The sequence below is a fragment of the Leucoraja erinacea genome, chromosome 1 (assembly GCF_028641065.1).
Source record: "Leucoraja erinacea ecotype New England chromosome 1, Leri_hhj_1, whole genome shotgun sequence".
NCBI lineage: Eukaryota > Metazoa > Chordata > Chondrichthyes > Rajiformes > Rajidae > Leucoraja > Leucoraja erinaceus.
Genome location: NC_073377.1, coordinates 139,806,589 through 139,878,677, shown reverse-complemented (window position 1 = coordinate 139,878,677; position 72,089 = coordinate 139,806,589). Strand labels below are relative to the sequence as shown.

The following is a 72,089-nucleotide window of genomic DNA, read 5'->3' as shown; positions in this document are numbered from 1 at the left end:
AATTTCAGGTCATCCAAGTAAGATGTTTCATATTTGTTTCAGAATGCTTCAATCTATAATAACTGAAAATTCAGTTCTCTTAATTTTTAAGAAAGTTATGGGCTTTTGACTGTCCTCGATCACAACTTTTGTGTTAAGTCAATGGAAAAGCAATAGGGAATAAGATGTTAATTTCCGAGTATGAAAATGACCTTTTTAATACTGAAGATATGAAAGTGAATTAGGTATCAAATTAAAGTTATTTTTATGCTATATTTGATGGGATAAATTACAGGCTTGATTTTTAAAATCTCAAAATGTTGTAACATTCCTACTGTATCTTTTTCCCCAACGAGAAGAAAGCATGTCAAAGGTGGTGTTACTATGATATTAGCTGCATTTCTAAGTCAACATTTCCTGTAGATCCTTTCGATGGTGGGGTGGTCAGTAACCGAGGGGGACCAAGCAATATCCATGACTTTCTGCAGTCTCCTTCTTTCTTGAGCATTCGATTTTCCGAACTAGGCCATGATGCAACTTTATGGGTACATTAGATGAAACGACACCAAAAGAAAAATAAATAGGCAATAGATTATTAGTTACTGGCGTATCAGTACATTAGACCATGTTAGTGCATGGACTAAAGTACATAGACCAGGGGTGGGGAACCTGTGGCCTTCTAGGCCATTAAGTGCAGTCTTTTGAATGAATCTAAATTTTGTAACACTTGTTAAACTAATGATTTAGTTCTAATGCGACTCTAGACTCTAGAATGCAGTCACAACAAAGTCATTAAAGGTTAGTTAACATTATAATTAACAATTTGATTTCATTTTCTTGAAGTTAGTACATAGTAGTTAGATTTTTACAAATGAATGTACATTTTGAAGTATATCTAATTGAAGTTTTTTCTATGCGGCCTTATTAGATTACAGCTAACTTAATGTGGCATTCCAACATGAAAAGGTTCCCCACCTCCGACATAGATAATGGTGCAAAGTCTAACATGGTGCTGTCAAAGCCAGTATGCTGGTCATTGTATACATGTGCAAGTATCTCCTCAACCCTCTGAGGAAGTTGAGATGTTCATGAGCTTCCTTCATTATTGCATCAATGTGCTGAGCCCAGGATAGGATAGAAGGGGGGAGGGGAAGACAATGGGGACCCGGAGTGGGGGGGACCACCGTGAGGGACAGCGGGAGAACAAAGTGGGACCCGGTGTGTGTTGGGGGGGAGGGGGGGCGGGGGCTCTCTAGTTTTGAATCCTCAGCCCTGGGGATAATTCTGCGTTTGTGCACACAGACGCCAGCCAACAGTCACTTGTCATTTCCTTTTTTTTCACTTATAATTTAATTATAATTTCAAGTTTTCGTGTACCCTGTGTGTTGTGACTGTTGTCAGACCGATTTCCCTCTGGGGATGAATAAAGTTCTATCGTACCGTATAGATCACCAGATGTGAGTACGCCTAGGAACTTGCAGCTATCTCTTGGCTCTCCACTGCTCTCCCACCAGTGGAAACAGGAGCAAGGTCTCTCTGCTGATTCCATGCATTCAGTACAGAACCTTGCACATCATCTTGTCAAGAAGTGTTAGTTGAAGGATAGTTGAACCAATTTTCACTTATAAGCTAACATCCTCCGACAATAATATTGTGCCGTATCATGAAAAGGCAAACAGGTGTAAATACGCAGTCAGAAGCCCTTCAGTTTATATATGTATTCTGTGGTGCAAGGTAGATAACGGATTGGATTCACCATTTTGTCATTTGTCAGCCAGGTATGTTTCTCAACTCTCATGAATCGTGCTAATTGCGACGGATACTGATAGCAACCCAAGGTCTCAACGATCCATCGGCTCTCGAGGGCGGCGTCTTGGTGGGGGAGGCGCAAGTCACGGGGTCGGTATCCGAGTTGTTATTTAAGGCTGGGCAACTCCCGTGTCAGCTGAGGAGTAGGGAGCTGTATTGCAGAAGAATAAACACGTCTAGAGCACACAACTTGTGTCCGACTAGTTTTTGGCTGGACTCCTGCCAGTCCCCGCCACACAATCTCAGTTAATTAACAAGCAAATATGCATTGATATGCATTGATTCATGTAATATTAGTGTGTGAATTCTACCTAGGTGTGTATTGAACAGCTATGACCTGAATAAAATTGTGGGCTTGAGATTCTGCATTTCCACAGTGGGATCAACAATAATTACTACTATGACTGCTGTCATTTATGCCTGGCCTTGCATGCTGTATAGACACAAAATGCTGGAGTAACTCTGTGGGTCAGGCAGCATTTCTGGAGAGAAGAAATGGGTGATATTTCAGGTCTCGACCCGTCTCCACCCGAAACGTCATCCGTTCCTTCTCTCCAGAGATGCTGCCTGACCCGCAGAGTTACTCCAGCATTTTGTGTCTATCTTCGGTTTCAAACCGGCATCTGCAGTTCCTTCCTACACATTGCATGCTGTATAATGAGTAAAGAAAGAGAGTAATAAGAGTTCACAGATTTATATTTTATTAGAATGATTTAACTTTCAATTATGTTATTGTTTTCCTGCAGATGGCACCAGAGTTTCTGCCTCCACTCCAATGTATGTTCTGCTAACAAATAACTTTCAATTAGTTATTAATGAGACAAAGTATTCTGTAATACCTCCGAAAAAAGGTAAGAAAAGTTTCTTGATAGTAGTTTGGACAAGATATTTTTATTCATGATGTTTAGTGGTCTTTGTAACCTTTTCTTAAAGAAAGCAAACCTTATGACATTCACATGACCTCCTGTCTCGTGCTCATTGTTTGATTTCTTTTTTATAAATCATCCCAAAACTGAACCATCTCAATCTCCAAATTACATTGCTCAGTATTTCTCAATACGGTAAATGTCTCTTTCAATGTCGGTTACGTGGTTAATAAACCATCTCATCTGTTCTGCTGCTGTAAAGGACACAAAGAGCTGGAGTAACTCAGCAGGTCAGGCAGCATCTGTGGAGAACATAGACACAGAGTGCTGGAGTAACTCAGCAAGTCAGGCAGCATCCCTGGAGAACATGGACACAGAGAGCTGGAGTAACTCAGCAGGTCAGGCAGCATCTCTGGAGAACATGGACACAGAGTGCTGGAGTAACTCAGCAGGTCAGGCAGCATCCCTGGAGAACATGGATATGTGATGTTTTGGGTCAAGACCCTTCTTTAGACTGCTGGTTGATTTGAATCGGCTCTGTTTATTTGTCTTTGCACCATCTCCAATATAACCCAAAAAGATCAATAATCAGATTCTTGCACATTTCCATCAATCCGTGCCCAGTACTATTTGGGGAGAAATAGATCAGATTTCCACTACACATTGTGTGTATTCTGAGTTCACTCACAAAAGAAGAAAAGCTCTAATCTTACAATTATGAAGCAATGTTGCAACAAATACTAGCTTTATTCCAAAATTATACATGTTTCTATTTACTTGAACCAGTTTAGATTGTTAGTTCATCAAAACCTTCCTTTTCAGTCACTTCCCCGGTGATATTTGCACATGCTTCGTGCCCATGTTCTGTCTGATAGAGTCATAGTCATAGAGTGATACAGTGTGGAAACAGGCCCTTCGGCCCAACTCGCCCACACCGGCCAACATGTCCCAGCTACCCTAGTCCCACTTGCCTGTGCCTGGTCCATAACCCTCCAAACCTGTCCTATCCATGTACCTGTCCAACTGTTTCTTAAACAAAGGGATAATCCCAGCCTCAACTACCTCTGATAAAGTACTAGAATAAGGTCTAAGTGGATATGACTGAATACAAATCATTAAATGCAAATATTCTATCTGCTAGCAGTCTTTGGCAGCCATTATTATATATTATATCATATCTGTTGATGATGCACTCTCTTGACAAGTATAAATGTGTGACGTTTAATATGTTCAGTGTTTTGTTCAGTTCAAACAAGTCTTAATACGGGTTTGCACATTGCAATGGATAAAAATGGAAGAGGATCTTTGATAATTGTGTGCACTCGTTGTACCAGACACAGACATCAATCAGTTGAGACTTTATTGCCTTCAATAAAGGATGTTCTGTATAACTCTACATTTGACCATGTTAATTTCTGTGAAGTGCGTTGGGATATTTTGGTATGCAAAGGGATGTGGCTGCATGCACATATTTGCTGTTTCATTGCTTCAAGGTCTTCTCTTTTGATCCACTGAGGGTGGGTTGGTTCATTTTTGGGTGGGAGAGCGACACTGCAGTTGGCTGTAGCTCCTCTGAGGGGAGCAAATATCATCAGATAGCCTATCAACATGCTCCTAGTAAATGATCATGTTGGCATGGTGCAAGAGGAGAGAGAGTTCATGTGAAGCTTTACTGTTGGATTGGATTAATTTCAGGAATTAATGATTCAGGTCAGAAAGAAAATTAGTTATGGGTCAAGTTTAAGTAGAAGTAGAACCTTAATTTTTTTTAGAGATATTGCATGGAAGCAGGCCCTTCGGCCCATCAAATCCACATTGACCATTGATCAACAGTTGACAATATCCCACTTTCGCATCCACTCCCTGCACATTAGGGGCAAGTTTTAGTGGCCAATTAAACTACAAACCCACACGTCTTTGGCATGTGGAAGGAAAACAGAGCATCCAGAGGAAAACCACATGATCACTGAGAGAATGTGCAAACTCTACTCAGACAGCACCTGAGGTCAGGATCGAACCTGGGTCTTTGGCGCTGAAAGCATTGCATTCGGAAAAGTACAACTGTCACAAAGTGATACTCTACACAACAGGCTAACACTGAAAGAATAGCAATGAATTCCAGACCAAATTGTAACATTCCATCCTTTGAAAACATCAAATAATTCTAGTATCAGATTAAGAATTCACACGATTCACATTAGCCACAAATAATAAGATATGTTGAAGGTATATTTGCTGCAGAAAGAGGACTTTAAGAAGAAAACAGAAGGTCTGTAAGGTCACGAGAAACCAAGGTTATGATATAACATTAGAACATGATTGTCATTCCATGTTTTAGTGTAAAGATTTGAATTTCACTGACCAAGAGCAATCGATTCAAATACCGCCATTTATTTCAGCGTGGAACATTATATGTCATTTCCATACAATTTTTAAGTCAACATATAGATAAATACATACTTTTACGAATGCCAGTTGCAGATCTGAGCACATTGCCTGTGGTTTCGAAAATTTTGAACGCTGCGATCTGTTTTAGGGTTTAAGAGTTCTATTTCTTTACATGCCATCTCTAGAAACACAAGAAAACACAGATACTGGTTTACAAAAAAAGTGCTGGAGTAACTCAGTGGTTTAGGCAGCATCTCTGGAGGACACAGATAGATGGCGTTATAGCACAGCCCATTATATGTAATACTTCAATTCAAAAAACCGTGGCTATATTTAGAAGCAACTATTGTCACTGACATTAGGGTCCCTATTAAGAGCAAGGGAGGTGGTGTTGTTCATTGCTCCATGTCAACTCCGGCTTCTGTATCAGAAGGCTGCAGATTTAAGCCCATTCCAGAGGTTTGATCTCATCTTCTAAGCCAGGGGTCGGCAACCTTTCTGCATAGGGGCCAGGACGCATATCTGTGAGCAGATGGTGGGCCACATCTATCACGTGTACACATGGATCCCGCCCCGGATGGCAGGCATCAAATCACGTGTTCACAGAAGGTAGACAAAAATGCTGGAGAAACTCAGCGGGTGAGACATGCAAGGATTGCATGAGGCTGCCTCACCCGAGTTGAGTTTCTCCCTCACCCGCTGAGTTTCTCCAGCATTTTTGTCTACCTTCGATTTTTCCAGCAGCTGTAGTTATTTCTTAAACGTGTTCACAGAAGGTGCGCGGCCGTGCCGGCGGCTTTGCGAAGGATGCGATACAGCCAGAGCTTGGCGCTCGGCGCTTGGATGATTACGGGGAAAAAAATCCGCCTGCGGGCCAGATGATTTCGGGTTATGGGCCTCACTCGGCCCGGGGGCCGTAGGTTGCTGACCCCTGATCTAAGCCATCCTGAATAAGAGGACACTGTGAACCCAAAATGCCATCTATATGCATCCTCCAGAGATGCTGCCTGAACCAATGAGTTCCTCCAGCACTTTAAAAAAAAAAACTTGTGTTTTCTTGTGTTTCTAGGAGCTCCATTTTGATGTTTTCAAGTGACGTTAAACTTGGTTTTTTGATAGATAAATCATATTGCAGTATCTGGCCACCACTCTGGAAATCTCAATTCCCTTGTGTTTTTGCGTTTCTTTAGTAATCAAAGATTAATTGTATTATGGGTTTTGGAAAACTGATCAGCTGATCTGACTGACGAGAGACATAGACGGTGATGTAGCAAGATAAAGAACAATGGATGAAAGAAAGATGTGCAAAAAAAGTAACAATGAGAAAAATAATTTGCATATCTTTCATTTGTTGTTCTTTTTCTCATTGTTACTTTTTTGCACATCTTTCATTCATTCATTGTTCTTTATCTCTCTAGATCTTCGTCTATATCTCTTGTTTCCCCTTTTCACAAACTAGTCTGAAGAAGGGTCTCGACCCAAAATGTCATCCATTACATCTCTCCAGAGATGCTGCCTGTCCGACTGAGTTACTCCAGCTGTTTGTGCCCATCTTTGGTTTAAACCAGCATCTGTATTCCTTCCCACACAGCTGATCTGATTGCTTGGACTTGCGTGTAAATTCATTTTTGAATGTTTTCCATCCAATACCATAGACCATGTGAGCAGCGAGCAGTCTACAGAGATGGACAGTGTGAAAGACCTGATCCAAAGGCTTTATGTGGCGTTACATGTAGAAAATCACCAGCTCATCAGAGAACAGGAACTCCTGGAGAAACTGGAAGAGCTAAACGACCAGCGACAAATTATTGAACAGGTCTGTAAGTTAGAACAGGTTTTGCCTCACCATTCTTAAGCATCTTAACTCTTAATTTGCCCAAAGGTTTTCCATCAGCCAATGCACCAAGCAGTGAGGTTGTGTGTGGCAAACTTGATGGTGTCAGCAACAGAGGTTCTTCTGTATCAATGAGCAAGTTCATAAATACGGATGACAATGTCTGCATGAAATCCTTCTCTGAACAACCAGTGACTGCTAGCTACGAAATATAGTAAATATGCCCATTCTGTGGAAAGCGATGGATTAATCTTATTGCTATTTTCCTACCCTACGGAACTATAATGCATGTCTGCTAAAGATATGAACTTCCCAGCTTTTTAACATTCACAGAGTTTGTAAAATGCTTCCGTGCGAGGCCACACACGTGACCAGTCATATTTGACCTCCGACCCTAAACAAACATTGTCAGCATAACATGTACAAATTTCATTTGATAAACTGAAAAAAATATGAATCATATATACAGCACAAAACGACATACCAGTAATGCTTTCAGTTAGAAGAGATGTATTTCACAATTTTTCATCTTTTTGGTCACACACGTGACTAAGAATGGGCCAATGGTGTATGTGGTAAATAACATATAGTAGTAAAATGAAATGGTTAAGAATATCTCAGGTGGGTGACCAGTTGGAGTGAGGTACGTTTATTCATTAGTCAGGACTGTTTTATTGTCATGTGTCCCAGATAGAACAATGAAATTCTTACTTGCAGCAGCACAAACAGAATATGTAAACATAGTACACTGTAAACGGGAGGGCTGGTCCCCCGACGCAATAGATTCCACCTGTCCACCAATTCCAATATTGCTGGCCAATGGGGGGGCTTACTGGAGTGCTGGTTTGGGTTCTTGGGGTGGCAGCTCAGTCCCTCAAGCCTGATCTGCTGGCAGCTCACTCATGGCAGTGGGCTGGCAGTTGACTCATGACTATTCCTTGAAATTCCTTTTCAAGCAGGGTGCAAGGCCACCAAATTCAAGTGCAGTTTCTTACCACTTCAAGCAGGGTGCAAAGCCACCAAATTCAAGTGCAATTTCCTACCACTTCAAGCAAGGTGCAAGAAGGCCACCGAATTCAAGTGCAGTTTCCAACCACTTCAAGCAGGGTGCAAGGCCACCAAATTCAAGTGCAGTTTCATACCATTTCATGCAGGGTGAAACCACCATAAAACCACACAAAACACCAAACTCACAGTTCAGTACACATTCAGTGTGTTCAGTTGATTCACAGCTCAGACAGTCGTGACCTCTCCCTCCCCCATCATGCAGAGACTGAGCCACACCCACACTTCCGGGTTTTATAACCCCTCCCCCTACTACCAGAAAAGGTGTGGCTTTCATGGCGTGATTGATAGGAGAGAGATTCTCAACATTTTTTAAACTAATAACACTTTTATTTTTAATTGATGGGAAAAATTCTCTGCACCTGCTCAGCGGAGAGGGACTGAGTAAGATGGCCAAAAATCACAGCCGTAAGTGGTAGCGTTTTTATCTAAAATCAATATACAGTGCAAACAGGAAGCAAGTGCATTTGCAGTAGTTCATAAAGCCAACCGTACATGTACTGTAAGGCATTTTTAAACCGTGATGCAAATACCTGCAGGATCAGTGCTCTCTACAGAACCTAGTGCCAATGCCAAGCATTGGGGCACACTACATTTTTAATCTAATAAACTACGATGTTTATTCTTGATCAATTGTAGACTAATGAGCAACTAAAACTTTCATGCCTCCAGACGAGGTCGCAGTTATATCTGAAAGCTGAAGCTAAATCCAGTCGATTCATGTGGACAGCTTTGGGTCTGATGGCCACTCAAGGTGGAGCATTGGCTTGGCTAACATGGTGGGTCTACTCCTGGGACATCATAGAGCCCGTCACCTACTTCATCACATATGGGAGTTCTTTGGCCTTTTACGCATACTTCCTCATCACGCGCCAGGTAATTTCTGTTTTTTTTTCAATCTTTAAGCTTCAAACGGTTGGGGTGTGGGTGGGATAAAAGGAATGATGATATAAACTAAATGACACAATCTCAAAGGATGTGGAGTACATACTGGATGCGTAAATCTTTGACAATTGCAATACATAGAACTATAGAAACATAGAAAATAGGTGCAGGAGTAGATCATTCGGCCCTTCGAGCCAGCACCGCCATTCGATATGGTCATGGCTGATCATCCAGAATCAGTACCCCGTTCCTGCTTTCCCCCCATATCACTTGATTCCGTTAACCCTAAGAGCTAAACCCAACTCTCTCTTGAAAACATCCAGTAAATTGGCCTCCACTGCCTTCTGTGGTAGGGAATTCCACAGATTCACAACTCTCTGGGTGAAAAAGTCTTTCCTCATTTCAGTCCTAAATGGCCTACCTCTTATTCTTAAACTGTGACCCATGGTTCCGGACTCCCCAAACATCGGGAAGATTTTTCCTGCTTCAAGCCTGTCCAATCCCTTAATAATTTAATATGTTTCTATAAGATCTCCTCTCATCCTTCTAAATCCCAATGAATATGCCCAGTCGATCCATTCTTTCATCATATGTATGTCCCGCCATCCCGGGAATTAACCTAGTGAACCTACGCTGCACTCCCTCAATAGCAAGAATGTCCTTCCTCAAATTAGGAGACCAAAACTGCACACAATATTCCAGACGTGGTCTCACCAGGGCCCTGTACAGCTACAGTAGGACTTCCTTGCTCTTATACTCAAATTCTCTCGCTAAGAAGGTTAAAAGTTTAAGAAGTTTGCTTTCGGCACTGCGTGCTGTACCTGCGTGCGTTCAGCATTGTATTATGAAACTAGAGATTGCAAGGGTTGTACAAAAGATACAATATGGAAACAGTCCCTCTTGCCCACCAGGTTCACATCAACCATCACGCTAATTCGAAGCCAATCTCATATTTCTATCCTGCCCCACAATTTTATCAACTGATTCTCCCACTCGCCTATTTTGACATGTAGCCAATTAAATAGCTAACCAATCTGCTGTGAAGATAGACACAAAATGCTGGAGTAACTCAGCGGGACTGGCAGCATCTCTGTAGAGAAGGAATGGGTGACTTCGGGTCGCGACCCTTCTTCAGACAGTAGTGTTCAGACTGAAGCAGACTTTAGAATGTGTGAGTGAACTACACTACCCAGAGGAAGCCCATGCAGTAGATGCTGCATACGCTTCGGTGGTGACTTTCCAGGCGAGTGACCAAAAACTGTGGTGATTCATGGAAACCTTGGGTGGGGCGCAAAGTCACCAGAGGTTTCCTTTCAGGTTTCCTAAGTGGGACAGGGGCATTAGGATGAGGTGGATTTTCTATGGTCAGAGGGTGGTGAATCTGTGGAATTCTTTGCCACAGAAGGTTGTGGAAGCCAAGTCAACGGATATTTTTAAGGCAGCGAGAGATAGATTCTTGATAAGTACGGGTGTCAGGGGTTATGGGGAGAAGGCAGGAGAATGGGGTTAGGAGGGAGAGATAGATCAGCCATGATTGAATGGTGGAGGAGACTTGATGGGCCGAATGGCCTGATTCTTCACCTATCACATGACAAGATATGAGATATTGAGGAAAAAGTTCCAAGCAAAGAAATAGTTATGGAACCCTGGATGTCAGATTAACGGAAGCGGAGTTGATCAGGGCCTTTACAAATGAATTGATGACACAGTAGAAGAGACATGATCAGTAGTGACTGATAGGCCATGTGGTGCTTGTGTCTGCCCACCGTTCCATGATATGATTGCTGATTTGATCTTGGCTTCGCCTCCATTTTAGTTGGCTGATCTCCATAACCTTTGAATCCACCATAGCTCAAGGTCACCATATCTACAGTGGTCAGTTGCAGCCTAAAATTGGTTCAGTGATTCAACCTCGGGCTTTCTTGGGTAGAGAATTCCAAAGATGCACAGCCTTCCAGAAGAAATAATTCTGCCTCATCCCAGACAGGTCCACGGATAGGACAGGTCTGGAGAGATATGGACAAATGTGGGCAGGTGGGACTAGTGTAGCTGAGGCATGTTGGTCTGTGTGGGCAAGTTGGGCCGAAGGTCCTGTCTCCACACTGTATCACTCTATGACTCCCATGATCGAAAGCATCATCTCAGCATCTGAGTCACCCTCAAGTCACTCCACAGCTTGAAAGCACATGAGGTATCAGCGATGTGCGTCTCTTGTAGAAGGCGGACATCAGCATTAAGGTCCTTAGCAGATCTTGAGATGTATTCATTCTTTGCCCTGGACATTTCTTCCACATTTAGACAATAGACAATAGGTGCATGAGTAGGCCATTCGGCCCTTCGAGCCAGCACCCGCCATTCAATGTGATCATGGCTGATCATCCCCAATCAGTACCCCGTTCCTGCCTTCTCCCCATATCCTCTGACTCCGCTATCTTTAAGAGCGCTATTTAGCTCTCTCTTGAGAGCATCCAGAGAACCTGCCTCCACCGCTCTCTGAGGCAGAGAATTCCACAGAATTCACAACTCTCTGTGAGAAAAAGTGTTTCCTCATCTCCGTTCTAAATGGCTTACCCCTTATTCTTAAACTGCGGCCCCTGGTTCTGGACTCCCCCAACATCGGGAACATGTTTCCTGCCTCTAGCATGTCCAAACCTTTAATAATCTTATATGTTTCAATAAGATTCCCTCTCATCCTTCTAAACTCCAGAGTGTACAAGCCCAGCCGCTCCATTCTCTCAGCATATGACAGTCCCGCCATCCTGGGAATTAACCTTGTAAACCTATGCTGCACTCCCTCAATAGCAAGAATGTCCATCCTCAAATTAGGGGACCAAAACGGCACACAATACTCCAGGTGTGGTCTCACTTAGGGCCCTGTACAACTGCAGAAAGACACTTTGCTCCTATACTCAACTCTAGCTGGTAGATGAGTAGAGATTTCCCGATGCTGGGAAGGGCCGTTTGGGTTACGAGTCACTAGTAGCATGTTCAAAAGTGACATCAAAACACTACATCTATTTGTTTGTGCACGTCGGCTTGATTGCATTAGTCAAAACAGGGTGGACCACGTGAAGATTGCAGTCTCTTCCGTTAAATCTCTGGAAGACTTTGACTCCAAGGCTGAGTGGCGCAGAGCCTGGAAAGATGCCAACACCAACAACGGAGAGGTCATCACAGACCCTACAGTGAAACCACCGGGTTTTGACCTCCATCGCAAGCAATGGCTAACCCTGAACAGAATCCGCTCCATCCATGCAAGAACAGCCCATCACCTGCATAAGTGGGGGATGACAGACAGCCCTGCTTGCGACTGCAGATATCCAGACCAGACCACCCCACACATCATGAATGATTACTCACTGAGGCTTTTCCCTGGTGGCATCAAAGCCATTCACCCAGTAACTGATGCTGTCCTGGCCTGGACGTCTACCCTTCATCTACAACTTTAGGCTGTGCATGCCATACGCAAGAAGAAGTCACTTCAGAATATTTTGCTTTCAATTAGAACACCTCTCATCCTTCTAAAGTCCAGTGGGACACAGAAAACCAGGAGACTGCAGATGCTGGAGTCGGGAGCAAGCAAAGAATTGACTGGAAGACCTCAGCAGGTCAGGCAGCATCTTTGCAGACAGACGGATGCTCAACATGTTGAGTTGAGGCCCCATTTCATGGCTGAGAGTGTAGAGGGGGGATAGTATAAATAAATGGGGGGGGGGGGGGGGGGGGGGGAGGTGGGAGCTGGCAGGTGCTATTTGGAACCAGGTGAGGAGAGGATCGATGGGCAGATGGAGTTAGGTAAGGGAGGGTGGAGGTAGAGACAGATCAGTATGTCATCAGTGGTGACAACAAAGGTCTCCTTGTTGCAAACCATTTCAAGGTTTCAAGGTCAGTTTATTGTCACATGTACCAGTTAAGGTACAGTGCAATTTTTGAGCTACCATTTCAACTCCCCTTCCCATTCCCGCACTGACCTTCCTGTCCTGGGTCTCGTCAATTGCCAGAGAGAGGTCACACATAGACAGGAGGAACAGCACCTCATATTCCGCTTGGGTAGCCTACAACCCTGTTCCAACCCCCCCCGCCCCCCCCCCCCAGCCTGGTCGATTCTTTCCCCCTGCCACACAGTTCCTATCCCTCCCCTTGTGTAGCTTCTCTCCCCCCCCCCACAATCAATTTGAAGAAGGGTCTTGACCCGAAACGTCACCTATCCATGTTCTCCAGGGATGCTACCTGACCTGCCGAGTTACTCCAGCACTTTGTGTCCTTTTATGTATTAACCAGCATCTGCAGTTCTTCGTTTCTACAACAGGCTACCAATCCTAAAATCTGATTAGTAAGAAAGATGATAAGTGGAACAAGATAAGGATGATGGTCAGATGGAACCAATGGGGAAGAGGATATGAGAGCCAATTGGTTGTGTATCAATTATGGGTAGATGGAGCTAGGTAGAAGGAGGGGGAGGGGGGAGGGGGGAATTGTTTAGCAGGTGTGGATGTTGTTTAGAGGGACAATCTAAAAAATGTGAGTAAGAAAACCTGGGTGGATCAGTAGGAGAGAGATAGAGAGAGAGAAACATGGTGTGCGGGCTACCTGAAAGTGCAACATTTAATATTTTACCATTAGTTTGTACACTAGCCGGCCAGAATATGAAGTGTCAATCTTCTTGTTTGCATTTGGCTTCAGTGAGAAGGTCGAGGATGAACTGTTTGTGTGGGCAGGGGAGTTGAAGCAACTGGGAGCTCAAGATGGGGTGGGAGATTACAACCTTCACGTGTTTCGACGAATGCAATCAACCCGGCGTGCACAATCAAATAAGATCAAATAGAACAAGTTGACCTAAAACTTTAGGCTGTGCGTGCCATATGCAAGAAGAAGAAGTAGTAGCTCAAGATTACCATATTGGACTGAGTGCAGGCACTTGGAAAAAGCGCATGCTCACTCTGGGATTTGTCTACAATGTAGAGAAAGCCACATCGCAAGCAACAAATGCAGGAGACAAGTTTGGAGGAGGTGCCTGTAAATCTCTGTTTCACTTGGGAGCTGTTTAGATCCCTAAAATCTGCCATTCATGTCTACCATTGGACTTTTACTCTTATTATTATCCGTAGTTTAGGGAAATAAGGATTGACAATAAATGTCGACATTGCCAGAAGTTTACTCACACAGTGAACTGTTAAACTTTTTCAGTGTCTATATAGTTTTGCTTGTGCATTACATTGTAATTTTTGTAGTTTACTTAAATTGTGTTTCTTTTTCCAAGGATTGTGCATACAGTGAGATAAAAAACCGACAGGTGCTTCAATACTTTTACCGGATTGCCAAAAGACGTAGATTTGACGTGGATAGGTACAACAGAATCAAGGAGGAGATAGCTGAGGTTAGGTATCATTAGATTCAAAGCATGAATTCGTTGATCCCATTCTACTCATCTTTCTATCGCTGGTGTCTTGGGCACAGCCACAGGTCAACTATCACTATCCTGTGCCTTCTCTTTGCTTTTCCTCCAGATTGTTGAATCCTCCAGATTGTTGAATCCTCCAGATTGTTGAATCGTCCAGATTGTTTACCAGCAAACAAGATGCTTATCATCCACAGTCAAAAATTTCAGATGATTCCACTTATATCCAAGCTTCCATTGAAACTTTGATCAAAGAAGTTGACCATGTTCCTTACTGAAGTACCCCGTGTAACTCGATTGTTGGCTTAGTCATAAGTTATAGGAGCAGAATTAGGCCATTCGGCCCATCAAGTCTACACTAGCCATTCAATCAGGGCTGATCTATCTTTCCATCCAAACTCCATTCTCCTGCCTTCTCCCTTGACACCCGTACTAATCAAGGCTCGATTGTAATAATGTACAGTCTTTCCGCTGACTGGATAGCATGCAACAAAAAGCTTTTCACTACATCAGCACATGTGGCAATAAACTAAACTAAACTTAACTAAACTAATCTAAATCGGCCAAATGTGAGCTATAAAAATGGTAGAATTATCACCAATTGCTCCTTATCACCCTCCGTCTTTAACATTCTCTTTTCTATACGTCTTTCTGACTACATTTAAGCAATGGGAAGAATAAACCAGGGCCTTCAGGTGTTAGTACAAATCTTGCCCTTTCCCATCATTTCCAATCCACTCCCTGTTCACTGTCTCCAGTTACATTAAACCAGTCAAAACATTTTCTCCGTGACCATGTATCCTATCAGAAAGAATGTATACTACTTCACCATCTGTTACGTTACCCATTTGTGTTCCTCAGTTGCTAAAAATGTATCCAAGCTTTGCTTATCTCCAGATATGATTATTTTTCTGGCCACGCTCCGACCTCAGATATGTAAACTTCAGTTCACTCAAAATTCTTTTGCTGGTATCCAATCCTATCTTGCTTGCTCATCCTTGTTGGATATTGGTTTCCATTGATTAACAGAATCCAAAAGTCTCCATCTCAAAATGTACAACTTTGTGTTTAATCTCCTCATTGCTTGCAATCTATATTCTATAGCCCTACAACCCATTTAGAAACATAGAAACATTAGGTGGAGGAGTAGGCCATTCGGCCCTTCAGGCCTGCACCGCCATTCAATATGATCATGGCTGATCATCCAACTCAGTATCCCGTACCTGCCTTCTCTCCATACCCTCTGATCCCCTTAGCCACAAGGGCCACATCTAACTCCCTCTTAAATATAGCCAATGAACTGGCCTCGACCACCCTCTGCGGCAGAGAGTTCCCGAGATTCACCACTCTCTGTGTGAAAAAAGTTCTTCTCATCTCCGTTTTAAAGGATTTCCCCCTTATCCTTAAACTGTGACCCCTTGTCCTGGACTTCCCCAACATCGGGAGCAATCTTCCAGCATCTAGCCTGTCCAACCCCTTAAGAATTTTGTAAGTTTCTATAAGATCCCCTCTCAATCTCCTATATTCTGGAGAGTATAAACCAAGTCTATCCACTCTTTCTTCATAAGACAGTCCTGACATCCCAGGAATCAGTCTGGTGAACCTTCTCTGCACTCCCTCTATGGCAATAATGTCCTTCCTCAGATTTGGAGACCAAAACTGTACGCAATACTCCAGGTGTGGTCTCACCAAGACCCTGTACAACTGCAGTAGAACCTCCCTGCTCCTATACTCAAATCATTTTGCTATGAAAGCTAACATACCATTCGCTTTCTTCACTGCCTGCTGCACCTGCATGCCTACTTTCAATGACTGGTGTACCATGACACCCAGGTCTCGCTGCATCTCCCCTTTTCCTAGTCGGCCACCATTTAGATAATAGTCTGCTTTCCTGTTTTTGCCACCAAAAATGGATAACCTCACATTTATCCACATTATACTGCATCTGCCAAACATTTGCCCACTCACCCAGCCTATCCAAGTCACCTTGCAGTCTCCTAGCATCCTCCTCACAGCTAACACTGCTCCCCTGCTTAGTGTAATCCGCAAACGTGGAGATATTGCTTTCAATTCCCTCACCCAGTTCATGAATATATTTTGTAAATAGCTGGGGTCCCAGCACTGAGCCTTGCGGTACCCCACTAGTCACTGCCTGCCATTGTGAAAAGGACCAGTTTACTGCTACTCTTTGCTTCCTGTTTGCCAGCCAGTTCTCTATCCACATCAATACTGAACCCCCAATGCCGTGTACTTAAGTTTGTATACTAATCTCTTATGTGGGACCTTGTCGAAAGCCTTCTGGAAGTCCAGATACACCACATCCACTGGTTCTCCCCTATCCACGCTACTAGTTACATCCTCGAAAAATTCTATAAGATTCGTCAGACATGATTTACCTTTCGTAAATCCATGCTGACTTTGTCCAATGATTTCACCACTTTCCAAATGTGCTGCTATCCCATCTTTAATAACTGACTCTAGCAGTTTCCCCACTACCGATGTTAGACTAACTGGTCTGTAATTCCCCGTTTTCTCTCTCCCTCCCTTCTTAAAAAGTGGGGTTACGTTTGCTATCCGCCAATCCTCAGGAACTACTCCAGAATCTAAAGAGTTTTGAAAGATTATTACTAATGCATCCACTATTTCTGGAGCTACTTCCTTAAGTACTCTGGGATGCAGCCTATCTGGCCCTGGGGATTTATCGGCCTTTAATCCATTCAATTTACCCATCACCACTTCCCGGCTAACCTGGATTTCACTCAATTCCTCCAACTCCTTTGATCCGCGGTCCCCTGCTATTTCCGGCAAATTATTTATGTCTTCCTTAGTGAAGATGGAACCAAAGTAGTTATTCAATTGGTCCGCCATATCCTTGTTCCCCATGATCAACTCACCTGTTTCTGACTGCAAGGGACCTACATTTGTTTTAACTAATCTATTTCTTTTCACATATCTTTTCACAAATCACATATTTAAAACATTTCTTCCTACAATGGCCTCTCGACTTCACTTTCCCACCATTCCCTTTGACTGTCTAGGCTGCGTGGCCCAGAATTTGCCAATCCATCACTTCCACCCCAATCTTCCCTTCCTCCGCAAGGCACAAACTTCTTTTGTCAAACATCCCAGTTTCTTCGCCTTTTCGCATGGCATCTGTCTCTGATTGTCAATGTTGTTGATTGAAATGTGCAATATTGATGCAAGTTATTGCTGATCCCAATGTCTTTACCTCGCAGGTGGAACATGATCTCGGACGTCTGAGGAATCCTTTACATTTGCAACTTCCAATCGAACACTTAAACAGCAAAGTTTAAAAATCTACAACTGATGTAGGTGTAAATTGGGACAGTTTTATAACGTTAACCTCTTTGTCACCAGGTATCCAAAATCCAATCACCACCTGCAGCTATTGTTCACAGACTGTTCTCTTCACATTTGATTTTAATTAGTTCCTATCAGTGGACACATTCTGTATCAGACATAATCTTTCAAGTTTCTCTACACTGAGAGCTAATTTTCTTTTTGATAAAATATGCAGTGCACCAACGTATATGAGCAATGGGTCAATTTACTTCCTGGAAGTAAGCAGAAATGATAACTAGAACCTATAGTTTGGTTTCAGAGTATGATTTTACATGTGGTGCGCACCATCTTCCCATGCCACCTGTCGATCCTCGCTCGTTGGAGCCCGCTGAGAAGCAGTGTCAGCGTGAAGTGTCGTACTTGGTCAGTGCCACCGCTTTCCGAGCCCCCACTCCCTCATCAAGCTTGAAGAAGGGCCTCGACCCGAAACATCACCCACTCCTTCTCTCCAGAGATGCTGCCTGTCCAGCTGAGTTGCACCAGCTTTTTGTGGCTATCTTCAGTTTAAACCAGCACCTGCAGTTCCGCCCTACACACACTGAAGTTTGGGATCGGTTTGCTGCAAATGCAGTTTTTTAATATCAGACCTTAACTAGAAAGCAATACATTTTAATAGAGCGATATGCAGTGTTGTAAAGATAACGACAGCGACTCTATACAATCTTTCTTTACCAGCTGAGCATGATCACATGAGGTTAATTGTCTTAAAAGGTTAGGTGTTTGTTTGAGAGGGAAGTAACAACAATAAATGGACGTATTCATGAGCTTTGTGACAGACTATATCACAGAAAATATCTGACGAGTTGAAGTATGATTCGGGGAATTTTGGTTATTAATTTAAATTAAAACCTACGATTAACCAGTGGTGCAATGTCATCCTTAATTGTACTCATGGATTACAATTCCCATGGGATATGAACATCTGGTTAGGATGTCTATCTGTTGTGTTATGCGGAGGGAAAGCACCTTAGAACGGTACTTTAATTGGGGGTTGCATATATCATACGCCACGACTTTGAGAAGAACTGGGGAACCCACAGTAGGTAGAACTTAAAATATGTCTTTATGCGTTGCATGTTTGAATGCGCAGGAAATTAAATGAAAAGTTGACTTGGATCTATCATTAGTAAGAGGCAAAAATAATGAAGAAAGTGCATTTTTAATTTAGATTTTTGTCTTTATCCAGGTTTGAACAGTGCTGACAACTTGAGACCATTCTTCCACATTAATGCCAAAGAATGCACTTAATTACTATTTATGGAAGAAAAATACCATCAGAATGGTCACAGCACATGCCATATGAAATGATGAGAAAGCACATCATAAATTCTCCTGTTTAAAATTATCCTTTTCATCCCCCCTTTGAAGCGAAAACAATGGCTGAGGCATCTTTTTATAATTTGTTTTAGTAGCTTTAGGGCAAGTACCCTCTCTCTGATCTCTAACAAGTCCCCACTTGGAAAGAGACAAGTTTGACATTTTCTCTTTGATGCTGTTTCTGGTTTCTGTAAAACTTGGTTTAATTTAGTAAATTGTAAGTTTCCTGTTTGTCACAGCCAACACACACATGTCTTGTGTACTTGCCATTATTAAGGGCCTGTCCCACTTGGGCGTCATTTAGGCGTCACGATGCGCGCATGGTGTGCATTACGCCGCATAGTGACGTAGGCACTGACGTGCGGTCGCGCGCGGCGCCCCAGAATTTTGGGATTCACAAAATCTTCATGCACCACCTGCGTGACGCGCAATTGACGCCCAAGTGGGACAGGCCTTTAATTGTCCTGTTTTCCTCATTCTGCTTTCCGTTTTGAAGATATGTTTGCTGTTAATAATCAAACAATAATATCTCTCTCACTCAGTATCTCTTGACATCTATCTCTTTCTTTCAGAGTTCTTGACCAAGTAACGCTTACTTTTATATTTTAAGCAGTAGATTGGGGTATCGGCTTTTCTTTCCAGGAAAGCAGGGGTTGGATGTTTGAGAAAGCTTTCCGATTCATTTTTCAGGAAAAAAAAAGGCTCATCTGAATCAGAAATACAAATAAAACTTGCCAGTGCTATTATTCCACAATACTGGAAGGTAATGAGGATATGTTTGATACATGTTTATTAAAGTTTATCAGTTTCTTAATACTTTGAAATGCATTGAAATAAAGATGACGTTATAGCAGTAAAATCATTGTGTGGGTTTCATTGCTGGAACTTCGTATTATTGGAAATAGAAAGAAACTTAATAAAAGTGATAATTTTGCACTGTCTTGGTGGGATATGGCGTTGGTGGGAGATTACACTCTTTTGGATATGGTGTATATTAACTACAGACACTTATATCCTAAGCAGTATCCAGGGATATACCATTGAATTGTGCAAAAGGGGTAATGGGTAAACCCAACACGATTGGCTGGAATACATTGTACTATATATTCAGTACAAAATGGGAACTGGTAACTGCTAAAGGACTGATTTCTAAAGGCTACTCCATGGCTAGCATCGACCTAAAAGATGCTTACTATTCAGTGCCTACACGGATGGGGCAGCTCTGGCAGTATAGAGCTCTACCAAATACATAATCATATGATCATACTAATTGTGGGCATAACTTTGGAGTTGGCCTAACTAGCTGTAACAGCCACCATACAATTGGGTGAAAACTGGGGTTATCATCCATCCAGTTAAATCTAAACCAACATAATGGATTATTTGGGGTTCACTATTGACAGCTCACACGTCGGTGACTTTACCAAAGGACAAGGCTACAGTCTTAACTGAGGCCTGCAACAACCCCACTGACATCAGTGAACCAGATTGGTAGCAAGTATCATTGGCATATAGTGTCTGCCTTTCCAGCCACACAATTTGGACCTTTGTATTACCAAAAATCTACAAAGGGCAAAATATAAACACTCCAAGTTAATACTGGTAATTTCGACAGACCAATAAGCCACCAATCAAAGCTTATGGAATTAAAATGGTGGAGGGATAACATTCGGCATTGTTCCAACCCTATCGTTATCAGCAAACCCTTAGTGGTGCTACAAACTGATGTCAGTGCGCTTGGTTGGGGTACTACCAATTTCCATCTCCATATGTGGAGGTAGATGAAAGGCACAGGAGGCATCATTATCACAGGCATAAACTACCTGGAAATGTGGGGTGCGTTCTATGGCCTAACGTCATACTGCTCTGGGATAAATCACCAGCATGTTAGACTACAAAGTGACAATCTGACTAATACAATTTGGTAATGGTGTATCCAGAGAAATATTGGAATATCAGCTACTTACCTACCAGGTAACCCAAAATTCAGTGACAGACATCAGGTCACGCAAATTCAATAAAATAAGACTTAATCACCAGTTACCAAACTGTTTCTTGGGAACCAGACCCTGGGACAGCAGGGACAGATGCTTTTCACTGCATTGAGGGGGCAATTGTTTATCTATGCATTCTCTCCTTTTCTGCATCATCAGTCGGGTATTACGAAAAATACAACAAGACTCAGCGTCTGTTAATTGGTAGTGCCAATTGGCCTACTTAACCATGGTTCCCTGTGATACTCAACATGGGGTTTAACCATGCATCACCATCCTGAAACAACCAGATTATTGGTTCATCCTGTAACAGGGGAACCCATCCATGTCAAAAACAACAAACCTATCAATTTGTAGAGTCTAAAGAAACCTCTACTGCAACTGGGACTGGCGGACCGAACATTGAACATTATCTCAGCGGGCCACAGACAGTCCACCAAAAACTATATCTGGTATACATCAGGAAATGGGAGATATATTGTCACAGAAACAACATCACCTACAGTTGATGAACATAACGTTGGTTCTCGAATTCCTGGCAGGCCTCCATTATGATGAGGGGCTCAGTTACAGTGCCATTAACTGCGCCAGAAGTGCCCTATCAACATATCTATGGCGAGGATCAGAGCATCATTCTGTTGGGACTCACCCCTGGTAACCAAACTTATGAGGGGAATTTTTAATATCTATCCCCCAAGAACCAGGTACTCTCTAAATGGGATATGAGTATTGCCCTAACGTTGCTAAGGAATTGGTCTCCAGCAACAGCTCTGTCCCTGCATAAGACTGACGCACAAAACAGTCATGCTGATGGCTTTGGTCACGGCACTAAGGGTACAGTTGTACATAAGTTAAGGCTGGACTATATGACTTCTTCAACAGGAATATAACGTTTCATATTACGAATTAGTCAAACAGAACAGACCGGGATCATCAGGCCTCAAAATAGAATTTAGGGATTACCCTACAGATATCGTCTCTGTATAATAAGACAATTATTGTTCTATATGGAGAACACCAAAAACATCCAAGGCTATGAGATGGCACTACTAATCAGCCACAAACAAACCCACAAAAAAGTGTCGGTTCAAACTATTTTCAGATGGCTGAAACAGGTTTTAACAACAGCTGGGGTGGACACTAACATATTCAAATCTTATTCCACCAGGGCTGCAACTACATCGGCAGCTATGGAGTTGGATGTACCAATGAACCAAATTCTCGAGACAGCAGGATGGATCAGGGGAAAATGTTCCAACTATTCTACCACAAACCAGTAGTTAAACTGGAACTTTGCAGAGCAAAGCCAATTTTAAGTTCTGTAATATAATTTCACCCCATAAATAGGGGCTATAATTTGTTGTTAACAATTTATCATGGATTTTAATGTTGGATTCATGTCTAAACATGTCAACACAATTCCTCCCACAGTCAATTAAGGCAGATGTGATGCATGGACTCGTTTCCACGGCATGAAATCACAGAGCTTTGAAATCTTCACGTAGTCACTCACGTGACTCCGAAGTAAAATAGTAAGATTAAACGAGAACTTACCAGTTCGAAGTTTGATCGTTATTTTATGAGGAGTACGTTGAGGGAATATGTGCCCTCCGCTCCCACCCTTGATCATATACTCAACTGGTATTTTCTTCTCTAATCTTACTATGTTCAGTCATTACAGTTATCTGTGATTTCACACCGCTGCTTTGAAGAATGACATGCATGCGCCCTGGCAGGGTTCTTCACGTATTCCCTCAACGTACTCATAAAATAACGATCAAACTTCATAGAAACATAGAAATTAGGTGCAGGAGTAGGCCATTCGGCCCTTCGAGCCTGCACCGCCATTCAATATGATCATGGCTGATCATCCAACTCAGTATCCCGTACCTGCCTTCTCTCCATACCCCCTGATCCCCTTAGCCACAAGGGCCACATCTAACTCCCTCTTAAATATAGCCAATGAACTGGCCTCAACTACCCTCTGTGGCAGAGAGTTCCAGAACTGGTAAGTTCCAGAACAGAGAGTTCTTCGAACTGGTAAGTTCTCGTTTAATCTTACCATTCTTTCCTAGTCACAAAAGACTTTAGTGGATAGGTCGCAAGCTGTGCTTGTGCTCCTTGGAACAGAGGAGGTTGGATAGCAGAGAGTTTAATATAATTAAGTTTATAGAGAGTAGATCAAAACTATTTCCTTGGAGAGTAAAAAACTAATAGGGGGTATAGATTGAAGGTGATTAGGGTATATTTTGTTCACACTAGTTATATGTTGTACCACTTTCTCATCCATTTCCTACACTCTATGGGCAATCTACAGAGGCCAATTAATCAACAAACCTTCTTATTATAAAAATCCTCCAGTCCTGGTAACATCCATGCAAATCTTTTCTGCATCCTCTCCAGCTCAATGACATATTTCCAATAGCTGGGTGACCAGAACCGACTGACGGAATGGTGGAAGCTGAGTTGCTGACATATAAATATCTAGATTAACATTGAATTGCCTTGGCACAGAAGGCTATTGATCTAGTATTAGAAGATAGGATTAATACAAAGGAAGACACAAAATGCTGGAGTGACTTATAGGTCGTGGGCCGAACATCGAAAAAGCGCCTAGAATTTAACTTTTGTGGCCCATGTCTGGTATCTACATGAAATTTGGCACATATTTAAAGAAATATATCATTTTGTAACTCGTCAGTGCCAAAAGTTGCACACTAATTATTTAAGATTATTAGAACATTTATTAGAAAAAGCAACAGTGCTCTTGTGCTGAATAACAGGTAGCTTAATATTACTCTATGGGAGCTGGATTCCATGCTGCGGGCTGTTTACTTCCTGGCTCAGGGAGATCACATAACGAGGGGGGGGGAGGGAGAGAGAGAGCCTCGGGACAGAGCAGCCAGCCTTCCGCCCAGTAGCTACCCGCGAACCACCACCTCCACTGGTTGCGCCTGTGCCGAAGGACTGTGGCTGGCGGGCGGGCCGGCAGAAGGCGCTGAGGCGGCGGCCGGTTCCGCTGTTCGGTCCCGGCGGCCGCTCCCGGCACCGAGCTGCTTCCCTCCCCCAGTCACAATGCGGTGGCTCCGCGCCTGGCGCGCCGCGGCAGCAGTGAGTGAGTGAGTTGCTGGCATGATCCCCGACCCCCTCCTTCTCAACGCTCCTGCCCTCCCCGCAACTTTACCCCTGGTGGCCCAGCCAAGTTTGCTACTTTGTGCAGCCCAGGCTGTGCTGACCCAGGCCAGACTCCCCACACGCTGTGGAAAGGAACTCTCCATCAACTCGTTGGAAAGCTCGGGTGGCTGCGAGCGGCCGCTGGGACCGGACAGCGGAACTGGTGGAGGTGGTGGTTGGCGGGTAGTTACTGGGCGGAAGGCTGCCTCCTCCGTCCCAGGCTCTCTCTCTCTCACCCTCCCGTTATGTGATCTCCCTTAGACAGAAAAATAAATAGACCGCCGCACGGAATCCAGCTCCTCATAGAGCATTATCCAGCTCCCTAGAGCAATATCCAGCTCCCTAGAGCAATATGTTGTTGAAGTAAGACTAAAATGTGTTTTGTTCTTTGAAGTGGGATTGGCACGTTTATTGAGTCATAAACCAGAAATACACCAACAGATGGTTAAAAATTGAGTTGATAAAAAAAATAATGTAACATCTTGTTCCAGACTCAACAGCTAATGGAAGTTTATAAACTCAGTAACACTTAATTTTACACACTAAACAGCAAAAGTAGACTGTATATAATCATTTATTTTCCCCATCTTTTGGTTTAGATTTTATTGGTGGGTATGTCATGAATGGCTAGTTTACAAACAGAAACATTGCATTTTTATTTGTTTATGGACAATAGGTGCAGGAGTAGGCCCTTCGGCCTTTCGAGCCAGCACCGCCATTCAATGTGATCATGGCTGATCATCCCCAATCAGTACCCCGTTCCTGCCTTCTCCCCATATCCCCTGACTCCGCTATTTTTAAGAGCCCTATCTAGCTCTCTCTTGAAAGCATCCAGAGAACCTGCCTCTACCGCCCTCTGAAGCAGAGAATTCCACAGACTCACCACTCTGTGAGAAAAAGTGTTTCCTCGTCTCCGTTCTAAATGGCTTACTCCTTATTCTTAAACTGCGGCCACTGGTTCTGGACTTCCCCAACATCGGGAACATGTTTCCTGCCTCTAGTGTGTCCAAGCCCTTAACAATCTTATATGTTTCAATGAGATGCCCTCTCATCCTTCTAAACTCCAGAGTGTACAAGCCTAGCCGTTCCATTCTCTCAGCATATGACAGTCCAGCCATCCCGGGAATTAACCTTGTAAACCTACGCTGCACTGCCTCAATAGCAAGAATGTCCTCCTCAAATTAAGGTACCAAAACTGCACACAATACTCCAAGTGTAGTCTCACTAGGGCTCTGGACAACTGCAGAAGGACCTCTTTGTTCCTATATTCGATTCCTCTTGTTATAAAGGCCAACATGCCATTCGCTTTCTTCACTGCCTGCTGTACCTGCATGCTTACTTTCATAGACTGATGTGCAAGGACCCCCAGATACCGTTGTACTTCCCCTTATCCTAATTTTACGCCATTTAGATAGTAATCTGCCTTCCTGTTTTTGCTACCGAAGTGTATAACCTTACATTTATCCGCATTAAACTTCATCTGCCATGCATCTGCCCACTCCCCCTACCTGTCCAAGTCACCCTGCATTCTCATAGCATCCTCCTCACAGTTCACATTGCCACCCAGCTACATGTCATCTCCAAATTTGCTAATGCTACTTTGAATCCCTTCATCCAATCATTGATGTATATTGTAAATAGCTGCGGTCCTAGCACCGAGCCTAGCGGTACCCCACTAGTCACTGCCTGCCATTCTGTAAGGGACCCGTTAATCCCTACTCTTTGTTTCCTGTCTGCCAACCACTTCTCTATCCATGTCAGCACTCTACCCCCAATACCATGTGCCCTAATTTTGCCCACTAATCTCCTATGAGGGACCTTATCAAATGCTTTCTGAAAGTTCAGGTACACTACTTCCACTGGCTCTCCCTTGTCCATTTTCCGAGTTACATCTTCAAAAAATTCCAGAAGATTAGTCAAGCATGATTTCCCCTTTATAAATCCATGCTGACTCGGACCGATTCTGTTACTGCTATCCAAATGTGCGGCTATCTCATCTTTTATAATCGACTCCAGCATCTTCCCCACCACCGATGTCAGGCTAACTGGTCTATAATTCCCCGTTTTCTCTCTCCCGCCTTTCTTAAAAAGTGGGATAACATTAGCTACCCTCCAATCCACAGGAACTGATCCTGAGTCTATAGAACATTGGAAAATTATCACCAATGCATCCACGATTTCTAGAGCCACTTCCTTAAGTACCATGGGACGCAGACCATCACGCCCTGGGGATTTATCAGCCTTCAGTCCCATCAGTCTATCCAACACCATTTCCTGCCTGATGTGGATTTCCTTAAGTTCCTCTGTCACCCCAGATCCTCTGGCCACTACTATATCAAGAAGATTGTTAGTGAAGACAGATCCAGAGTACCTGTTCAACTCATTTGCCATTTCCTTGTTCCCCATAATAAATTCACCTTTTTCAGTCTTCAAGCATCCAACTTTGGTCTTAACTAATTTTTTCCTCTTCACATACCTAAAGAAGCTTTTACTATCCTGCTTTATATTCAATGTAGCAGCAGCGGCCGCGACAGCTGCTTCACCTCCTCCTCCTCCTGCATCCCGCCCGCGCTGATAGCGACTGCTGCTTGCCACTCTGCCAATGGCGATAACCGCTTTCAAGAAGAATGGGGGGATCAGTCTGAAGAAGGGTCTCGACCTGAAACGTTGCATATTTCCTTCGCTCCATAGATGCTGCCTCACCCGCTGAGTTTCTCTAGCATTTTTGGTCTATCCCCATTTATCCTGTGCTGATCTCCCCCATTCATCCTGTGCTGATCTCCCCCGCATCCATCCTGTACTGATCTCCCCATCCATTCTGCACAGATCCCCCCCATCCATCCCATACCGATCCCCCCATTCAACCCCACTGACATCCCCTGCGTTCTCCCCTCACAATTTTACCTACTCCAACCAACTCACACTAATTCCCCTGCCTCAATCCATCCATTCTGCACTGATTGCCTTCACAACCCCCCCTCCCCCCCCCCCCCCCCCCCCCCCGCCCCTATCCATCCCCCCCACTGATTCCCCCCCCCCCCCCCCCCCCCCCCCCCCCCCCCCCGACCCTATTGTGCTGTAAATGTCTTCAGAGCGAACATTGACTATGTTTGATAACGGAATGCAATCAAATGTGTTTATATTCCCAGTGTTATTATTTGTTTTTAATCCATAAAGATGGATTAATTAAATTGTGAACACGTGAAACATTAAAATCGCAGTGTTCGATTGTCACTGCTACCGTTGACACGTTATTACAGAATTCATTTTAATGGCAAATCAATCCTCTTAATATGGAGTATCAGTACTGTAGTTATTTAACGAACAACATTCACAACAGAGTCTGAAGAAGGGTTTCGGCCCAAAACGTTGCCTATTTCCTTCGCTCCATAGATACTGCTGCACCCGCTGAGTTTCTCCAGCACTTTTTTCTACCTCTTATTCACAACTATACGTTGGATTTATCCTGGTTTTACTTCTACAGTCGGTCATATACATCACAAACTTGGCCAGGAGATATTTCAGTTGAAAATTTAACATTAATTCTGAAGTGGGAATGATGGAAACAGCATTTATCAATAATTTTTTTTTAAATCTGGATATCTTCATTGCTGTTCACAACACATACATCTAATCTGAATGTCTGGTAATGTGGTGTTTTGATACCTTTAAACATATTACCAAAAGAACATTTGCTGCATTTATGTCCTTTGTGCATCTCTTGTCAGTTAGTGTAATGTTTAACCTGTCAGATGGGTGAAGTCTGTTTTAACAGCTATTTTCATAAAAATGCCTTTAGAAATTTGCAACCTGTATATTTTGTTGTGGATAAATTATGTGGGAAGCGAGAGTGTTTCTGTACCAATAGCAATAACGACCCATGCTATGGTCATGTCATGATAATTTTCAGTCCTTTATAGAAAACATGCTTGCATCAATCTGTAGTGTGCATGGTTAAGCATATATGTTACCATGGTCCAGGATTTATTGACACAGGTTGATCATACGCTGAATAATCCAACCACATTTTTGTTTGGAAGTGGAAAGAAATAATAGAAATTGCATTAATTGCAATGTGTAAAAAGAGTTGAGATACTGTATTATAATTTTGCTGCATGTCATTGTGGTATATATCATGTCTTGATTGGTGAATATGTTTAGTTTGTGACTTTATTTGAAGCAGAAATAATATGCGAATGCTTCCTTGAGCATAATTCCGACTGGTAACTATGCACTTTGTCCGAGCACATTATCGCACGCGTCATGCAAGCCGTCTTAAATGACCACCTAAACTGTCATTTGGCAACCTAAAAAGCTGCCTAGGTTGCCCGGCTGGCAACAGTGAAAACGTTAAGTGAGTGCCCTAAAAATACAGGTAGATATGGGATGTGGGTCACAAAATGAAACGAAAAATCAGCTCGGTCCACAGTCTATTAATACAAATGCATGCTCACTGGCCAGTGTGGACAAGGTGGGTTGATTGTCCACTGTGTAACCATGACCAGGAGCGTCCATAGAGGAGATGAAGCAAAGATTCATGAAGAATGACCTATTTGTCCAGGAGGATAGGCTACGTAGATGAGTACCTGTGTTCAATGGAGAATGAGACGTTAACTAATTGAAACCTCATCTTTTTAACAAGACTCAACAGGCTCGACACTTCCTTGGCTGAAGTCTAGAACCTGGATTCACTGTCTCAAAACAAGGAATTTTCTTCACTGAGGGTGGGATCTTTGGAATTCTCCTTCAGTCATTGTTTATTCAAAATGGAGATGGTTGGATTTCTGGGCATTAAGAGAATCAAGGGATTACGGGAATCGTGCAGAAAAATAGGGATTGATGACCTTGGGGAATCGATAGGGATCGACCTTGATGAATAGCAATTAAGCATAATGGGGCCTGAGTGGTTTGCTTGTTTCTTTGTTACAATTCGCAATGGTGGCTTGTGCCAATGAACTATAAACCCGAGTGAAGCAATTCGGTCCACCAAGTCTACTCCGCCATTCAATCATGGCTAATCTATCTTCCCCTCTTAACCCCCTTCTCCCCATAACCTTGATAACCGTACTAATCAAGAATCTATCTCTGCCTTTAAAATATCCTCTAACGGCCTCCACAGCCGTCTGTGGCAATGAATTCCGCAGATTCACCACCCTCTGACTGAAGAAATACCTCCTCATCTCCTTTCTAAAGGATCGTCTTTTTATTCTGAGGCTCTGACCTCCGGCCCTAGACTCTCCCACTAGTGGAAACATCCTCTCCGCTTTTGATTTGTAGTTTGTTTTAAAAGATGCAACTGTGATTGAGTATCAAAGATGATTGATCCATCGTTTATTTAAAATTGTTCAAGATTATACACGTGAAACACACCAACATTCACAATATGTCTGACTTGCAACTAAACAAAAATACACAATACACTTCATATTAATTCCAAGTTCACTTACTTTAAAATTGGTTTCAAGGCTTTAGCTTCCTCACAAATGTTTACAAAGAGTAAGGAAAAATTAATGTAGGACAGAAAGGTTGCCTGAGATCCTGTACCAGAATGGTTCCCTAACCAGCAAAACTCACACCAAGGTAAAGTCACATACGTGACCAAATTAGTTGATTCGTGCTGCACTCAAGAGTATTGGAGGGAAGAAAATAACATGAGCACCAGTACTAAAAGCCCCAGGTCTGAAAAGAATATAACTAGAAAAACACCTTTTCTTAATTAAAAAAAAACCCTTAGTTCCTTTTTTAAATGAACTTATTTAACATAGAATGTTGCCTGGGTTTCAGCAACTAAGTTACAGAGAAAGGTTGAACAAGTTAGGGCTTTATTCTTTGGAGCGCAGAAGGTTAAGGGAGGACTTGATAGAGGTCTTTAAAATGATGAGAGGGATAGACAGAGTTGACGTGGATAAGCTTTTCCCACTGAGAGGAGGGAAGATGCAAACAAGGGGACATGACTTGAGAATTAAGGGACAGAAGTTTAGGGGTAACATGAGGGGGAACTTCTTTACTCAGAGAGTGGTGGCTGTGTGGAATGAGCTTCCAGTGAAGGTGGTGGAGGCAGGTTCGTTTTTATCATTTAAAAATAAATTGGAAAGTTATATGGACGAGAAAGTAGTGGAGTGTTATGGTCTGAGCGCAGGTATATGGGACTAGGGGAAAATACGTGTTCGGCACGGACTAGAAGGGTCAAGATGGCCTGTTTCCGTGCTGTAATTGTTATATGGTTATAAGTACATGTGGACCCTACATGACCATATCAAAAGCTTGAAGTTGACAAAAAATGCCGGATAAACTCAGCGGTGAGGCAACATCTGTGGAGAAAAGAAGTAGGCGATGTTTTGGGTCGAGACCCTTCTTCAGACTGAAGGCCGCTGCCACCGACCTTCACTGACTCACTGATACCGCCGACCCCCACGACCTCAATATTCCTTTTCTCCATAGATGCTGCCTCACCCGCTGAGTTTCACCAGCATTTTTTGGCTACTTTTGATTTTTCCAGCATCAGCAGTTCCTTCTTATACATATCAAAAGCTGGTATTTTATTGCCCTTCATAAGTATGGAAGACTTCTTATAAAGTTAATTGGAGCATATGAACCATTTGAGCAACACACTAACCAAGTTTAATCAAAAGGGTAGAACCATGTGATTTTGATTTTTTATTTAAAGTTGCACATAATTCCAGATATAAACTCTTAACAATTGGACAGAAGAGTAAGATAACCTTTGGTTAACCAATTATGTAAACGATATTTTATGATTGTACAGTAAAGCATTTACCATTATGGCCAAAATGTACAATTTGACAATGCTAGTTTTGCTGCTCACTGCTCAATGTTTAGAGTTGAACTTCCAATAGTCCTTTAATTAAAAAAAACAGTTCTACAAAAGCTCACATTTAAAATCTATGTTTAATAACAATTCAGTCTGTTTTTGTTTTAGAAACAGCTTTGTCCCAATAAACCAGACAGCTAAGGAAACGTTATGAACTACTGTGAAGTCTTTGGTTCAAAATACAGTTTCTTTGTAAGCATCGAGGCAAAGCAGGGAACTTGTTTCTTCCCTATTGCAGTACGATCAGCACAGTTATGCACACTTCGCCATGAGACCTTCCTATTCACCAGCGTCAGGAGCTCCGTGAATTCGAGCTGCGAGCCATAGCTCTCGAGTACTTTGCAGAGATCCTGAACGTACCAAGAGCCATTTATAGTTTCACGATGGGAGTAGAACCCTAAAGTAGAAAATATTACCAAAATTGAGACCACAAAGATTTAATTTAAAAGAAACAAATTATGTTCAAATGTACAGAGGTTTAAACGAAAATGGTAGTTTAGCAGCAAATTCTAACAATTTCCTTTTCTTTTAAAAAAAAAAATTGAACAGAGTTGACAAGTACGAACTAAATTACAACAGATTGCTCGTAAACACTTTTCTCGAGGTATTTGTGTCATTGCTACACTATGATAGATAAACCAAACCCACGAGCCCATTATTACCTGGCAGCTCTAAAGTGAAAGGCTGTAAAATATGCGGGATGTCCAACTCCTGAAGTGTAGTTGGGGAATAGGGTTCACCTTGAGATGGGCAGGATTCTTCACAGGACCAAAATGCAAGAGCATTTCAAATGCTGCCTTGGTCTCAGTCTACAGTCAATGAAGTAGTTCAAGGCAGAGGCTTTACCACTCCAGTAGAGGGCATGTGGAGAATAGGCAATAAATGCCAGTTTGCCCACAGTGTTCGCATTCCATAGGTAATTGTTTTTTAATCATTTGTTTCTGTCACAGTGACAAGTGAAACTACACTTTTATTCTGAGGCAATGGCCAGATTGTGGGTTGAATTTATAGATACACGTAAAGGGTGGCACGGTGGCGCAGCGGTAGAGTTGCAGCCTTGCAGTGTCAGAGACCCAGATTCGATCCTGACTGCGGGTACTGTCTGTATGGAGTTTGTTTGTTCTCCCCTTGACTGCGTGAGATTTCTCAGAGATCTTCGGTTTCCTCCCACATGCCAAAGATGTACAGGTTTGTAGGTTAATTGGCCTGGTATATATATAAAAATTGTCCCGAGTGTAGGATTGTGTTAGTGTGCGGGAATCGCTGATCGGTGCAGACTCGATGTGCCGACAGGCATGATTCCGCGCTGTATCTCTAAACTAAACAATTAGGACTCTACTATCAAAATGCACGATCTATTCTTTTCCAAGAATTGATACACAATTTTCAGTTGGATGTGTAACCAAGTGCACATCATTAAAATCAACTATGTTTAATGGAGTAAAAAGTCATATTTTAAACAGTGGGGGTGGGGAAGAATTGATGCAGCATACAATATTTGATAGTTCCTGCAGCATACAATATTCAAGGAGTGGACAGAAGAAACCACAGATGGAACTACAGGTATTGTGATGTTTGGGTCAGGACACTTCTTCAGACTTCTCCATTCCATCCAGAGATGCTGCCTGACCTGCAGAGTTACTCCAGCACTTTGACTCTTCATAAACCTTGCCATCTTTTGTCTTCTTTCCTCACAGGAACATGTTGGTCTTGAATTCTGTACTGCTCTATGTTTTGGAGCTGGCAATTTAATTTCCAATACTTTACGTTCTCCTACAATCTCAATCATTACTCTCCTTTGCAAAGGCACAATATTCATTCCCCACTCTTTCATATTTAATCCTCGATCCTTTCATGTGTTTACAATTTTTGTTTGTTTTACTTCTGTTATCTCTTTAATTTCCCAATTTATTTTTACATTTTCAACATTGCATCTTCTCCACCAGGGTTTCTATAATGTTGAACTCTTGGAATCCATGAGGTTCCATTTTTATTCTTGACATTCATGTTCCTTGACATTCATGCAAATCTAGAACTGGGATCTTCCCTCAATGAGCCCTTTTGTTTCTGTTCGGGAGAGGAAAGGGTAAAAAAGACAGTCATGCCATCTTCATGTACTTAGATTTAGTTTGGGTGTCAGGGGTAGTGGGGAGAAGGCAGGAGAATGCAGTTTAGAGGGAGAGGTAGATCAACCATGATTGAATGTTGGAGTAGACTTGATGGCCTAATTCATCTCCTATCACTTCTGACATGTTTTTGGGGAGATACTGCCATTATGTGTTCATCTTGTGGTCTGAAAAGTTACAAATAGCACAGAAGGATGGACGTATGAAACAAAATAAAATAAGTTTAGTTTAGAGAATTTTTTGATCAAATTCTCTCCTGGGATATATAAAGTTCTATCATATCGTATCATAGATACAGCGTGGAAACAGGCCCTTCGGCCCACCAAGTCCTCGTCGACCAGTGATCGCCGCACTCGAACACTTTCCTACACACACCAGGGACAATTTTACATTTATACCAAGCTAATTAATCTACAATCGGAGTGTGGAAGGAAACTGAAGATTGCGGAGAAAACCCACATAGGCCACAGTCTTAGAATAAAGGGGAGGCCATTTAAGACTGAGGTGAGAAAAAACTTTTTCACCCAGAGAGTTGTGAATTTGTGGAATTCCCTGCCACAGAGGGCAGTGGAGGCCAAATCACTGGATGGGTTTAAGAGAGAGTTAGATAGAGCTCTAGGGGCTAGTGGAATCAAGGGATATGGGGAGAAGGCAGGCACGGGTTATTGAATAGGGACGATCAGCCATGATCACAATGAATGGTGGTGCTGGCTCATAGGGCCGAATAGCCTCCTCCTGTACCTATTTTCTATGTTTCTTAGGTCACGGGGAGAACGTATAAACCCTGTACAGGCAGCACCTGTAGTCGGGATCAAAACCTGGTCTCCGGCGCTGCTAGCGCTGTAAGGCACCAACTCTACCGCTGTGCCACCGTGCCGCCCCATGCAAAATAAATCTGCTGCATTTTGTTACCTTCAGCTACTAGCACATTACAAGTCAGCTTGGTAGTGTGGGTACATTGCTGCAGCGAGAATCAACCAAATCACTCTCTGGATCGTCATGTTTATCTCCGAAAGACATGCCTCCCCTCTTTAAAAAAATCATGAATCACAACAAGCCAGATAATTAAAATGATTCCCCCTCTCATCTTTCAAACCGAAATCTTTCCTACAATATCCATTCTTGATCATATGACGTCCATACATCCGGGAATTAACCTTGTGAAAAGTGAGTGACACTTTTCGGGTGACACTCTTGACCTTCGACGGGTGCCAACCCGACAAAAGATTTTCAATCTGGAGACGTCCCCATTAGCTTCTCTAGAAGATGCTGCCTGTATTCACAGTTGAAGTAACTCAGCGGGACAGACAGCATCTCTGAAGAGAATGTTTGTGAGGCAGAGAATTCCACAATTTCACAACTCTCTGTGTCAGTAAAGACTAGATCATCATGATCGTTTCGCTGAACACCTTTGCTCAGTCCGCCTGGACCTTCCTGGCAAACACTTTAATTCCCCCACCCATTCCCACACTGACCTTTCTTTCCCAGATCTGCTCCAATGTCAGAGTGAGGCTAAACATAAATGAGAGGAATTGGAGCACCTCATATTTCACTTGGGCAGCTTACAGCCCAGCGGTATGAATTTTGATTTCTCTAACTTCAAGTAACCCTTGCATTCCCTCTCTCCCCATCCCTCCCCCACCCAAGTCGCACCAGCTTCTCATTCTCACCTAGCAAACAACTAACAATGGCTTGTTTCCTTTATCATCGTTACTTTTTTTGCATATCTTTCATTCATTGTTCTTTATCTCTCCACATCAGTCTATCTCTCATTTCCCTTTCCCCCGACGCAGTCTGAAGAAGGGTCGCAACCCAAAACGTCAAACATTCCTTCTCTCCAGAGATGCTGCCTGTCCCGCTGAGTGACTCCAGCATTTTGTATCTATCTACGGTTTAAACCAGCATCTGCAGTTCCTTCCTACACATTAAACCCAGGCATTTTAGCCAGAGGGGAAAAAGGAGGGGAGAGATCATGGGAAGGAAGCTTCCCTGCTTGCTGTATTTTCCCATCGCAGCTTTGAGGAAGACTGAGCCACTGGGACAAAGCTGAGAACATCGGCATCATTTGTGTGGTCAACGCTGAGGCTAAGACTGAATATCCGGGACAAGCCTGAGATGCCAGTGTCTCTTCCTGCCCATGGACAACGAGGGACTGTGCCCACACACAGAGGCAAAGGCTGAGCTGCCAGGATAACCCAGAGACTGCCAGCGCCACCTCTTCAAGCCCAAAGCTGCCGCCAGGATGAGCTCTCAAGGCAAAGATGAACGGCTGGGACAACACAAGATGGCCAGCTCCTGGATGAAGAGGGACAGCGCCCCCATGTGGTCATGGACTTTCCCGTCTCTGTAAATGAAACATATCACGCGAGTTCACCCTACTGTGAGTGTCGGTGCAATCCCTGCAAAACCTGGCTTTATCCCCGACACCACAGGTTTTACGAAATGGACTCCAATCCTATGTTTTATGACGAGATAAATACTCGCAACTGTCAATTCCAACATTCAATATAATGATTAAATCTCCTTTTATAAAAATATTTTTTCATTGTATCACTGCAAGCCCAAGTCATTATGCTTAATTAATTAACCACTCAATCCAGGGTTAAGGGAAGTTTCCGCAACTGTAATAATAATAATACATTTTATTTATGGGCGCCTTTCAAGAGTCTCAAGGACACCTTACAAAAAATTGAGCAGTCAAGTAGAGGAAAAAAACATGTAAGGGGAATGAAATAAAGAGTAGAGACATGACTAGTACACAAAGTAAAGACAGAATTCAATACAAAACACAATATGAGGCAATTAATGCACAGATGAAAAGGGAGGGGGAGGTGGGGCTAAGGATAGGCAGAGGTGAAGAGATGGGTCTTGAGGCGGGACTGGAAGATGGTGAGGGACACGGAATTGCGGATCAGTTGGGGGAGGGAGTTCCAGAGCCTGGGAGCTGCCCTGGAGAAGGCTCTGTCCCCAAAACTGCGGGGTTTGGACTTGTGGATGGAGAGGAGACCAGCTGATCTGAGGGACCGTGAGGGTTGGTAGGGTGAGAGGAGGTCAGTGAGATATGGGGGGGGGCAGATGGTGGAGGGCTTTGTAGGTGAGGATCAGGATTTTGTAGGTGATCCGGTGGGAGATGGGAAGCCAGTGAAGTTGTTTGAGGACTGGAGTGATGTGATGCCAGGATTTGGTGTGGGTGATGAGTCGAGCGGCTGCGTTCTGGACCAGTTGGAGTTGTTTGATGTAGGTGGAGCTGATGCCAAGTAATCCCTATAAAGCCTTGGGATGTCTACAAATCCCTACAATTGTAAAATGCTGAAAGCCGTGTTATAGAAACATAGAAAATAGGTGTAGGAGGAGGCCATTCGGCCCTTCGTGCCATCCCCGCCATTCATTGTGATCATGGCTGATCGTCCCCAATCAATAACCCGTGCCTGCCTTCTCCCCATATCCCTTGATTCCATTAGCTCATAGAGCTCTAGCTAACTCTCTCTTAAATCCATCCAGTGATTTGGCCTCCACTGCCCTCTGTGGCAGGGAATTCCACAAATTCACAACTCTCTGGGTGAAAAACGTTTTTTCTCACCTCAGTCTTAAATGGCCTCCCCTTTATTCTAAGACTGTGGCCCCTGGTTCTGGACTCCACCAACATTGGGAACATTTTTCCTTCATCTAACTTGTCCGGTCCTTTTATAATGTTATATGTTTCTATAAAAGATCCCCATCATCCTTATAAATTACAGTGAATACAAGCCTAGTCTTTTCAATCTTTCCTGATATGACAGTCCTTCCTCAAATTAGGAGACCAAAACTGTACACGATACTCCAGGTGTGGTCTAACCAGAGCCTTATACAATGGCCCGTTCAAATGTGACTAAAGCTCAAGTGTTACCTTTGTGAATGGTCTCCAACACTTCGATTGTTTTGAGGTTGTCGTACGCAGACACATCGAAACCGAGATCTTGTAACCTATTAAAATACATAAGGTATATGCTGAGTGTCTCATAGTGGCCTTCATGTAGTTTTGTTTTAAGAAAGTCATCCCCATAGGATCTTCCTTGTTGTAAACAATCCCCAGTCAAGAACAAACATGCTGTAAGGATGGTTATTACCTATACTAATCCCTGACGAGGATGTACAATATAATCATCTGAGGAATAGATCAGACAGATACACAGAGTATCTTGTCCAGAGTAGGTGAATCGAGGACCAGAGGATATTGGTTTAAGGTGAAGGGAAAAAGATTTAATAGGAATCTGAGGGGTAACTTTTTCACACAAAGGGTGGCGGGTGTATTGGACAAGCTGCCAGAAGAGGTAGTTGAGGCTGGGACTATCCCAACATTTAAGAAACAGTTAGACAGGTACATGGATAGGACAGGTTTGGACATGAACCAAACGTGGGCAGGTGGGGCTAGTGTGGCTGGGACATGTGGGCAAGTTGGGCTGAAGGGTCTGTTCGCACACTGTATCACTCTATGATGCTATGGTACAATTATACATTGGCAATTGTACGAAAACTAGTTAGATCAAACCAAGAACTTACCACTCTTACAGAAGGATAATATTCAATGACATTAGCTTGCAATTGGTGCCAATCACTTACTAAACTGTATATTTCTACCCAGTCAAACAATAAAAATAATCAACATATAGTGAGTTTAAAAATTACTTCAATCTGGCGATTTAAAAAATAGACATTTCTCCACAGCAAGGACATCAGTGTGCTCATTTAGGTTAATCTCATAAATCAGTTATGATCTTTAACAATAAATTGCAATTTTAAATACACTTACAAATGATAGGTGTTTTAATTTCAGAATCAAGAATGTTTTATTGCTAAATGTTCCAAAATGGAATAATGAAATTCTTACTTGCAGCAGCAACACAAGTTTGTAAACACAGTATTCAAACAGAAAAAATACTGTAAAGCCAAGCAGAGCCCAAAGACCCTTGCACAACTCAGGCTGTTTGTAGTGTCAGTGTCTCACAATGTCTAACCTGATGGTTTTTGGGAAGAATCTGTTCCCGAACCTGGACGTTACAATTTTCTACACCTTCTTCCCGATGGTTGGAGTGAAATGAGAGCGTATCCTGGGCGGTGTGGGTTCTTCATAAGGTCACAAGTGATAGGAGCAGAATTTGGCTATTCGGCCCATCAAGTGTAGTCTCATTCAATCATGATCTATCTCTTCCTCCTAACCCCACTCTCCTTTCTTCTTCCCATAAACCTTGACTCCGGTCCTAATCAAGAATCTATCTATCTCTACCTCAAAAATATCCATTGACTTGGCCTCCACAGCCTTTTGTGGCAAAGAATTCCACAGATTCATCACCCTCTGGCTAAAGAAATTCCTCCTCCGAAAGGAGCATCTTTTAATTCTGAGGCTATAACCTCTGGTCTTGGATGCTCCCACTAGTGGAAACATCCTCTCCACATCCACTCTATCCATGGCTTTCACTATTCAGTAAGTTTCAATGAGGAACAATAAGCAACAATAACATATTTAAACAGTACACATGAAAGTTCATTGTTGTGCTGAACAAGTATAAATGAATTAATAAGTTTATTCACATACAAGGAATTTGCCTTGGTGCTCCGACCACAAGTGACAACACGATAATAGACAATAGACAATAGTGCAGGAGTAGGCCATTCGATCCTTCGAGCCAGCATCACCATTCAATGGCTGATCATCCCCAATCAGTACCCCATTCCTGCCTTCTCCCCATATCCCCTGTCTCCACTATCTTTAAGAGCCCTACCTAGCTCTCTCTTGAAAGTATCCAGAGAACCTGCCTCCACCGCCCCCTGATGCGGAGAATTCCACACACTCACCACTCTCTGTGAGAAAAAGTGTTTCCTCGCCTCTGTTCTAAATGGCTTACCCTTTATTCTTAAACTGTGTCCCCTGGTTCTGGACTCCCCCAACATCGGGAACATGTTTCCTGCCCCAACATGTCCAAACCCTTAATAATCTTATATCTTTCAATGAAATTCCCTCTCATCCTTCAAAACTCGAGTGTACAAGCCCAGCCGCTCCATTCTCTCAGCATATGACAGTCCCGCCATCCCGGGAATTAACCTTGTAAACCTACGCTGCACTCCCTCAATAGCAAGAATGTGCTTCCTCAAATGACATACAGTGACAGTTAGGAACGACACATAAAACATTAAACCACAATGGATCACCAAATGAGAAGAACTGTAAAATATCTGATGAAATACCTTCTTTCCAGATTAAATCTGTCCGCGTTTGTGCCTCCTCTGCTGGGCATTCCCAGATACCAGTAAAAGTGCTCATGGTTGAAGATCAGGGCAACGCCTCGCCTGCTGTGCTTCATGTTGTATTTGGCACTTGGATCCATTGCATCAACACTGTGACAAAAAAACAGTGGGTCAGACTCGATAAAAATAACAAAGTGCATCTGACTGGATGCAATAAACACCCATGGCAAGTGAAACCAAGCGAAGGAAGAGAAATGTAATCAAAGATCAGACAAGGTGAGATAACAGAAATTATAACAATTTATATTTTTCGTAGAAACACCTGAAAAGCACATTTTGAAGTGCACCAATCATTTTGAGATACCGATCATTTTGAATTTTTTTGAAATAATCAATAATTTTGAAATACCAATCAATTTTGAAATGATTGGTATCTCAAATAACTACTCTATTATTTTACCATTGTATGGTATTAGGAAAATTAAAGTTTTAGACTAATACAGCTTAGAAACGGGCACTTTGGGCTCAACGTCCTTCTCGATCTGCCTTAAATCCAGTTTCTCTTTACTTCGTTCCTGTCCAAATATCTGTTTCACATTATAATTGTATCTGCCTTCGCTACTTCCTATGGCAGCTCATTCCTTACCATTAGCCACCACAAGAAAACCTGTTCTTCAGGTTTAACCAATATCGTCAAATTCCCCTCTACCTCATAGGATAGAAGAATCTGGCAATCGACCCGATTTATGTCCCTCATAATAATTTCCATCCCTTTCAAAGGTCAGACCTGATTCTCCTATGTTCTAATGAAAGTAAACCTTGCCTATTCAATTGCTCCTCATAACTACAGCCTTCCATCACAAACACCATCCTGATCACCCTTTTCTGATGATAGACACAAAAAGCTGGAGTAACTCAGCGGGACAGGCAGGATCTCCGGAGAGAAAGAATGGGTGATGTTTCAGGTCGAGACTCTTCTTCAGACTTTTCTGATGTTCTATAATGCTAATGGATCGTTCCAGTAGTTTACATAATAATGTTTTACATATTATTTGATTTTATTCATCTTATGGGCAGCACAGTGGTGCAGCGGTAGAGTTGCTGCCTTACAGCGCTTGCAGTGATGGAGACCCTGGTTCAATCCTGACTACGGGTGCTGTCTGTATGGAGTTTGTACTTTCTCCCCGTGACCGCGTAGGTTTTTTCCGCGATCTTCAGTTTGTATGTTTTCCCTGTGACCAAGTGGGTTTTCTCCGAGATCTTTGGTTTCCTCCCACACTCCAAATGCGTACAGGTTTGTAGGTTAATTGGCTTGGTATAAAATGTAAATTGTCCCTAGTGTGTCGGATAATGTTAAGGGCCTGTCCCACTTAGGAGACCTAAACAGCAACCTCTGCTGACCTTGCCCGCCACCCAAAAAAAAAAAATCAAGGTCGAGGTGACCTGCAACCTCCTACCACCTCCCACGCATATGTTGAAAACCTTCCTCAACTATGAAGAAAACTGGCTTTGACTAGACCTGCCACTAAAAAATTATCTATTTTTAAAACGGCAACCTATTTGGCCTTCATCAGTCAGAGCATTGAGTATAGATGTTGGGAGGTCATGTTAAAGTTTAGTTTAGTTTAGAGATACAGCACGGAAACGCGGCCTTCGGTCCACCAGGTCCACGCCAACCAGCAATCCCCGCACATTAACACTATCCTACACCCATTAGGCACAATTTATACATTTACAAAGCCAATTAACCTACAAACCTGTATATCTTTGGAGTGTGGGTGGAAACCGAAGATCTCAGAGAAAACCCACACAGGTCACGGGGAGAACGTACAAACTCTGTAGTCAGGATCGAACCTGGGTCTCCGGTGCTGCATTCGGTGTTAGGCAGCAATTCTACCACTGCACTGCGGTGAGTTGTATAAGAGGTGAGGCCGCATTTAGAGTATTGTGATCAGTTCTGGGCACCATGTTATAAGAAAGATGCTGTCAAGCTGGAAAGGGTCCAGAGAAGATTTACGAGGATGTTGTCAGTAGTCGAGGGTCTGAGCTACAGGGGGCGGTTGGGTAGGCTGTGACTCTATTCCTTGGAGCGCAGGAGGATGAGGGGTGATTTTATAGAGGTGTATAAAATCAAGAGTGGAATAGATCGTGTGGAGTCTCTTGCCCAGAGTAGGTGAATCGAGGACCAGAGGACATAGATTTAAGATGTAGGGGAAAATATTTAATGGGATTCTGAGGAGTAACTTTTATACACAAATGGTGGTGGGTGTTTGGCACAAGCTGACCGAGGAGGTAGTTGAGGCATGGACTCCTGCAACATTTAAGAAACAATTAGACAGGTACATGGATAGGACAGGTCTAGTGGGATGTGGGCCAAATGCAGGCAGGTGGGACTAGTACAGATGGGACATGTTGGCAGCTGTGGGCAAGTTGGACCAGAGCTCGTTTCCATGTTGTATGATCTTTTCCACATTTCACTTTTATCTCCCCTCTTTCCCCTTTCCCTGGACCCTTCCACCCATATTCCTCCGGCTTTATATTTACACATACTCAAGCTCCAATTGAAACTACTTGGTCCTCCAACATTTAAGGCCATCTTGCTTCTGAATTGAGGAGTAAGAAAAATATTCCGTGCTTGAAGAACAATAATGATTGTCCATTTTATCATGTTGCAATTGGGGTGGAAGATTGCAACCTTCACGTGGTCCGCCCTGTTTCGACTAATGCAATCAACTCGACGTGTACAAACAGAAGATCAAATAGAACAAGTTGTCCAACAACTATAGGCTGTGCACGCCATACGAAAGAAGAAATGTTGCAATTGCAGAGTTATATCTGTCACTGAGCTATTAACTGCTCTGGTTTATGTTTTCCATTCACATTCCTTATAATTTGGACAAGATATAAACATGCAAAATGTTGTTAGTTTTGATGACTGTTTTCTATTCTTATCAATGCAAACTCTGAAATGGTTTGGTCCCGACTACGGGTGCTGTCCGTGTGGAGTCTGCACGTTCTCCCCGTGACCGGGTTGGTATTTTCCGGGTGCTCTGGTTTCCTCTCACATTCCAAAGACGTGCAGGGTTTCGGTAAATTGGCCTGAACGTGAGGGATAGAATTTTTCTTCTTCTTTCCGTGTCCATCTTGTTACAAATGTTGGCTTCGCTGTCATCGTCCGTCCTGAAAAGGACGCAAGATTCCGGCGACAATCAGTGGGAGCCATCACTTGTCGCAATAGATGATGGTGGTAGCAGAGTTAGCACAGGATATTTCCAGTTTCCAGCCCCGCCATGTGGATGCTTCTGCTATGGGCCCAGGGATAGAACTAGTGTACGGGTAATCGCCGGTTGGCGCGGACTCGGTGAACCAAACGGCCCTTTTCCAAGCTGCATCTCTGAACTAAACTAAACTGACCAGGGTGACACAGTGGCGCAGCAGTAGAGCTGCTGCCTCACAGAGCCAGAGTTCAATCCTGACTACGGGTGCTGTCTCTGCGGAGTTTGTACATTTTCCCCGTGACCGCGTGGGCTTTCTCCGGGTGCTCCGGTTTCCCCCCACATCCCAAAGACATGTGGACTTGTAGTTTAATTGGCTTCTGTAAATTGCCCCGAGTGTGTAGGATGCGAAAGTGGGATAATATTGAAGTGGTGTATGGTTATTGATGGCTGTGGACGTGGACTGGCTGGGCCAAAGGATCTGTTCCCACCCCATTCTCTAAACTAAAGACCCAGAAAGAAGATGAGCTTCCAGAAAAAGGATTCAATGGAAAATGAAATCAATTGGACGGAGATCGGCCATACTTATCAAGTCACGAGAATTCAATAACATTTGAAATTCATACGAAGAACAAAAATAGTTTTACCGAATCAGGAGAGCATGGTAGGTAGAGGCCATCAGACATATTCATATTTATAATCACCAATTACTTTGGTAGCTTTATGATCAGTATATGTTACTAAATTGAAGGTAGACACAAAATTGAAGGTAGACACAAAGGACTTGAACTTTATTTCGCCTTCCATCAAAGTGAGGAATGCGTAAGAGTCACTGTGGTGGATTTTCATGTTAAAATGTGTTTTGAGTGATCTGTTACTTTTAATTGTATGACTGACCTGGCCGCTGAAATTCCTCGTGCAAAACATACTTGGCGAATAAAGTGCGATTCTGATTCAGATTCTGAAATAACTTGGCGGGTGAGGCAGCGTCTCTGGAGAGAAGGAATGGGCGACGTTTCGGGTCGAGACCCATCTTCAGACTGAATTGACATCACTAAATTGACATTTATGATCCAGATCATATATGGTTGATTTACAGCTTTTAATGCAAAACGTTTCTACTGCTGCGAGATTGCCCCATGCCACCTATACACTGCAGATTGTGCTACAGCAGCAGGAGAGAATATTTTAAGGGACGCAAACACAATAGTGTTTTCCCCCCCTTTTTTTCAACATTTTTGTATTATTAATAATATTGGAGATATTCTTCCAACAAACAAAAGTCATTCAATTTATTTGAAGATTTTTGTTTGATTTCCAATTATCATTGGCATAACTCTAGCTGGAGAATGGACTGATGTCCACGGTATGGGATACACATATTTAAAATAGTTATAATTAAAACCATCACAAACCTTTGAAAGATTGTCGGAAAGTCAACTTCACTGGTATCTGAAAAAGAAAAGTATTTACTATCAGCACGGTGGCCCAGCGGTAGAGTTGCTGCCTTACCTCTCGAGACCCGGGTTCGATCCTGATCGTGGGTGCTGTCGGTATGGTGTTTGTACATTCTCCCTATGACCACGTGGGGTTTCTCCGGGTGCTCCGGTTTAGTCCCACATTCCAAAGACGTGCAGGTTTGTTAGTTAATTGGCTTCCGTAAATTATCCCTAGTGTGAAAGATAGAACTAGAGTACAGGGGATCATTGGTCGGTGCGGACTCGGCGGCTGTTTCCACACTGCATCTCTAAACTAAAAACCAAACCAAGGACAAACTGTTCCTTCTTTTGTTTCCTTCAATCTTTACTAATTGGTGTAGTAATGAATTCATTAACTCCCATGGTCATCTGTGCAGATTTTAATATAATAAAGCAGTCAAGATACCAACAATTTATCAGGTCTTTATCTCTATATTACTAAAACTCTCATCTTGTTTGTTTGTCCGTGTGTTTGCCCAATTTGTATTTGCGCAAAAACGGTACACGAAAGCGTTACAATTTTTGGCCTGCGTAGTTGGGGGCTATGGGTGGGTGGTGGAATATTGCGTTGGGGGAACGGGACCCAACGGGTCCCACTTGGTCTAGTACTAATTAAAAATAAAAAAGCATATGGCTGGGGTCATAAAGACATCACCTTTAACCACAAGTTGGGTACAAGACTGGAGGATAGGAAATCTTGGTTTTTGAATTGCCTGTTTCCACACTGTCTCTCTAAACTAAACTAAAACTAAACTTTTCCCTTCCATAAAACTCAGCAGAGATAGGACAGGTGAGTTTTATTTTAGTTTTAATCTAGTTTAGAGATACAGCGTGGAAACAGGCCCTTCAGCCCACCGGGTCCGCGTCGACCAGCAATCCCCACATATTAACAGTATCCCACACACACTAGGGACAATTTCTACATTTACCCGACAATTAACCTACAAACTGAACGTCTTTGGAGTGTGGAAGGAAACCGAGGATCTCGGAGAAAACCCACGCAGGTCACAGGGAGAATGTACAAATTCCGTACAGACAACACCCGTAGTCGGGATTGAACCCGGGTCTCAGTATATGTACAACGAAATGCAGTTTAGCTAATCAGAGTGCAAAGTAGTAAAATACTGGTTAAACAATATGTACAATGTGGGTAAATTAATCTAGTACATAGGCAAATAAATATATACAGATAAAAGGGTATAAAAGATAGTTAGCGTCAGGCCTGTGAGGTCAGCAGGGTAATAGTATTCCTTTAAATACCTTCCTGTCACATTAACCTCTCCCAGGTTAACCTCACAGGCCTGACGCATCTCGTTGTACCTATACTCGCATTAGTGCAATGACAATAAAGTTGAATCTAATCTAATCTAATGTGAGGATTGTTTTTTTTTATATATACACATAGAGCGGTCAATGTCTAGAATACACAGGTGGAGGAATCGGAAAAAATCACTTTGGTTACGAGGCATTTACACTGAAATAGTTGAGCATATGATCCCAATGCAGGCAAACTATAGATGGACAAAAAAGTAGCAGCACCATTTGGGCGGCTGGGTGGTGCCGCGGTAGAGCTACTACCTTGCAGCACCAGAGAACCGGGTTCGATCCTGACTACGGGTGCTTGTTTGTACGTTCTCCCTGTGACCTCCAAAGATGTGTAGGTTGGTAGGTGGATTGACATAATTGTAAATTGTTCCTAGTGCGGGGCTGATGTTGTCGACCTCCCCGTGGTGAGCCCTGTCAACTGACCTCAGTCAGGTCAACGACGACAATCAGAGGCAGCAGCAGGAATAATGCAACCTCAGTCGCCGCAGCTTGCAGCACTAATGCAACTTCAGTCGCCGCGACTTGGCGCCAACCCAGAGCATGCTCCCTTTTTAAGCCGGGCACCTAAGGATGTCGAACCGGATGGCATCACCCTGCTGCAGCTAAATGCGGAAGGCCTAACTGGCTGCAGCGCCTGGAGGGCGTTACATAACTTCTGCTGCCTCAAACGCAAGAAGAAGAAGTCCCTAGTGTGTGTACGATAGTGTTAATGTGCGGGAATCGCTAGTCGGTACAGGCTCGATGGGCCGAAGGGCCTGTTTCCGCACTGTATCTCTAATCTAAACCAAATCTGAAATATCCACTATGGGTTAAAAACCTCAAAGCAGCTCACCATTGTGTTAGAACTGGAAACATTTTTATTTGAGAACCACATGGAACAATATTTAACTTTTCCTAATTTGGATCAAATAAAAATTTTAAACCATAACTTTGTTCTTTGTGGAAAGTATAATGACGGGCAAGTTCAAGATATTCTCGAGGAATAGCACCTCCAACCAGGCAGGCATGACATAACCTGCAGGATTCATATCAAGAACATTTTCAACATTTTTTTTCCCAGTTTCTCAGCATTCTTAGTCACTCCTCCAGGCATTTGCCATCTTGCAATGTCACAACGTTTGTAATTTAATCTTTCCTGACTTTCACCCCCTCTGCTCTCTATCTTATTATCCGTTCTTCTCTCTCTCTATTCCAAGTGCAGCTGAGAAGTTTGGAGACAAAATAAACTATGGATGCTGCAATCTGGAAGGAAAGAAACAGAACACATGAGGTAAACTGTTGGGACTGAAGGCTGATAAATCCCCAGTGCCTGATGGTCTGCACCCCAGAGTACTCTGGATGATGGTGTGGTAAATTGGATTAGTAAGTATGCAGCTGATACTAAGATAGGTGGGGTTGTGGATAATTAAGTAGATATTCAAAGTCTACAGAGAGATTTATGCCAGTTGGATGAGTGGGCTGAAAGATGGCAGATGGAGTTTAATGCTGATAAGTGTGAGGTGCTACATCTTAGCAGGACAAATCAAAATAGGACGTACATGGCAAATGGCAGGGAATTGAAGAATGCAGGTGAACAGAGGGATCTGGGAATAACTGTGCACAGTTCCCTGAAAGCGGAATCTCGTGTAGATAGGGTGGTAAAGAAAGCTTTTGGTGTGCTGGCCTTTATAAATCAGAGCATTGAATATGGAAGTTGGGATGTAATGTTAAAATTGTACAAGGTATTGGTGAGGCCAATTCTGGAGTATGGGGTACAATTTTGGTCGCCTAATTATAGGAAGGATGTCAACAAAATAGAGAGAGTACAGAGGAGATTTACTAGAATGTTGCCTGGGTTTCAGCAACTAAGTTACAGAGAAAGGTTGAACAAGTTAGGGCTTTATTCTTTGGAGCGCAGAAGGTTAAGGGGGGACTTGATAGACGTCTTTAAAATGATGAGAGGGATAGACAGAGTTGACGTGGATAAGCTTTTCCCACTGAGAGTAGGGAAGATTCAAACAAGGGGACATGACTTGAGAATTAAGGGACAGAAGTTTAGGGGTAACATGAGGGGGGGAACTTCTTTACTCAGAGAGTGGAGGCTGTGTGGAATGAGCTTCCAGTGAAGGTGGTGGAGGCAGGTTTGTTTTTATCATTTAAAAATAAATTGGATAGTTATATGGACGGGAAAGGAATGGAGAGGTATGGTCTGAGCGCAGGTATATGGGACTAGGGGAGAATACGTGTTCAGCACGGACTAGAAGGGTCGAGTTGGCCTGTTTCCGTGCTGTAATTGTTATATGGTTACTCAAGGCCGTGGCCCTTGAAATCGTGGATGCATTGGTGATCATTTGCCAATGGTCTATGACTCTGGATCTGTTCCTGTGGACTGGAGGGTAGCCAATTTAACCCCACTTTTTAAGAAAGGAGGGTGAGATAAAACAGGGGATTATAGACCAGTTAGCCTGACACGGTAGTGGGGAAGATGCTGGAGTCAATTATTAAAGATGTAATAGCAGCGCATTTGGAAAGCAATGACGAGATCGGTCAAAGTCAGCATGGATTTATGAAGGGCTTGACTAATCATCTGGAATTTTTTTGAGGATGTAACAAGTAGAATGGATAAGGGAGAGCCAGCAGATGTGGTGTATCTGGACTTTCAAAAAACCTTTGACAAGAGATCAGTGTGCGAAATTAGAGCACATGGTATTGAGGGGGAGGGTATTAACATGGATAGAGAACTGGTTGGCAGACAGGAAGCAAACAGTAGGAATTAACGGGTCTTTTTCAGAATGGTGGGCAGTGACTAGTGGTGTGCCGCAAGGCTCGGTGCTGGGACCCCAGTTATTTACATTATATATGAACGATTTAGACGAAGGAATTAAGTGTGACATCTCCAAGTTTATGGATGACACAAAGATGGGCGGCAGTGTGAGCTGCGAGGAGGATACTATGAGGCTGCAGGGTAACTTGGATAGGTTGGGTGAGTGGGCAGATGCATGGCAGATGCAGTATAATGTGGATAAATGTGAGGTTATCCACTTTGGTGGCACGAACAAGAAGGCAGATTATTATCTGAATGCTGTCAGATTCGGAAAAGGGGAGGTGCAACGAGACCTGTGTGTATTTGTACATCAGTCACTGAAAGCAAGCATACAGGTACAGCAGGCTGTGAAGAAAGCAAATGGCATGTTGGCCTTCATAACGAGAGGATTTGAGTATAGGACCAAGAAGGTCCTACTGTAGTTGTACAGGGCCTTAGTGAGACCACACCTGGAGGATTGTGTACAGTTTTGGTCTCCTAATTTTCAGAAGGATATTCTTGCTATTGAGGGAGTGCAAAGTAGGTTCTCCAGGTTAATGCCCGGGATGGCGGGACTGACATATGATGAAAGAATGGGTCGACTGGGCTTACATTCACTGGGATTAAAAGGATGAGACGGGATCTTGTAGAAACGTATACAATTCTTAAGGGATTGGACAGGCTAGATGCAGGAATAATGCTCCCGATGTTGGAGGAGTCCAGAACCAGGGCTCACAGTTTAAGAATAAGGGGTAGGCTATTTAGAACGGAGATGAGGAAAAGCGTTTTCACCCAGAGAGTTGTGAATCTGTGGAAATCTCTATCACAGAAGGCAGTGGAGGCCGATTCTCTGGATGTTTTCAAGAGAGTTAGATAGAGCTCTTAAAGATAGCAGAGTCATGGGATATGGTGAGAGGACAGGAACGGGGTACTGAATGTGGATGATCAGCCATGATGACAATGAATTGCGCTGCTGGCTTGATGGGCCGAATGGCCTACTCCTGCACCTATTGTCTATCGTCTATAGTCTATAATGGGCAGATGGGACTGGTGGGTGATGGATGGGAAACAAAAGGGAGAGAAACTCAGTGGAGAAATGTGTGTGTGTGGGAGAAAAACTCCAGGGGTAAAGAGCCTGTCCCACTTTCCCGAGTCCTCTGCCGAGTTGAAAGGACCTTAAAAAAAATGATTTTTGTGTTCTACGAACTCCTCCTCCCGACTATCTTTTTACTCGTGGACTTTTATGTCATGCCGGAAAAAACGTCCCAACTTACCTGATGCCCCGAGTACCGATGGCTCGCATAACGAGCTGCTACGATATATCTACGCACTCCTATGGCAAATCAAGGGGAAAACTCAGGAGAATTCGTGAGTAACTCGGGAAAGAGGGACAGGCCCTAAGGGTTACTTGAACATAGAAAATTCATTGTTCATACTGTTGTGTTGCAAGAGATATTCATGAGGGGTGGGAAGATTGCAACCTTCACATGGTCCGCCCCGTTTCCACGAATGCAATCAACCGGGCTTGCACAATCAAATAAGATCAAATAGAACAAGTTGTTCTACAACTTTAGGCTGTGCACGCCATACGGAAGAAGTAGAAGATATTCATGTCTAAAGTTCCAGTAGTAAAGCAAGACCATTCGACCCATCAACTCTACTCCAACATTCATCCATTGCTGATCCATCTTTCCCTCTCAAGCTCATTCTCCTGCCTTCACCCCATAATCCCTGACGCATGTACTTAGCAACAATGTATCTATCCCCACCTTAAGAAATATACATTGACGGCCTCAACAGCTGCCTGTGGCAATGAATTCCACAGATTCACCACCCTCTGACTAAAGAAATTCCTTCTCAACTCCTTTCTAAAGTTACGTCCTTTTATTCTGTGGTTGTGCCCTCTGGTCCCAGACTCTCCCACTAGTAGAAACATCCTCTCCACATCCACTCTATCCAGGCCGTTCAATATTTTCAATGAGGTCTCCCCTCATCCTTCTAAACTCCAGTGCCGTCAAACGCTCATCATATGTTAATTGTTCTAATTGATATTGTTCTTCCAACTTGCATTCGGCCTCTCAGCAGCAATGAAAAAGGCCAAGGACAAGATTGTGTGGGAGTGGGAAGTTAAAAATACAAACAGAAGTTCGTGGGGGTTGTTGCAGAGATAATGCAGATGTTCCACAAATGGGCAGTGGGCAGGTGCTATAGACGTGCACGGGAAGGTAGATGCTCCCGCCCCCACGAGTCTCGGGCAGATGGGGCTCGTCAGCCTGGGAAGGCAGTCCATCTACGAGAGGGAAAACTCTGATTTAAAACCTCCACTGCCTAGTGGCCATATCCAGCCATGGAAAAGGCTCCAGGAGTAAACCTAAAGAAAATCCGGAGTCGGAGCCCCTAAGGCAGTTCGTCGTTGTCTACAACCTCGCTCTGGCAGCTCCTGCGACAGCGCTGTTGCCAAACTATAACGGCCCCGCTGTTCCTCTGGATCGATCAGTGACGTGGAGAGGGGGGACGTGCTGCATGGGCAACAGCCTGTCCTCCATATGACATAGCCCAGGCTTGCAGCCGACCACACATCACCTGCAAACTAGGATGCATTGTGTGGGCCTACTACTCCACAAATGATCACCATACATAGTCTATGTTTGCTTTCACTAATGTAGGCGAGGCCACATTGTGAGAATTGAAATCCAGTGAACAAGGATGGAAAGGGTGCAGGTGAAGTGAGTCTCTGCCTCACTGGTTAAATTCATGGGTAGTCATAGAATCAGAGTTATATATACAGCGTGGAAATAGGTCCTTCGGCCCAAATTGTCCATGCCCTCCAAGACTTATTTGCTTGCATTTGACCCATATCCTTCTAAATCTTTCCCATCCATGTTGCTGTCTGAATGTCTTGTAAACAATATCATTATACCCACCTACACCATTGCCAAATGTAGCACAATTCCTGTGTGAAATCATTTTCCCTCGAGTCCCATTTAAATCTTTCTCCTCTCACTTTAAATGACACCCTCATTTAGACTCTTCTGCTCGGAGAAAAAAAAATTCAGAGACCATCCACCGTATATACACCTCTGATTTTATACACCTCTACAAAGTCACTCCTCAATGCTCTTCACTCCAGAAAACCCAGCCTATCCAGTTTCTACTTCGAACCCAAGCTCTCCAGTCATGGTGTCATCCTCGTGAATCTTGTCTCCACTCTTGCTAGTTTAATGATTCTTTCTGCAGATGGGTGACCAGACGGTACACAATGGTCCAAGTGTGTCTGTTCCTATGGAGTCGACGGGGGAGGTAGAGGAACAGGTGCTGTATCTCCTGCGGTTGCAAGGGAAAGTACCCGGGGAGGAGGTGGTTTCGGAGGGAACGGTCTCTGTGGAAAGCAGAAAGGGGAGGAGGTGGGAAAATGTGACCATTAGTGGGATCCCGTTGGAGGTGGCGAAAATGTTGGAGGATTATTTGCTGCATGCGATGGGTGATGGGGTGGAAGGTATGGGCAAGGCGGACTCTGTCCTTGCTATGAATTGGGGGGGGGTGGGGGGTAGGGGGAGTAAGAGCAGAGATGCGGGGTATCGAGGAGACTCTAGTGAGAGCCTCATCTATAATGAAAGAGGGGAAACCCCATTTCCTAAAGAATGAGGACATCTCCAATGCCCTGGTGTGGAACACCTCATCCTGGGCGCAGTTACGGCGTAGACGGAGGAATTGGGAGATGGGGATAGAGTCTTTACAGGAAGCAGGGTGGGTGGGAAGAAGTGTGGCTTGTGATAGTTATGGGAGTCAGTAGATTTATAATAGATGTCGGTCAATAGTCTGTTTCCTGTGATGGAGATAGTGAGATCTAGAAACTGTAGGGAGATGTCGGAGATGGTCCATGTGAATTTGAGTGCCGGATGGAAATTAGTGGTGAAGTTGATGAAGTGAATGAGTTCTGCATGGGTGCAGGGGGTAGCACCAATGCAGTCGTCAATGTAGCGGAGGTAGAGGTCGGGGGTTCCCCGTTCCAGGTGTACACCGACCCCGAACTTTACCTCAGCTAAATTGACGACTGCATTGGTGCTACCTCCTGCACCCATGCAGAACTCATCAACTGACTTCATCAACATCACCACTAATTTCCATCCGGCACTCAAATTCACTTGGACCATCTCCAGAGTATGAATTAGATGCAAAGTTTTTCTTCATTTTAGTTGCTTTGAAATGTTAATAAAAGTTTCCTACATTTCAAATATAGTAGCTGCGAGGGCAAACTTTGTGAATGTTATATCTGCTCTGGATTAACCTTTTTTTAAAAGTGCCTCAAGGAGAAATTAATAAATGATAAGAAAATTACTGTATTATCCTGCTACTTTAAAATGTTGGGCACATGATTTTATAAATGAAACAAGTTCTATCCCCTTCCCCTCATGGGGTTTTCCAGTGAGTCATGTAAACACTGACTGTTTTGGAAAGAAGTCATGACCAGCAGGCATGATGTTCTGTGCCTTTGAGAAAGGTTTTCATCAGACTTGGACGGAAGGAGGATCTTGGAATCATTTAATTGGAATTACCATTAATTAACATCCAGGTACACCAAACATTTGCAAGACAAATGATACGTCTTCCTTCTCATAGAGTCATAGAGTGATACAATGTGGAACAGGCCCAGCTATAGACCACCAGGGACGCCGGGGAGATGGATGCTCTGCCTGCAGTCCGTTTGTTTTTCCATTCTTTTCGGTTTTTTTAGTGTTAAAAGTTTGTTTGAATGTTCTCCGGTTTGTTTTACGTTGGGGAGGGGGGTGGGGATCGGGGGGGGGGTTTTTTTTTCAAGTTCCTACCATGTGATTATTTTACGGATCACATTCTCCAGGCACTCTGCAGCCTTCCATTGCTGGAGCTGGAGGCCTCCTCAGACTGTCATGAGCCCCACCGTGGGGCGCGGACTTCACATCGGAGCCGATCCCTTGCCTGGGATCGCTCCCACCGTGACCACCGCAGACTTTAAACATCAAGAGCTGGCAGTCTCGTGAGAGGCTACTCGGGAGCTCCAAAGCTGCAGAATGTTCGACCAGCGTGATGCGAGGTTCGATCATCCAATGCAGGGGAGCTGACTTCCCCCCCGATGCGGGAGCTGATCGCCTCGACGCGGAGGGCCCAAAATGCCGCCGGCTACGGGAGTCAAGATCATCCCGTCAGCAGGGGCTCGAGGCCCACGACCGAGGGAGAACTAAGGGAAGGGACTTGAAATTTATTTTGCCTTCCATCACAGTGAGGAATGTTTAGGAGCCACCGTGGTGGATGTTCATGTTAAAACGTGTTTTTGAGTGTTCTGTTGCATTTAATTGTATGACTGACCTGGCCAATGAAATTCCTCGTATGTTGCAAAACATACTTGGCGAATAAAGTGTGATTCTGATTCTGCCCAACTCGCCCACACGAGCCTCAACTACCTCTTCTCGCAGCTTGTTCCACCACCCTTTGTGTGAAAAAGTTACCCCTATTCCTATTAAATCTATTTCCCCCTTCACCCTAAACCAATGCCCTCTGGTCCTCAATTCACCTACTCTGGGGGAACAGACTCTGTGCATCTACCCGATCTATTCCTCTCATGATTTAGTACACAAGGATTCTGTGTTTGAGGATTTTAGTATCCGAGTACATACACTGTACTTTGATCCAGTTATGGAAGATGCTGGTGAGACCACACTTGGAATGGTGTGTATAAATCTAACCTCCCCACCCCACAAAGAATATACTTGTGATGTGTAAAGATGTACAGCAGTACAGATTCATTCCACGACAGGATTTAAAAATTGAATAAGCACACAATGCCTACAATCAACGAGAGGATGAAACAGTTACCGTGCAGAAATAAAGAATATTCTGACAGGCATTGAAGAAATGCTGAGGGATGCTCTTTCTCAGCGGGATAGGCAGCATCTCTGGAGAGGAATGTGTGATGTTTCGGGTCGAGACCCTTGTTCAGACCCGAAACATCACCCATTCCTTCTCTCCTGAGATGCTGACTGTCCTGCTGAGTTATTCCAGCTTTTTGTGCCTATCTTCGATTTAAACCAGCACCTGCAGTTCCTTCATACACAAGGAATGATGCTTCACCTGGCTGTGATCTCTAGAACCAGGTGTTGGCTATTCTGGACGGTGTACAAAATAAATGTTCCACCCAGAGCACCGTGAACTTTTGGAACTCTCTTCTCAAGGGAACTTAGGGTAATTAATGTATATTTATGACAGATATAATTTTTATTGTAGATGTGAAAGGAATCTAGCATGGTGGCTACCGCAAGTAAATGTCAGAAGTAAAATATCAGCGAGAATCTTACTGAATGGTGTTTAAAGCAAAAAGCTTCCTCCTGCTTCAGGTTCTTAGATTCTTAAAGACTGAATGAAACTGGTCAGCTGGTAAATTGGGCAGGGCAATGGCAGATGCAATAAAATCCTGATAAACATGAAGTGATGCATGTTGATGCAAGTTGGTGAGGGTGGGGCTCAGATAAGGATGGGACATAGAATATGAAAGGTCGGGGCTTAGGCAGTGTTGAGGAGCAAAGTGCAGATGTCCAACGATCCCTAAAAGAGACAGTGCTTGTAATAGGGTCATTCAGGCAGCAGAAGACACGTTTGGCATCAAAAGCCAGGGCATTGAATACAAGTGCAGGAAAATCTTGGTACAACTTTATAAAATATTGATTATGTCACAATGAAATATTGAGAGCAATTCTGGTCACAGCACTATAGGAATGACGTGATTCTGGTGCACTGAGTCACTTTTCTCCTCATTTTTAATCAGTGCAGAACAATGTTTAACATCATTTATATTCACCATTTCCCCTTTCCTTTGTTGCATTTACAATTGCCAACTTTCTATGATTGTCCTAGTGTCTTAAAAGGTTGGGAATGATCTACATTGTGAGCTAGTAAAAGGTGCAAAGGGCTTGAGTAACTCAAAGTGACAGGCAGCATCTCTGAAGAACATGGATAAGTGATGTTTCAGGTTGGAACCTTTCTTCAGACTGGTCCCGAAACAAAAACATCATCATCCAAGTTCTCCAGAGATGCTGCTCGACTTGCTGAGTTACTCCAGCACTTTGTGTCTATTTTTTTTAAACCAACATCTGCAGTTCCTTGTTTCTACATGATTGTAAAATAACTAGGCGAGATATCACGGGGGGCATCTTGTTTATCTGCAACAGTTCCATCAATTTGTGTAAAAAAAGAGGATGGAAAAGACAAAATGACAAGATGAGAGTTGAACTGCACACTTTCCTTATGGGCCTGACCCACTAAAGGTCGCTGAAAAACCGGTGACTGGAACGGCGACTGTCAGAGTGGAACACACACACACACACACACACATCGCTTCCTTCACCAGCCCGTTATGCAGGCGGGGGACAGGGCAAGCGGGGGGAGCGCTGTCTGAGTGAAATTCACACGGTGCAAACCCAATGTGATTCAGACACACATCGCGATGAACAGGAAAGTTGGCGCTGTAATCAAGATGGCGAAAGCACAGTGTACGGGAAGGGTCACTTAAGTCCTTTAAAAGAGGGGGGGGAGACGGGGTGGGAAGAGGGAGTGGAGACAACTTTTAAGAAGCCAGAGATACACGGCTGTGAAGCTCGGCGGACATTAACATGGCAACCCATAGGGACCTCCTACGGCACGAGAATTCTCGCTACGCTTCATGGCGGCTTCATTCCGGTCGGCGCTAATTTTTCAACATGTTGAAAAATTCACGGCGACCATAATGGGGGAACTCCTCACGACCATGACTCCCCAGACAACCAACATATGGCGAACATGAGGCGAGCGCAGAGTCTCCTGCAGTCGCCTAAAAAGTCTCCTAAGTGGGACAGGCCCATTAGCGTAACATAATATCTCACAATAAGCACTCCTGCCTTTTACACATATCGCCACATCAGCTCTGGGGCATGCACTGCTTCGTAATGTACACTTGTTTTAGTATTTATCTGCCTCAAATAGATTTTGAAAATAAATAACAACAAAGCAGCAACTAATACTTATGTTTCCTTTAACCTGAATAATTGCAGCAGAAAATATTACTTTCCACTTTGCCCAATAAATGAAACAAAATATTGACTAATTTGACCTTCTGTCTCAATTCTAATTTAGATATTCAAAACAATTCAAATATTATTGGATCTGATAGGTGGGCAGAATGATCATCTTATTGTGCCTTTAAGAGGGCGGATGCGGTAGAGCTACTGCCTTACAGTGCCGGAGTCTCGGGTTCGATCCTGACGACGGGTGCTGTCTGTACGGAGTTTGTACATTCTCCCCGTGACCGTGTGGGTTTTCTCAGAGATCTTCGGTTTCCTCCCACATTTCAAAGACGTACATGTATGTAGGTTAATTGGCTTGGTATAAGTGTAAATTGGCCCTAGTGTGTGTAGGATAGTGTTAATGTGTGCGGATCGCTGGTCGGTGCGGACTCGGTGGGCCGAAGGACCTGTTTACACGCTATATCTCTAAGCTAAATGAAACAGGGAAGATACACAAGGATGTTGCCAGGACTTGCGGGTCTGAGCTATAGGGAGAGATTTGGCAGGCTAGGAGTTTATTCCATGGAGTGTAGGAGGTTGAGGGGTGATCTTATAGAAGTGTATAAAATCACGAGGGGAATAGATTAAGTAAATGGATAGTCTTTTATCCAGAGTAGGGGAATCAAGAACCAGAGGACATAACTTTGGAAAGATTTAATAGGAACCCGAGGAGCAACATTTGGACATAAAGAAGGCCAAGGGCCTGTTTACATGCTGTATGACTCTAAATATAATTTTATGCATTCAATTATAAATCATCCAAAGATAAAAAAGTGGGGTACTTTCCGGACCAATCCACATTTATGGACAGAATAAGTGAAAACGGCCCTCACACGCGTCTCCTCAGAACCCAGCAGCTCCGCCCTTGCTCCTCCTTGTCACAACAGGGACAGAGAGAGTCCCCCTGGTCCTCACCTTTCACCCCGCCAGCCATCGTATACAACACATAATCCTCTGACACTTCCGCCACCTCCAACGGGATCCCACTACCAGCCACACCTTCCCATCTACAACCCTTTCCGCCTTCCGCAGAGACCGTTCCCTCCGCAACTCCCTGGTTAACTCATTCCTTCCCACCCAAACCACCGGGTACTTTCCCCTGCAACCACAACACCCGTCCCTATACCTTCTCCCTCAACTCTGTCCAGGGACCCCGACAGTCCTGTCAGGTGAGGCAGAGGTTCACTTGCACCTCCTCCAACCTCATCGACTGTATCCGTTGTTTAAGATGTGGATTAGATACAATTAGATACAGATAATGCTAAAGATCCAACTATGGATAAACATAATTAAATTCTACTATTGAAATTCAAGCTAAACAAATTATTGTCAGAGAAAGTTATAACACTATTTCAAATTACAAAACAAGAACATTTCGAATTCGGGGACAAACCCCACAAACTTCTAGCACGCCAATTGAAAAAAATCAGGAAAAAGAGAATGTAATACTAAAGATTAAATCAGATAGAGGGGAATTATTAACACTACCCAAGGATATCAATAAAAGATTTGCTCAATTTTACCAGAATCTATACACATCTAAAACGTCAATAGTCAATAATAAAGTTTCAGCATTTCTGGATAATTGTAACCTCCCTCAATTAGAATTGAGGGAACAAGAGGAACTGGGAGCATAAATTACTTCTAAGGAGATAGAAGACACAATAAACACTTAAGAACGGAAAAACACCAGGACCAGACAGATTCAGTAATGAATTCTATAAATCCTTTTACGACATAGTTACTCCACGCTTACAGAAAATGTATACATATGCTTTTAAAGAGCAAAGCTTACCTGAAACATTAGCAGAATCAACGATCACATTAATACTTAAAAAAGATAAAAATATAGAAGAACCAGGATCATATAGAGCTATTGCTTTGTTAAATACGGATCAAAAAATAATAGCGAAAACACTAGCCAGAAGACTAAGCAAGTATGTTAGTAGATTGATAAATGAGGATCAAACAGGATTTATACCTAAGAGACACTCATTCAATAATCTGAGACGCTTGCTTAACATAATGCACTCACATAAATCTCATGACCAAGAGTTATCTATCATTTCACTGGATGCAGAAAAAGCTTGATCAAGTAGAATGGGATTATATGATTAAAGTATTGCAAAAATTCCAAATGGGAGAGAACTTCATCGCATGGATAAAATTATTATATAACAAACCCACGGCTAGAATACTAACTAATAATATACTATCCACAAAATTTGAATTATCAAGGGGCAATAGACAAGGATGTTCACTATCACCACTGTTATTTGCTTTGGTAATTGAACCCCTTGCTGAAAAAATAAGAACACACCCGGATATTTATGGTTATAATACAAAATACTCAAATAACATAATATCTTTATATGCCGACGATGTACTATTGTACATCACAAAACCACAAATTAGTATACCAAACATATTAAATTTAATTGAGGACTTTGGATCCTTCTCAGGATATAGAATAAACTGGAACAAAAGTGAAATTATGTCGATAAAACCAAAAGACTCAACACACCTCCGGAAATTCCCCTTTAAAATAGCCACAGAAAAATTCAAATATTTGGGAATTGAAATTACTAGAAACTACCATGATATGTTTAAAGCCAATTATAATCCCTTACTTAAGAAACTAAATAATTTGATTAAATTCTGGAAAACACTTCCGATGTCCCTAATAGGCAGAATAAACGCTATAAAAATGATCTTTTTACCACAAATTCTATACCTATTTCAATCAATACCTATATATCTCCCAAAAAAGTTTTTCAAAAAATTGGACTCAGACATTACAAATTTTATATGGAATTATAAATCCCATAGAATACAAAGAGCACACCTTAATAAACGAAAAGAGTTGGGTGGTCTAGCGCTCCCTAACTTTATGTATTATAATTGGGCAGTAAATATTAAAAATATGATTCACCTGCTGGACAATTCTGCCCAGCAGGTGGACTGGATTGTAATGGAAAGAGAGGACTGCTCTCCGTGTAATATAGGAGCGACTCTCCTCTCACCAATACATCTGAATAACAAAAATTATAATAAAAATCCAATTATACATAGCACAATTAGAACATGGAAACAAATAAAACAGAATCTAAAATTAAGAAACCTATCTCTTTTAATACCAATAGTTAATAATCCATCGTTTAAACCATCAATTATAGACAAATCATTTATACAATGGGAAAGAATGGGAATCAAAACGCTCGGAGATCTGTATGAATTGGGAAAATTACTATCATTTCAACAACTACAACTGAAATATAATTTGAAAAATAATCAATATTTTAAATATCTTCAAATTCGTGATTATCTGAAAAAATACACAAAAGACTATCATAATATGCCTACAGACTTACTGGATGAAGCAATGAAGACAAAGGCGGAATCAGCGAATCTAATATCGTACTTATATAACATCATCTTAAACATAGAAATACCCACAACTGATGGAATTAGAAGAGACTGGGAACACGAATTAGCTATAAAAATTTCAAAAGAGAGCTGGGATAATCACTTACTACAGGTGCATAAATGTTCGATCAACGTACGACATACTCTCATCCAATTCAAAACATTACATAGACTATATTATTCAAAAACTAAAATAAATAAACTCTTCCCTAATGTCTCACCCATCTGTGATAAATGTCTGTGTCAAGAAGCTACCATAGCGCATTCTTTTGTTTTTTGTACAAAAATCCAAACATTCTGGAATGAAATATTCGACATCTTTACAAAATTAATCAAAATAAAACTGGTACCAAAACCAGAATGGATCATTTTTGGAATATCGGAAGGTAACCCTGAACTAAACGTGTTTCAGAAGAATTTACTCAATTACGGGCTAATAATGGGAAAAAAGCTTATACTTAAAATCTGGAAAAATGCGCCCACACCAACAATAAAAATGTGGATATCAAATATGTTTGAAACATTACATCTGGAAGAGATGAGATTCCTCTTAGCAGGCAAAGCAGACCAATTCCAAAAGACGTGGTCTACGTTTTTGGAACTATTACAAGCATAAGGTGCAATAGTAATTAAATAAATAAATAAATAAATAAATAAATAAATAAATAAAGGGTACCAGGATCTGGCAACGGGGGGCAAAACAACAAAAACAGACTTGGTTGGTAGTCCCCTTTCTGCGGAGTTTAATGTTATAATAGAGCGATTGTTTCTCCTTTCTTTTTCCTTCTTTTCTAGGGTCTACTTTCTTTCTTTACTTCCTTCTCTAACTTCTTTTCTAAGGGGCTTTCTTTTCTCAACACTCTCCTGCACCTTCACGACTCTTGCGCACTTTCCTTACTTCCTTTACTTCTATCTTTTTTTTAAAGCTCAAAAAATGAAGCGGTACAAAAAATGTATTAAGACATATGTGTTGTGTATTATTGTAACTTACCGTACTTCTAATAAAAATAAAATAAAATTTTTTTTTTAAAAAATGTGGATTCTCATACATCGCCGAGACCAAATATAGACCGGGCGATCATTTCACTGAACACCTTCGACCTACCTGGTATCCCAGATGCCAAACACTTTAATTCCCAAAGTGACCTTTCTGTCCTCGGCCTCCACCATTGTCAGAGGCCCAACGCAAATTGGAGGAATACATTTCATTTGGGCAGCTTACAACCCAGTGTTATGAAAATGGATTTCGCTAACTTCAAGTAACCCCTGCGGCTGCATTCCCACTCTCTCCATCCCAACCCACCTACGTTGTACCAGCTTCAAAGTCATCTTGTTGAGTCTCATTGTCTGTAACTCATTTTCACCTAGCACACAGCTAAGACTGTTTCCTTTATCACTGTTACTATTTTGCATATCTATCATTCATTTGTTCTATATCTCTCTATATCATCGTCTATATCTCCCATTTCCCTTTCCCCTGACTCGGTCTGAAGACGGGTCTCGACCCGGAACGTCACCTATTGCTTTTCTCCAGAGATGCTGCCTGTCGCCCCCGAGTTACTCCAACATTTTGTGTCTATCTTCGGTGTAAACCAGCATCTGCAGTTCCTTCCTCCACAAAACACTTGCATTAACTGGTCAGCATATTATTAATTTACTGCAAAGATACATTTGTTTGGTGTCTTAGATTTACAGTACCCGTAGCAGTGGCCATCAATTGGAGTTCCAGCCTTCCCTCGTTACACTGTGATGTGGGCAGTGGGAGGCTGTTGAGGATGGTGTGTGTGAATGGTTTCAAAGCTTTGTTCACTGATAATGCACAGTGATGCTCCCATCACTGAGGAAGACTTGAGGAAGATATTCTTCCTACTGAGGGAGTGCAGCGTAGGTTTACAAGGTTAAATCCCGGGATGGCGGGTCTGTCATATGTTGATAGATTGGAGTGAGTGGCCTTGTATTCACTGGAATTTAGAAAGATGAGAGGGAATCTTATTGAAACATATCAGATTATAAAGTGTTTGGACACGCTAGAGGCAGGAAACATGTTCCCAATGTTGGGGGAGTCCAGAACCAGGGGTCACAGTTTAAGAATAAGGGGTAAGCCATTTAGAACGGAGATGTGGGAAACACTTTTTCACACAGAGAGTTGTGAGTGTGTGGAATTCTCTGCCTCAGAGGGCGGTGGAGGCAGGTTCTCTGGAATGCTTTCAAGAGAGAGTTAGATAGAGCTCTTAGGGATAGCGGAGTTACGGATATGGGGAGAAGGAAGGAACGGAGTACTGGTTGTGGATAATCAGCCATGATCACATTGAATGTCGGTGCTGGCTCGAAGGGCCGAACGGCCTACTCCTGCACCTATTGTCTATCAGGATGGGGCAAGGCTGGGGGGGGGCATTTGAAGGTAGTCCTTTGTTTGGATAGACCCAGGTAGGGAGGCGTGCCTTGCCCGGTCTCCAGTGAGATCATGTTGTTTTTTGTCTGGTGCCCAAAATAACCCGCAGGAAGAATTCAGCGGCTCAGGCTGCACACAGGTGGAGGCAAAGGGGCCAGTGGATGTTCAGACTGAGACATATTGTGCCGCAAACTAAAATATCAACTATGTCCAAAGGTTACTGAGGAGCGCAAATAGACACAAAAATGCTGGAGTAACTCAGCGGGACAAGGCTGCATCTCTGGAGAGAAGGAATGGGTGGCGTTTCGGGTCGAGACCCTTCTTCAGACATAGGAACAATCCAGACAGTCCACCACTCCACCCATTCCCCAAGTCCCTGCAAGCTCTTTCCAACTTTCAGTAGCCTTTTGAATGTGCAAAGAGAAACGCGTTTGTTTCTTTTGCCAAACAACTTCACTGTGTGTCCGGCGTTACTCCAGCATTTGTGCGTGTCTGGTTTCGGTGTAAACCACACAAAAGAGCCGCTGTGACTTGTCCCCGGTGAATGAACGCAGCCGCCCCCAGATGTTACAAGGGATCTCACCCTCACCTTTGGTCGCGTCTGCCATGATTCCAAATCGGGACTCGGTGCCTCTCCGCTCCCTTCACCTGCACAGTCCACACTGCACACACTTGTCCTTTGTCCCAGTCGGAGAAGCCACTTCCTGGGACGCCGAGGTTCTGCCCCCACCCACCTCTTCTCCCCGCCTCTCTGGCAACAATTGGCCCACTGGTTGTCAGTCAGCAAGACAGACACACAATGCTGGAGTGACTCAGTGGGACATCCCTCGAGGGAAGGAATGAGCGTATCTGGAGAGAAGGCATAAGATGAAAGTGTCATCTTACAGTAAGAAGGAACTGCACATGCTGGTTTAAGAAAAATATAGACACAAAATACTGGAATAACTCAAGAGAGAGTTAGATTTAGCTCTTATGGCGAACGGGATGAAGGGATATGGTGTAAAAGCAGGAACAGGATACCAATTCTGAATGAGCATTTCTAGAGAGAAGGAATGAGTATCTCTAGAGAGAAGGAATAAGATGACAATGTGTAAGAACGAATGGCACATGCTGATTTAAGCCAAAGATAGACACAAAATGCTGGAGTAACTCAAGAGTTAGATTTAGCTCTTAGGGCTAACGGAATCAATGGATATGGGGTAAAAGCAGGTACAGGGTACTGATTCTGGATGAACGGCAATGAATGGCGGTGCTGGATCGAAGGGCCGAATGGCCTACTCTTGCACCTATTTTCTATGTTTCTAACTCAGTGGGATAGGCCGCATCTCTGAAGAGAAGGAATAAGGTGACAGGTTACAGGTCGAGATCCTCCTTCAGACTGAGAGTCTGGGGAGAGGGAGGCTATAGATATGGAAGGGTATGGTGTGAAAACGACAGTTCAAAGCAGACAGTGTCAAGGTAGAACGGTTCATTGTAAACTGGGGAGAAGGTGACAATGAGGCATACAATCAGTATGCCTGAAGAATGGTCTTGATGCGAAACATGATCCCTTTCCTTCTCTCCAGAGATCTCCCCTTCCTCAGCTCCCCTGCTGTCTCCTCCCCACCCCCAACCTTCTGGCTACTCGTCTTTTTCCCTTTCTTGTCCCCACCCTCCCTCGCCCCTGATCAGTCTGAAGAAGGGTTTCGGCTCGAATCGTTGCCTATGTCCTTCGCTCCATAGATGCTGCTGCACCAGCTGAGTTTCTCCAGCTTTTCTGTGTAACCTCTTGCCTGTCCCGCTGAGTTACTCCAGCATTTTGTGTCTATCTTCGGTGTAAAGCAGCATCTGCAGTTCCTTCCTACACAATCAGTAAAATTAATCAAGAGGACAGTGAAACCAGTCAAAGAACTAGGGTAGGGGAGGGATTGGAGGAACAGCATCTCATATTTCGCTTGGGCAGCTTACAACCAAGAGGTATGAATACTATTTTCTCTAATTTCAAGTAACCCTTGCATAGCCTCTCTCTCCCACCCTAGTTATCCTACTAGTTTCACTGTCCTCCTGATTAATTTTACTGATTGTGTGCCTCCTTGTCACCTTCCCCTCAGTCAACAATGAACCATTCTACATTTCCTTGATCATCATCTGCTTTGACCTGTGTTGGAAGGAACTGCAGATGCTAGTTTACACCAAAGACACACACACAGTGCTGGAGTAACTCAGCGGGGCAGGCAGCATCTCTAGAGTGAAGGAAAGGGTGACGCTGTGAATCAAGACCCTTCTTCAGCCTGAGAATCAGGGGAAATGGAACAAGAGAAATAGATGGCGATACAGAAAGATATAAAACAACAAAGAAATGAAAGGCATGCAAAATAAGTAACGATGATCATGGAAATGGTCTATTGTTGGCTGCGGGCTAATTGATAACGAGTTATACGGACAATGAAACTCACCAGGACGCCAATAGATTGGGGAAGGACGGAGAGAGAAGGATGCAAGGGTTACTTGAGGTATAGGAACATCTCCTGCAGTTGTCTGGGGAGGGGCTAGTTTGGGTGGGAAGGGTGAGCTAACCAAGGAGTTGTGGAGGGATCGGTCGCTGCGGAAGGTGGAAAGGGATGGAGATAGGAAGCTGTGAATAGTGATGGGAACCTGTTGGAGGTGGCGAAAAATTGTTACTTTTTTGCATATCTTCCATTTCTATATCTCTCTATATCGCTGCCTAGATCTCTCGTTTCCCTTTCCCCAGACTCTCAGTCTGAAGAAGGGTCTCCCATACCTGAAACGTCACCCATTCCTTCTCTCCAGAGATGCTGCTTGTCCCGCTGAGTTACTCCAGTTTTTTGGGTCTATTGTTGTTTGCATTGATCTGTCCTTTTCACACCTTACCCTTCCATATCTCGAGTCTCCCTTTCCCCTGACTCGATGTCTGAAGAAGGGTCACAACCCGAAACCTCACCCATTCCTTCTCTCCAGAGATGCTGCCTGACCCGCTGAGTTGCTCCAGCATTTTGTGTCTATCTTCACATGAAATTTGATAGTGTTGTGGATTGTGCGGAAAGTGGTCTACAGTACGTCTGAGGCAGAATATAGATTAGATGGAAGGTTAGATGAAGCATTGGAAAATATAATTTTATCTTGAGAAGTGTAAGGTGGTGCAACTGGGAAGTCAAATAGTGGTTTGATACAGTAAATAGTAGGATATTTAAAAATATCGATGGACAGAAACCAAGGACTCCAAGTTCATAGTTCCCTGGGAGTGGCAATACAGTTCAGTAGAAGGCACATAGAAAGCTTGCCTTCATAGGTTGGGGTATAGAATATGTTACAACTTGGGTGGCACAGCGGTAGAGTTGCTGCTTTACAGCACTTACAGCGCCAGAGACCCCGGTTCGATCCTGACTACGGGTGCCGTCTGTACAGAGTTTGTACATTTTCCCCATGTCCAGCGCGGCTTTTCTCCCAGATCTTCGGTTTCCTCCCACGCTGTTTGGAGGTTAATTCGTCAAGTCAAGTTTATTCGTCACATACACATACGAGATGTGCAGTGAAATGAAAAGTGGCAATGCTCGCGGACTTTGTGCAAAAAGACAAGCAAACAAACAACCAAACAAACTACAGACAGAATGTAACAGAATCACGTTCTTTTTCATATTAAATATTGTGGGCGGAAGGAAAAAGGGAAAAAAACAGCCATTTAATAAAAAAGAAAAAAGCAGTATAGTGGTTCAGTAAAGTTAGTCCCTGGTGAGATAGGAGTTTACAGTCCTAATGACCTCTGGGAAGAAGGTTCTTCTCAACCTCTCCGTTCTCACAGCATGGCAACAGAGGCCTTTGCCTGACAGTAGCAGCTGGAACAGTCCGTTGTTTTGGCTTGGTATATTAAAAAAATAATTTCCCTAGTGTAGGATATTGTTGATGTGCAGGGATCGCTGGTTGGCGCAGACTCAGTGGGCCGAAGAGCCTGTTTCCACGCTGTATCTCACAGCTAAACTAAACTAAAATTACTACCAAACACTGTTTAGGCCACTCTTGGATTGTTGTCTGCATTTCGGGTCACCACACCATAGAGAATGCAGAGAAGATTAATCAGCTTGTTAACTGGATAGGGGTCTTTAGTTATGGAGGGGGATTGAATAGGGTGGGCTTATTTTTGCTGCAAAGGAGTCTGAAGGGTCGCCTGATAGCAGTATATAAGACTATGGGAGGCAGAGGCAGAGTAGATAATACAAATCTTTTTCCCGTGGTGGTGGTGGTATCAAAAATGAAAGGGTGTAGGGTTTAAGATGAGAGGAAGGGGTTTTAATGGGGATTTTAGAGGTAAGTTTGCTTTTGGTTGATGTCTAGAATGGTAATGGTTGAATTAGATGCAATTACAACGTGTAAGACATTTAGACAGACATTTGTTGGCAAGGATAGAAGATTTGTTCATATTGATCCATATCCCAATATTCCCTGCTTTCCTGTTTTTGAAGTCTGCTTTCCTGTTTTTGTTCCTGTTTTACCGAGCAGGAAGTGTTGCTGCCAATTTGTACAGATGGTGGTCTGTTGATGAGGAAATTATGGTGTCATATGCCGAGCTGTAGTCTATAAACTGACGTATATGCGTTTTTATTGTCCAAGTGGTCCAGTGCAGAGTGGAGAGCCAGTGAGGTTTCATCCTCTGTTAACCTGGTGTGGTTGTTGTCAAATTGTGGTGGATTGAGGTTCTTGTTGAGGTAGGAGTTGATATACGTCATTACCAACTTCTCAAAGCTCTTCATCACCACGGACGTTAGTGCCACCGGTCTGTAGTCATTGATCCATGTCACCTTACTCTTCTTGGGCATCGGTATTATTGATGCCTTTTTTAAAGTAGGTGGGAACCTCAGACATCAGTAATGAGAGGTTGAAGATGTCCGCAGAAACTCCAGCTTGTCTGCACAGGATTTAAGAACGCTACTCGGTCTAGCATCAGCTCCAGATGCTTTCTGAGGGTTCAGCACCCTGAAGGATCTTCTGACGGCCTCCATGATTGAGATTGTAATACCATCAGGGACTGGGAAGTCACATCAGTGCTTCGAACGCATTGTGCTCGTCTGGGAGTGATGCTTCGCTGTCACTTAAGCTGCACCCTATCCAGCTTATGGCATCCTTTGTATAATTAGCCCACTAGAACTGCACAAATACTCCAAGCAAAGCACAACAAAATGTCCTGTTTCTGCTGTTAGTCTCATTAGAGTGATGAACAGTTGGAATGGAGTTATAGTTACTGGATAGACTTGGATTGTTTTCTCTGGAGCGTCAGAGATTGAGGGGAGACTTAATAGAAGTATATAAAATTATGAGAGGCATAGGCAGTCTGAACCATTCTCCTAGGCTGGGAAATGTCAAACACTAGAAGGCATAGCTTTAAGTTATGAGGGGGAAAGTTTAATGGAAAGGTGCAAGGCAGGTTTTATACATGGAGAATGGTGGGGCCATGAAAGCATTGCCAGGGATGGTGGTGGAGGCAGATCCAAAAGTGGTGCTTAAGAGGCTTTTCAATATAGTGGGAGAAAGATCATGTGTAAGCAGATGACATCAGTTGCTATCATGTTCTGCACTGACATTATGGGCCGAAGGGCCTGTTCCAATGCTTTAAGGGCCTGTCCAACTAGGCGATTTATTAGGCGACTGTCATAGTTGTAGCAGGTCGTCGAAAAACCTGCGACTGGACTAATGGGCCTGTCCCACTTAGGCGATTTTTTAGGCGACTGCCGGCGACTACGACAATGGAATTCACCAAAGTCAGCACTGACGACAACCTACGCCATCCTGGCAACAACCTACGACAGCACCTACATCAGGAGAAGACAAGCTACGACAAGCCCACGGTCGGCGACTGTCGACGAAAAGTTTTGAACATTTCAAAATCCAGCGGCGACCAGAAAAACGTTACGACTCGTTGGGCAACTAAGGAGACTCCACACGACCATACAGGCGACACCCCAACGACCGCGTGGCGACAGCCTAGTCACGGGCAGTCGCCTCAAAAATAGCCAAAGTGGGACAGGCCCTTTACTGTTCTATGTTATATGTTAAAAGAAGATAGCACCATTTAAGGGGAACGCAGACAGGTGAATGAACAGGCAGGGTATTAGAGGGATATGCATCACCTGTAGGCAGACGGGATTAATTTAATTTGGCATTATGGTCAACATTAAACTGTACAACTCCTCCCGCTTCTGTCATGGGGTAGACTGAATCCCCTTCCCCCTCTCCCTCCTCATGTATTTTGTGTTTAATGACTGTTGGCAGATCAATTTCCCGACTGGGATAACTAAAGTTCTACTCATTGTATTGTAAAGACATCTTAGACCAAAAGGCTTTTCTAGTGGTCTGGGTGTGCTGTGTTTTAAGGTCATAATACAAGATGTGAGGTAACTTGGAAGAGTGTGATTTTTGATGGAACAAATTTGTCTATATCTCTCTGACTCACTCTGCATATCCAGTAATTTGGGTGGAAGGTAATGGCTTGGGATTTCAAGGCACATTACATTATTCTCTATCAATATGTGATGACATTGTTAATTCAGCCTGTAAGTGGAGTGGAAGATACCGTATAACCATATATATAACCATATAACAATTACAGCACGGAAACAGGCCATCTCGGCCCTTCTAGTCCGTGCCGAACACTTATTCTCCCCAAGTCCCATCTACCTGCACTCAGACCATAACCCTCCATTCCTTTCCTTTCCATATAACTATCCAATTTAATTTTAAATGATAAAATCGAACCTGCCTCCACCACCTCCACTGGAAGCTCATTCCACAAAAAATCTTCACGAGTCTTCACGAGCTTACCGCGTTTGCCGAGTACCTGCCGTTAGCGTTACGAGCCGCTAAGTGACATCCCAAGCTCCGACGTACCCGCTACGTATATTCTACGTGCTACCTCAAGTTTGATTTTTTTTAAACTCGGGAGAGCTCTTGAATTACCCCGTACAGTGGGACAGGCTCTTAACTCAGCGGGTGAGGCAGCATCTCTAGAGAGAAGGAATGGGCAGTTTCAGGTTCGAGACCTTTCTTCAAACATTTCTTCATTTCTTCAGACATAAAATTCAGAAATTTGGATATGATATTAACTTGCTTGAACATGAAGTCCAGATTAAAATCATCACCGACCCGTGCTTAAAATGAACATGTACAGAAAATTAAAATGTACGAGCTATAGGGCTGTAAGGAAAAAATATTTTCAATTCATATTTAGGCAGGCAATTGATGTGGTCCATTTTCTCTATAGTCTGGTTGCATGCCAAGTTTCAGTAATGTAGTAATATCTCCAAATGCTGCAACTCAGAACTCTTCCCATCAAAACACCAGAGCGGCATGGTGGCATGGCGGGAGAACTGCTGCCGTACAGTGCCAGAGGCCCAGGTTCAATCCCGACTATGGGTGCTGCCTGTACGGAGTTTGTACGATCTCCCCCTGACCTGAATGGGTTTTCTCCGGTTTCCTCCCACACTCCAAAGACTTGTAGACTAATTGGTTTGGTATAAGTCCCTGCTCCCTGCTGATCACCAACCCCTCTCACTCACCCCCTACGACGTGTACGTGGCACTGAGTAGGACTAATACACGTAAAGCTGCTGGCCCTGACGGCATCCCCGGACACGTGCTCAGGGCCTGTGCTGTGCAGCTGACAGACGTCTGGATTGACATCTTCAACCTGTCACTTGCCCAAGCAGTTGTGCCCACATGCCTTAAAACCACCTCCATCGTGCCGGTGCCAAAACACTCCACTGCGGCAAGCCTCAACGACTTCCGCCCAGTTGCACTTACTCCCATCATCACCAAGTGCTTCGTGAGGCTGGTCCTGGCCCACCTCAAAAGCTGCCTACCCCCCACACTGGATCCCATTCAGTTTGCCTACTGCAAGAACAGGAGTACGGAGGATGCCATCTCAACGGCACTTCACTCCGCCCTCTCCCATCTCGACAACAGGGACACTTACGTAAGAATGCTGTTCATCGATTACAGCTCAGCATTCAACACCATTATACCCTCTAAACTGATCACCAAACTCGGTAACCTGGGCATCGACCCCTCCCTCTGCAACTGGATACTGAACTTTCTAACCAACAGATCCCAGTCTGTGAGGTTAGACAAGCACACCTCTTCAACCCTCACCCTGAACACCGGCGTTCCACAGGGCTGTGTGCTGAGCCCCCTCCTCTACTCCCTCTTCACCTATGACTGCACACCTGTACATGGTACTAACACCATCATCAAGTATGCAGATGATACAACGGTGATTGGCCTCATCAGCAACAACGATGAGTCGGCCTATAGGGAAGAGGTCCAGCTCCTAACAGCATGGTACGCTGACAACAACCTGGCCCTTAACTCCAAGAAGACCAAGGAGCTCATTGTAGACTTCAGGAAGTCCAGAGGCGGCACGCACACCCCCATCCACATTAACGGGATGGAGGTGGAACGTGTTTCTAGCTTCAGGTTCCTGGGAGTCAACATCTCCGATGACCTCTCTTGGACCCACAATACCTCAACTCTGGTCAAGAAGGCTCACCAGCGTTTCTTCTTCCTGAGGAGACTGAAGAAGGTCCATCTGTCTCCTCAGATCCTGGTGAACTTCTACCATCGAGAGCATCCTTACCGTATCACAGTATGGCGTGGCAACTGCTCTGTCTCCGACCGGAAAGCACTGCAGAGGTTGGTGAAAATTGCACAACGCATCACCGGTACCTCACTCCCCTCCATTGAGTCTGCCCAAAGCAAGCGTTGTCTGCGAAGGGCCCTCAGCATCGCCAAGGACTGCTCTCACCCCAACCATAGACTGTTTACCCTCCTACCATCTGGGAGGCGCTACAGGTCTCTCCTTTGCCGGACCAGCAGGTCGAGGAACAGCTTCTTCCCTGCGGCTGTCACATTACTCAACAACGTACCTCGGTGATTGCCAATCACCCCCCCCCCGGACACTCCTCCCACCAGGAAAACACTATGACTATGCATGTAAATAGATTTATTTATTATCATATTCTATGTCGCTCTTCCAGGGAGATGCTAACTGCATTTTGTTGCCTCTGTACTGTACACTGACAATGACAATTAAAGTTGAATCTGATCTGAATCTGATAAATGTAAATTGTCCTTAGTGTGTGTAGGATAGTGTTAGTATGCGGGGATCCTCGACCGGCACAGACTCAGTGGGCCAAAGGGCCTGTTTCCACGCTGTATGTCTAAAACTAAAACTAAATCAAAACGCTTGTTGATGAAAATGGATGAGACTGGGCCTGTGGGTATAATTGGGTTAGAGTGTAGAGGCTGGATAATTACAGAGGCAGAGGCTTGCAAAGTAAATGATCACCCGCACCGTTCCCTTGGGGTACGGTGACAAATTTGACAGATTAAAAGCTGGAAAGAGTGCAGGGTAAATTTACGAGGACGTTGCGAGGACTCAGTGAACTGAATTATAGGAACAGGTGGTGCAGGCTAGAATTTCATTCCTTGGCGTGCAGGACGCTAAAGGGCCTGTCACACTTACGCGACTTTTTCGGCAACTGCCGGCATCCGTCATAGGTCATTACAGGGTCACCGAAAATGTTCAACATGTTGAAAATCCAGCGGCGACCAGAACAAGGTACGACTCTTTGGGCGACTACTCACGAACACACAGGCTTCACCCCGCGACATGTCGCCAGGGTGTCGCATAAATGGTCAAGAGTAGTCTCCTCAGTCGCCCAAATTGATTAGTAGGACTGGATGTTACAATCCCTACAGTTCTTCACCACAACTGACACCCGGTATTCTTGGGGGTGACCACTAAGTAATTTGCTACTAATCAGACACATCTTCAGTTGTGTACCTCAACATGACTGGGTGTTTCGGCCTTTTATCACAAGGCACCCTCAGTCGAGGCAGGCCCACCGCAGGGTGATCAGCCCTGGGTGTGTGTCTTATGGTTAGCCTCTAGATGGTCACGTGGCAGCCCTGACAGCATCTTTTCTCTTCAGTCACAGCCAGTGACTGCTCCATTCTGCTTTTTTCTTTCCATCTTTCTCTCTACCACTGACTGTGGCTGGTTGGGCTCTGGACTCGTGTCCGTTGGTGGGACAGTACTTGGTTGAGCTTTGCCTGGGGTGCTGATACCCTGTGGACTGTGGTGATTAACCTGCCAAAGAGTCGT

At 43.5% G+C, this 72,089-nt stretch overlaps 2 protein-coding genes across 5 annotated transcripts in view; one reads left to right on the top strand and one right to left on the bottom strand.

The window, feature by feature from the left end:
• LOC129702676 (calcium uniporter regulatory subunit MCUb, mitochondrial-like) overlaps window positions 1-19,763 on the top strand; it is a 60,573-nt gene extending 40,810 nt beyond the window's left edge. Inside the window, 6 exon segments of the mRNA XM_055644579.1 lie at window positions 2,535-2,639; window positions 6,698-6,858; window positions 8,614-8,817; window positions 14,087-14,203; window positions 17,461-17,553; window positions 18,774-19,763. Coding sequence (XP_055500554.1) covers window positions 2,535-2,639; window positions 6,698-6,858; window positions 8,614-8,817; window positions 14,087-14,203; window positions 17,461-17,538 — 665 coding nt within the window. The 3' untranslated portion in view covers window positions 17,539-17,553; window positions 18,774-19,763.
• Window positions 19,764-36,862: 17,099 nt separating this feature from the next.
• Window positions 36,863-62,679, bottom strand: LOC129702657 (caspase-6-like). 4 transcript variants are annotated; one of them, XM_055644568.1, is made up of 4 exons: window positions 62,530-62,679; window positions 43,883-43,919; window positions 39,253-39,402; window positions 36,863-36,993 (listed from the first exon to the last, which is right to left on the bottom strand). In XM_055644568.1, exons 1-4 carry the CDS (start codon window positions 62,546-62,548, stop codon window positions 36,906-36,908), a joined length of 294 nt encoding a protein of 97 aa, XP_055500543.1. In that variant the 5' UTR covers window positions 62,549-62,679; the 3' UTR covers window positions 36,863-36,905. The 4 variants fall into 4 exon arrangements, with proteins under 4 accessions (XP_055500543.1, XP_055500537.1, XP_055500519.1 ...); XM_055644562.1 differs by having other exon boundaries at window positions 39,253-39,409; window positions 43,884-43,919; XM_055644544.1 differs by having other exon boundaries at window positions 39,253-39,409; window positions 43,884-43,919; window positions 62,524-62,663.
• Window positions 62,680-72,089: the final 9,410 nt, after the last annotated feature.

Coding starts and splice junctions, on each gene's coding strand:
- LOC129702657 (XM_055644544.1), bottom strand. CDS start 62,548: ATGGCAGACGCGACCAAAGGTGAGG. Junction 43,920..62,523: donor AGACGCGACCAAAGGTGAGG/GTGAGATCCCTT, acceptor TTTCTTTTTCAG/ATACCAGTGAAGTTGACTTT. Junction 36,994..39,252: donor AGATTTAATCTGGAAAGAAG/GTATTTCATCAG, acceptor GTATTTTAATAG/GTTACAAGATCTCGGTTTCG.